Source organism: Phyllobates terribilis, unplaced genomic scaffold (genome assembly GCF_046119375.1).
Source record: "Phyllobates terribilis strain yellow unplaced genomic scaffold, ASM4611937v1 Scaffold_5__5_contigs__length_657084704, whole genome shotgun sequence".
Taxonomy (NCBI): domain Eukaryota; kingdom Metazoa; phylum Chordata; class Amphibia; order Anura; family Dendrobatidae; genus Phyllobates; species Phyllobates terribilis.
In genome coordinates this window covers 93,471,979-93,544,067 of record NW_027362765.1, presented here as the reverse complement: position 1 = coordinate 93,544,067, position 72,089 = coordinate 93,471,979, and the positions used below count along the sequence as shown (strand labels likewise).

The following is a 72,089-nucleotide window of genomic DNA, read 5'->3' as shown; positions in this document are numbered from 1 at the left end:
TTCTTGTAGGGATCCCTCCCTCACATCTATAGGTCTTCGTACAGACTAGCCGAGGACTTTAGCGGGTCTGATCGCAGGATCAGGTTCCCCGTTACATCGTAGGGATCTAGTTTAGTTCTATTGTAGGGACAGATCTCCTGTCTTTCCTTAGTCCCTGTAGCAGATCATAACAGTAAGTCCAGCCCTAAAACAAAAAAAAAAAAAAAATTTTCTCTAAGGAAAGACCTCCAGTTTTCCATCATGGTCTCGGTTCAAGATTTGGCTCAACGCTTGCAGGGACTCTCTCTGGAGATGGCCAAGCTCCAACAACACGTGAGTAGCTGTTCTGGAGCACATTTTGTGGAACCAAAGGTACGTCTGCCTGATTTATTTTTTGGCGAACAACAAGATTTTTTTTCTTTTAAAAATGCTTGTTTATTGTATTTTCGTTTGAGACCCGGATCCTCTGGTGATGAATCACAGCGCATAGGGTTCATAATGTCACTTTTGCGCAAAGATCCTCAGGGATGGGCCTTCTCTCTCCAACCTAGTGATCCGTGCTTTAGATCAGTGGATAGTTTTTTTTCTGCTTTGGGTTATTGTACGATGATCCTGATCGTGTCTCATCTGCTGAGTCTGAATTGAGACGTTTGAGGCAGGGATCAGGTAATGTGGAAAAATATTGTTCTCACTTCCGTCGGTGGTCTGCCCAGGTGGGGTGGAACGATTCAGCTTTGAAAAGCTTGTTTCTTGCAGGGCTAGGTGAAAGGGTTAAGGATTTACTGATTGCTTATCCCACACCTGGAAACTTGCAGGAGGCAATGCAATTAGCTATACGGGTGGACGGGAGACTGCGTGCAAGGGTTAATGAGAGCAAATCCTCTGCTATGTCAGCTCCGAGTCCTGAGAGGGTCTGTGCTGACAATGGAGAGCCGATGGAGATTGGGGCGATGGCACCCCGCTCTCAGGAAAAAGACCGCAGGCTTTCTGAAGGCTTGTGCTTCTATTGCGGAAATTCTGGTCATTTTATTAAGAACTGTGTGCTTCGTATGAAGAAAGAAAAAAAAATGGTCAGTCATGCACGTATTGCCTGTTTAAATTCTAAGGGAGTATTCCTATCTGCTACTACCGCTGCTCAGGATGAATTAATTGAATTTCGGGTATTTGTGGATTGTGGTTCTACTCTGAATGTGATTGATGGGGGATTCTTGGAAAAACTTAGATTAGAACCTAAAACTTTGTCATCCCCTATTGCTGTGGTTTCTGTTGATGGCTCTCCCTTGAAGAGTGTTACTCATAAGGTCTGTGAATTTCCCCTCACTATTAATGGTATTCATCAAGAGAATTTGGATTTGGTGGTATTGGATAATTTGCCTTCTCCAGTAACATTGGGGTTACCCTGGTTAAAATTGCACAATCCTGTACTGGATTGGTCTACCAATGAAATTAAGTCCTGGAGCCCTAAGTGTTATGACAAGTGTTGTAACGGACGTATTGCTGCGGTGGAAAAAGGGGAATTACCTGTACCTATTCAGGATTTTTGGAGAGTTTTTTCTGAGGAGGAGTCACAAATTTTGCCTCCCCATAGAGACTATGATTGTACCATTGAATTTGTCCCTGGAGCGACTCTTCCTAAAAGTCGTTTATTTAATCTTACTATTCCTGAGAGAAAGGCTTTGGAGGAATACATACAGACAAGCTTGGCCGCCAGTCACATTAGGCCTTCCAAGTCTCCTGTGGCTGTTGGATTTTTTTTTTGTAAAAAAAAAGATGGAGGTTTACGTCCTTGTCTGGACTTTCGTGAGATTAATAAAAATTACTGTACGCAATCCTTACCCACTGCCATTGATTCCTGATTTATTTAACCAGTTAGTGGGGGCCAAGTGGTTCTCTAAAATTGATCTCCGGGGGGCATACAATTTGTTGCGCATGAAGGAGGGTGATGAATGGAAGACTGCTTTTAACACTCCTGTGGGTCATTTTGAGAATCTGGTGATGCCTTTTGGTCTTCCCAATGCTCCAGCATTTTTTCAGAATCTTATTAATGACATCCTTAGACCTTTAATCGGCAAAAATGTGGTTGTGTATTTGGATGACATTCTGATTTATTCGCCTGATCTGGAGTCTCATTGGCGGAGCGTACGTGAGGTATTACAGTTATTAATGGACAATTCGCTTTTTGCTAAGCTGGAGAAATGTGAGTTCGCTGTACAGAGAATTCGTTTTTTGGGCTACATTATCTCCAGTGAAGGTTTTGAGATGGACCCGGTTAAAGTTCAAGCTGTGCAGGAATGGCCTAGGCCTATTGGTTTGAAATCGATACAGAGGTTTTTGGGTTTCGCCAATTATTACAGAAAATTCATAAAAAAATGTTTCTATTATTGTCAAACCGCTGACCGATCTCACCAGGAAAGGTGCTAATGCGGTTCAGTGGACTTCTGAGGCCATTGAAGCTTTTGTGTTTCTAAAGGAGAGGTTCACCTCTGCTCCCATCCTTATGCAGCCTGATGTGACTAAGCCGTTTTTGGTTGAGGTTGATGCTTCTTCGGTGGAGGTCGGTGCGGTGTTGTCTCAGGAAAACAAGGATGGAGTACATCCCTGTGCCTTTTTTTCAAAAAAATTTTCTGAGACTGAACTTAATTACGATATTGGTAATCGGGAATTGCTGGCGATTAAACTCGCATTTGAACACTGGCGTCACCTCTTGGAAGGTGCTGAATTTCCCATTCAGGTTTTCACTGATCATAAAAATCTGATCTATGTTGATGCTGCCAAGCGCTTGAATGCCCGTCAGGCTAGGTGGGCACTTTTTTTCTCGCGGTTTAATTTTTCCGTTACTTACATCCCGGGTACCAAGAATGTTAAAGCGGATGCTTTGTCTCGCAGCTTTTCTCCCATGGTCGGTGTTGAGGAGGAAGAGGAGAGCATTTTACAAGAAGGTGTTGTGATTGCTGCTTTGGACTCTGTTTTGGAGGATGAGATTCTTAAAGCTCAGGAGAATGCCCCATCTAACACTCCCCATGGGAGGTTGTTTGTGCCTAGGACCTTTAGGAGAGATTTGTTTGTTGAGTGTCATGAGTCTCGGTTGGCAGGTCATCCAGGAATTTCTGAGACCAAGAGACTTGTGGGTCGCAGTTTTTGGTGGCCTGGATGGCAGAAGGAAGTCATTAAGTGGGTGCGCCAATGTACTGTGTGTGCTAGATCCAAGTCTTCGCATGCTCCTGCTGCGGGGTTGCTTTGCCCTCTGGAGGTTCCTAGTGCACCTTGGACACATCTGGCTATGGACTTTATTACTGACCTTCCCCCCTCTGAAGGTTTCACGGTCATCTGGGTGGTCGTGGACCGTTTTAGCAAGATGTGTCACTTGGTTCCCTTCATCAAACTGCCTTGCGCTAAGACACTCGCTAAGGCCTTTGTCAAGGAAATTGTCCGACTACATGGTGTTCCTACTGATATTGTTTCTGATAGGGGACCTCAGTTCGTGGCTCCCTTTTGGCGTGCCTTTTGTGACAGGTTGGGAGTTCATTTGTCGTTTTCATCCGGATATCATCCTGAGTCTAATGGCCAGACAGAAAGGAAGAACCAGGCTATTGAGCAGTTCTTGCGTTGTTTTGTGGCAGACAATCAAGAGGGGCGGTCTGAGTTTCTGCCACTTGCTGAATTTGCTCTTAACAACCATACATCCTCTTCTGCTGGGTGTTCGCTTTTTTTTTGTTGTTCTGGGAGACATCCGTCTTTTGGGTCATTCTCCAAATTGGTTTCGGCTGTGCCTGAGGAGGAGAGTTTTTCCGGTGATTTGGAGAGAGTTTGGACGGATGTGCGTGGTAATCTTCAGGAGGCTAACAAAAAATCTAAGAGGTTCTTTGATAGGAAACGGCAAGAGGTTTTATTTGCTGTTGGTGACATGGTTTGGTTGTCCTCTAAGAATCTGCGATTGAGGATTCCTTCTAAAAAATTGGGTCCCAAGTTCGTAGGGCCCTTTAAGGTGCTTCAGATAGTTAACCAATCTGCTGTTAGGTTGGAGGTTCCTACGTCCTGGAAGATTAACCCGGTGTTTCATGTTTCTCTGTTGAAAAAAGCTGATGTGTCGGATGGTGACGCCTCTGCCACTGTTCCTCCGGTGGTGGAGGACGGGGAATATGAAATTTCCCGCATCCTAAATTCTAGACGGTATAGAGGGAGTTTGCAGTATCTCGTCGCTTGGAAGGGTTTCGGACCTGAGGATAACTCATGGGTGAGGGCGGATGATGTTTCTGCTTCCAGACTTGTCAGAGCTTTTCACAGGAGGTTTCCTGGTAAGCCTGGGCCTAGGGGATCCGGAGGATCCTCTTAGAAGAGGGGGTACTGTTAGAACTCTCCTGTTAGGTTTTTTTTAGTTTGCTGGTCACATGACCATTTTTGCCTATTTAATCCGGCTCCGCCCTCCTGGCCTTGCTGGACTTCATTGTATTTACTACTCTTGAGCTAGCTTGGTGCTCTGTTGCCGTTCTCTGTTAGTTTTGCTAGGTCTTCTGACCTCTATGCTTTTTGTTGTGTGTTTATCTTTGACTGCTACTATTTCTGCTAGGAGGTGTCCAACATATCCCAGTCCCTAGTTCTTGTAGGGATCCCTCCCTCACATCTATAGGTCTTCGTACAGACTAGCCGAGGACTTTAGCGGGTCTGATTGCAGGATCAGGTTCCCTGTTACATCGTAGGGACAGATCTCCTGTCTTTCCTTAGTCCCTGTAGCAGATCATAACAGGAATCTTGAGCCGGCCATATTTGGACGAGAGCCAGACTTTATCTCCAGGACGGAATTGGGGCGGATCCAGACGTCTTTTGTCAGCCTGTTTCTTCATCCGCTCGGAGGACTGAAGAAGTGTGGATCTTGTACTCTCCCAAATGGAGGAGAATTCGCTAACAAGAGATTCCGCGGCCGGATTATCCACCGAGGCGGAGACGGGAAACGGGATCCGAGGATGTTGACCGTAGACAATAAAAAACGGGGATTTGGAGGAAGACTCGCTCTCGTGATTATTATAGGAAAATTCGGCCCACGGTAAAAGATCCACCCAGTCGGAATGGTGGGCATTAACAAAGTGCCGGAGATAACTGGTTAAAGTTTGGTTGATCCGCTCTACTTGACCATTGGACTGTGGGTGATAAGCAGAGGAGAAGTCCAAGGTGACCCCAGCAGTTTACACATGGCTCTCCAGAAGCGAGAGGTGAACTGAACTCCTCGGTCGGATACGATGTGGAGAGGGAGACCATGAAGACGGAAAATATGATGGATAAAGTCTTTAGCCAATTCAGATGCAGAAGGAAGGCCCAGCAGGGGGATGAAGTGAGCCATCTTAGAGAAGCGGTCAGCGACCACCCAAATGACCGTGCAACCAGCAGAGACAGGGAGATCCGTTATAAAGTCCATGGCTATATGCTGCCACGGGGCAGCAGGTATGGGAAGAGGCAGAAGGCGGCCGGCTGGCAGATGTCTAGGAACCTTGTTGCGGGCGCAGGACGCACAGGCTGAGACAAAGTCTATTACGTCCTTGTGCAGGGTAGGCCACCAGTAATGCCGGGTAATAAGCAGGAGGGTCTTTTTCTGGCCAGCATGGCCAGCTAGCTTAGACGAATGTCCCTAGTGTAGGACTTTCTCACGATCAGGTACTGTTACAAACGTCTTACCGGGTGGAAGACGATTTAGATCCACGGGAGCCACCAGCATTACCTTGGCGGGGTCGATGATGTGCTTTGGCTCCTCCTCTAGATTGGAGAACAAAAAGGATCGGGACAAGGCATCAGCTTTGATATTTTTGTCTGCCGGGCGAAAATGAAGAATGAAATCAAAGCGGGCGAAGAACAAGGACCACCGGGCTTGGTGCGGGTTAAGTCTTTGGGCAATCTGGAGATAAGCCAAGTTTTTGTGATCCGTGTAGATTATTACCGGGTGAAGAGCCCCCTCGAGCAGGTAACGCCACTCCTCCAGTGCCAACTTAATGGCTAACAATTCTCGGTCTCCTATAGAATAATTGTGCTCAGATGAGAAGAAGAGTTTGGAGAAGAAGCCGCAGGTTACCATTCTTCCGGATGACGACTTTCGGGTGAGTACCGCTCCGGCTCCGGAGGAGGAAGCGTCTACTTCTAAGAAGAATTGTTTGTTGCTGTCCGGACGGTGCAGCACAGGAGCGGAGGAGAAAGCTTGTTTCAAAGACAGGAAGTCCTCCTCTGCCTCGGGCGGCCATTCTTTGGGATTAGCGCCCTTACGGGTGAGCGCGGAGATAGGGGCAGTCCGGGAAGAGAAGTGCGGAATTAAGAGGGGTAGTAGTTGGCGAAACCCAGCAACCGTTGGATAGCCTTCAACCCCTCCGGTCGGGGCCTCTTCTGGATGGCAGAAAGTTTCTCAGGATCCATTCGTAGACCGGTCTAAGAGATTATGTAGCCCAGAAATGGAAGCGAGGTCTGCTCAAAGAGGCACTTCTCAAATTTTGCGTAGAGGTGGTTTTGCCTGAGCCTGAGCAGGACCTGACGAACGTCCCTCCGGTGTGTGGGGAGATCCGGATAGAAGACCAAGATGTCGTCCAGGTATACCACCACGCAGGAGTAGAGAAGGTCACGGAAGATATCATTGACCAACTCTTGAAAGACGGCGGGAGCATTACAGAGACCGAAGGGCATTACGAGGTATTCATAGTGGCCGTCCCGGGTGTTGAATTCCGTCTTCCATTCATCCCCCTGACGGATACGAACCAGGTTATAGGCACCACGGAGAACCAGCTTGGTGAAGATTCTAGCACCCCTCAGACGGTCAAATAATATAGGAATGAGCGGAAGGGGGTATTTATTCTTCACCGTGATCTGGTTAAGGCCTCTATAGTCTATGCAGGGACGGAGTGAGCCGTCCTTCTTTTTAACGAAGAAGAAGCCTGCTCCCGCCGGGGAGGTAGATTTCCAGATAAATCCCCGGGCCAGGTTCTCCTCTATATATTCAGACATGGACCGGGTCTCAGCAGCGGACAAAGGGTAGATACGCCCTCGGGGCGGAGTAGCGCCAGGTACCAAGTCGATAGGGCAATCGTATGGTCTATGAGGAGGTAATGTCTCTGCTTCCTTTTTATTAAAGACATCAGCATAAGACCAATAGGGTACCGGCAGGCCGGGTAGATTGGCTGGGGGAGGAGAAGGACGGGCAGGACGAACGGGAACTAAACAAGTCTTATGGCAGTCCTGTCCCCAGCGAAGGACTTCTCCGGTCTGCCAATCAAGCACGGGTGCATGTCTCTGGAGCCAAGCTAGGCCAAGCAAAAGGGCATGAGAGAGTCCAGGTAGAACATGAAAGAAGATGCTCTCAGAGTGCAGCATTCCCACCTGCAGAGTTATGGGTTCGGTGATAAGTTGGATGGAATGCGGTAAGAGACCCCCGTCCACGGAGGCGACAGATAAGGGTTCGACCAGAGGTTTGGTGGGAATGCGGTATTTCTCTACCAGGGACTGAGAAATGAGATTTCCGGCAGCTCCAGAATCAAGTTGAGCTAGTTAAAAGTAACGGTTCTCCCCACAGATGATAGAGACCGACAGCATCAGAGATGGAGAGTGTTTATTCTTGTCTAGGACGACCTCTCTGAGCGATCCTAGACACAGGCGTTTCCCGACCTCTCCAGGCAGGAACGGATCCGGTGCTCCTTACTGCCACAGTAGAAGCAGCTCCCCTCGGCACGGCGTGACTCTTGACGGGTTTTGACCATCTTGGTCTGGTCGACCTGCATAGGCTCGGGTGAGTGCGCCTGGGGAGTAACAGAGGAAGTGACGGGATTCTGGAAGGTAGGAGCAAGGCGAGGAAACCTCCTCTCACGGGTGACCTCTTTGGTACGCTCCTGGAACCGGATGTCAATCCGGGTGGAAGTGTTATTAAGTCATCGAGAGTGGTAGGAATGTCCCGACCGGCAAGTTCATCTTTAATCCAGCCGGATAGACCTTCCCAGAAGACGGACACCAGGGCGTCGTTATCCCAGGCAAGCTCAGAAGCAAGGGTACGGAACCGTATGGCATATTGGCCCACGGTGAGACTCCCTTGACGGAGGCGTAGCAGAGATGAGGCGGATGAGGTCTTTCGTCCTGGTTCGTCAAAGACTTTCCGGAAGGCCGTGAGAAAGGCTGGCAGGTTGGACACCAGGGGGTCTCCTCTCTCCCATAGAGGATTTAGCCAAGCCAGCGCCTCCCCAGTGAGATGGGACATGATGAAGGCCACTTTGGCTCGGTCGGTGGAAAACTGGTGTGCCAAAAGTTCGAAGTTCAGGGTGCAGTGGTTAATGAAGCCCCGTGCCTGACCGGGATCTCCACCAAAACGAGGCGGGGCGGAAAGGCGGGGTAGTAGTTGTGCGAGTGGAAGCAGCTCCCGACAAGGCAGTCAGTGTCTCCAGGCGGGAGTGAACACTACGCAGGTGGCCCAAGATGGAGTCCTGTTGGGACCTCTGACGGGAAAGTTCAAGACATAGGTCCGAGAGCGAGGGAGCTTGGGTGCCACCGGGTTCCATGGCCCGAGCAAACTAACGGGTTTGGGAGGTGGAACCTCTGAGCTACTATACAAAGGGGCAGTCCTTGTAAGGAAGCGGGTGGCTCCCAGGGAAGGCGGGCAGGTAGTCACGGCAAGTGACAGGAACAGTCTCTGGGTAGAAGGGCAGGAGGTCACGGCAAGTGACGGGAATAGTCTCTTGACAGGCGGGTGGTCACGGCAAGTGACAGCAGGGTAAGAGTCTCTAGACAGGCAGGTGGTCACGGCAAGTGACGGCAGAGCCTCCAGGTAGGCTAGCAGGCGGGTAGCAGGTGAGCGCTCCCAGGTGAGCACGTAAGAGTCTCTCGGCTGGCTGGCAGGTGGTCACGGCAAGTGACGGCAGAGCTTCCAGGTAGGCTAGCTGGCGGGTAGCAGGTGAGCGCTCCCAGGTGAGCGGGTAAGAGTCTCTCGGCTGGCTGGCAGGTGGTCTCAGGCAGGTATCAGGCAGGTATCAGGCAGGTGCTTCCTGATCCGCAGGCGGACTGGTCCATAGACAGACTGGCGGATGCAGGTAGACAGACTGTCGGACCGCAGGAATGCAAGCAGGTAGACAGAGCTGGAAAGCAGACTGGCAACGGGACCTGAGGGCTGAAGCAGAGGTGAAAGGCTTTGCAACAACTTTGCTCGGGCACCTCCATTTTGGAGGAGGTGCCTTATATATGGGAGCTCCACCGGCAATTGGCCGGGGACTCCTTAGGATGGCGCGCGGCCCCTTTAAGAGAGAGGGAGCGCGCGCGTGCACCCTAAGCACAGTGCCCGGGAAGCGGCGAGCGCTGCCAGCAGCGCGGGAAGAAGACGCCGAGGACGGAGCAGGGAGGTGAGAGGAACGGCGTCTCTGCCTAGCAGGAGGCAGGGACGCCGACGCTACAGCGCTTTTGCCCACACTTGTTTTTCCATTAGTCTGTGCAGGCGCTGACAGCGCTTTGCCTTATGGGTAGGTGTCATGTGATACCGCTCATGTGACTTGTTCTTTCACTTACTTCCTCTTCCTGCTCTGGGGATAGTGCGCCCCGCACACCGGTTTGTGGAACCGGGTAATCACATTGTGTATATATATATATATATATATATATATATATATATATATATATATATATATATATATATATATATATATATATATATATATATGTGCATTGACCCTCAAGCATCAGGACCTGCCCTGAGGTTAAATATTTTCTCCAGGGGCGCCTGGTTTTGAGTTCTATATCTTTATTATACTATATACCTACATGTTTCTGCCTATATGATCCTCTATACCTGCCATCTTGTTCAACCAAACTGCAGTATTTGATGTATGGCGGTTATTTGTAACATGTTCTTATGGGAGAGTGTACCTAGCAATGGATCTATGTCATTATCTGTACCTTCAGGTTATTGATTACTTGTGGACGTGGTCTTTCAGTATGGTTTCTGTTTTTAATTGGTTTTAGCATGTTTGTGTCAGTGCACATTAATAAATTTTGGAATTTTTTTATTTAACACTATTGACTCATAGGTGTGCATTTCCATATTACATTGTCTCTTTCTTCTTTTTTTTTTTTTTTTTGCTACAGTACAGTACAGTAACGGCAGAACGATGGACATTATAACAAGAGGGGAACAGGATGGAGAATGGTATACCAGGAAGCGGCCTAGGATGGGGAACAATATACCAGGAAAGAGCCAGGAATGGGGGACTTTATACCAAGAAGGTGCCTAGAATGAGGGACAATATACCAGAAAGGGGCCCAGGATGGGGGACATTGTACCAGGAATGGGCACAGGATGGGTGATAATATGCCAGGAAACGGCCAAGCATGGGGGACATTATACCAGAAAGGGGGACATTATACCAGAAAGGGGCCCAGGATGGGGAACAATATTGCAGGAAGACTGTGCAAAAGCAGAGTTCCTGTATGAGTGTTATGCCGGCATTTCGCACGCCTTCTAAGCGCCTCCCCACTTACCGTGTGTTTCGCTCAACTACACCCAGTACTTGTCCATCGCTTTGAGCTGCCTTGCGCTTCTTTTCCAGCTCTGCTGTTTGTGAGTCATGGTGGGGGCGGCCGAACACTGCAGGAATTTGTATCCATTCTGTCCAGCAAAGATCTGCTTCCCCTGCCTATCACCTGCCAGCAGGTGATATATCAGGCGACTTCACCTTCCATTCCTTAACTGAACTTATGTTCCTGGTAGCTCAGCCTCTAGCTTTCTGTATTGACGTATTCCTGTTTTTTTCTCACCTGTTATCGACTTGGCTAGCCTCTCGTTTATCCTGATTTCTCCACTCTCAACCTTGGCTACAAATTCTGAACCTGTGCTGCCGGCCCCAACCTTGGACCATCTAGCAACACTTTTGTCTCTTGGATCCTCTGGTGAGCTGCTGCAATCCCGGGGACTGCCCTGGAGTGGTACCTGGTGTCTACCAGTGGCCCAGCCTATCCTCACCATCAGAGGTTCTAGTGAATACCTGGTAGACACTTAGTCACGCCTCTCCAGGGTAAGCCTGGCCCGTGGGGTAGTGGGTCTACACCCACCAGCATTACTATGAGAGCTCATATAGTGATGCATTGGCTTAATAAAAAGTCTATGGGTCTGTACACTGTGCAAGCACTCATACAGGAGCTCAGCACTTCCTTTGACTGATGGGTTGGGAATTCAGAACTGGGATTAACACTGATCTACAGAACATTTAAGGTGCTACAATTTTTTCTAAAAAAAGTTTAGTTTTCTACCATCATGTGAGATTCAGCAGATTTAGAGCCTTCGAACAAGCAAATTAAGCAGAATACTTTCTTCTCTGAAAAAGTTACGCAAATTTTAATTATGTGATATTTTAAAAATATCTCTGTGTGCCATCAGCGAGTGATTCTTGCTTGCCCACAGCCTGCGTAAATCCATGAATTAATTTCCCTGTCACAAATGCACAAGGATTACCTATCCTTATTCCTAATAATTTGCTTTCCAGGCAGTCTCTGCACTTGATACTTATTTTTGCAGCAGAATTTTTTCCATGCCTCCTACCTAATTTAATGCAGAAGATTTTCAATGCAGTTGAAAAAGGTTGTGAAACAAAATCTCAGTCAAAATTTGTCAAATCCAATCCGATCTGTGGAACATATTCTTACAGACATAATAATTCTCACAGCTGAGAGTCTTTTACAAAAGGTGTCCAGTCTAGACAATCTTCTGTGATCTTAAAAAGAGCCTCTCCCAAAATTTTTAATGTTGAACTAGACACAAGATGTAATAGTGGCTGCAGAGGGGCATAAATCTTTTTTTATTTCATCTCGTCATTGCGGAGATATTAGCAATTAAAGTATTTGGCACCTAACGAGTTAACTTTTGTGTGGGTGTTATCAGAGAGCTTTCACTGGGGGCTGTACTTCTCCCTGTATGATGTGAACCAATCATAAGTAGGCAGCAACACAGCAGAAAAGAACACGCCCCCACAATAGCTTAGATGTCAGATATCATGATACAGCCCTAATCGCCTGGTCTAACCTCCTGCAGAAAGAAAGAAAGTGCTGGGAGATTAGGGCACAGAAGGCTTACATCTTTCAGATAAAGTCCCGGTGGGGAAAGGAGCTGTTTAGTTATGAGTTTAGTTATTTCATATTACAAACCTTTCCATCAGCTTCTCTCCTCTCATTGCACTGTAAGCTCCGCTGCAAGTCCCCTTCACCCACACTAACTTTCGAAAGCTATGTCAGTAATCACATTTATGTCTGTTGTGTTCAAAAGTGGCTTTGAGTATAACAGACATACGTGTGACTCATCTCCTGGCCATTCTATGACGTGCTCCTGCTATCTAGATACACCACAAATTGGCTTCGGCATTCACTGCCTCTGCTTTTATACAGGCTAAGATATAGCACAGCCAATCAGGATGCACTATCATGGGATATGATATTTGCAAGGCATTATGGGGAAACTCGCCCGATGTGTTATGATCATTCTCTGACTGATACAATCTTATGCAATGTGTAAGAGAGCAATGGTGATTGGTGCTAAGCGAATCACAAATTGTTCAATTTAGCAAATTCCTAAAAATATTACTAAAATATTTGTAAAATTTTCCTAAAAATTCACACAAATTTGATATGCATCAAAACTATTCTCTCATCTACAATATTTATGAAAGGATTCTCTACATTGCAAACAATTGTAGCTAAATCTTAGTTATCAGTCACTGGAGGGAAACTCCATTCACTGGCAGATATCTAAAAATTGTTTAGGAATTGCAAAAATGTCTCATTAAATTTGCTACTGTATTGCAGTTTTGTGCTGGATCATGAGACTTCCTAGATTACCAGATGCAGGATCTATAATCTGTCCTTTTATAATCAGCATCTCTGTGCATTGTACCACAGCTTCCTGTTTAGTTAAGTTTTATATGAACATCTCCAAGACCTCGCTCCTGCAGCCTTGATTGTACCAGTCATACACTTGAGTGCTCACCACTAATGGAGCACCCCAGGAATAATCCTGTCACTAGCGCCCATAGTGATGGAAGAGAGCCTAGTAAATCAGTCTGACATTGCTGTCTCATGTAGGCCAATCTCTGTTAAGAACTGCTAGACCCGAGCAAAATCGCTTCAGAAGGAGACGTGACATTCCCAGCTCAGCAAAACAAGAGGCGGAAAAGAAGAAGCCATAAATTAATACAAGAAATTTCATTATGATTTCCTTTGGTCAGATTTATGTTTATTAAATGGAATTAAAGGAGTGCTCCAGTATCACATCATGTACTATTATATTATTTATGATCGCCTGAAGATCTTTTTATCTGTTTATTATCTCTCATTACAGTCGTGTATTCGTCACATGAAAAGATTGAATTCTCCTTCCCTAGGGCAATAAAACCACTCTGGTAGCAATTCCATTCACTATTGATGCTAAAATTAACTATGCTGCTGCTATAATACTACACTATGTACAAGAATATAACTACTATAATACTGACCCCTATGTACAAGACTATAACTACTATAAAACCGCCCCTATGTACAAGAATATAGCTACTATAATACTGTCCCTATGTACAAGAATAGAACTACTATAATATATTCTTCTACATAGGAGCAGTAACTACTATAATACTGCTCCTATGTAGAAGAATATAACTACTATAATACTGCTCCTATGTACAAGAATATAATTACTATAATACTGCTCCTATGTACAATAATATAAGTACTATAATACTGCTCCTATGTACAAGAATATAACTACTATAATACTGCTCCCTATGTACAAGAATATAACTACTGTAATACTGCTCCTATGTACAAGAATATAACTACTATAATACTGCTCCTATGTACAAGAATATAATTACTATAGTACTGCTCCTATGTACAAGAATATATCTACTATAATACTGCCCCCTATGTACAAGAATATAACTACTATAATACTGCTCCTATGTACAAGAACATAATTACTATAATACTGCTCCTATGTACCATAATATAACTACTATAATACTGCTCCTATGTACAAGAATATAACTACTATAATACTGCCCCTATGTACAAGAATATAACTACTATAATACTCCCCTATGTACAAGAATATAACTACTAGAATACTGCTCCTATGTAAAAGAATATAACTATTATAATACTGCCCCTATGTACAATAATATAACTACTACAATACTGCTCCTATGTACAAGAATATAACTACTATAATACTGCCTCTATGTACAAGAATATAACTACTATACTACTGCCCTTATGTACAAGAATATAACTACAATAATACTGTCCCCTATGTACAAGAATATAACTACAATAATACTGTCCCCTATGGGCAAGAATATAACTACTATAGTACTGTCCCCTATGGGCAAGAATATAACTACTATAATACTGCCAGGAAGGATGGGATTTGCCAGCTTCAACCGAAGACCTGTGCACAGTGCACTGATCAGACAATCCCCTTATGTATTTGTGTAATGGTTATCAAGACACATCTTGTCTATTTGCTCTGTAAAATACTCATTAGGGCGATTATAAAACTTGTATTATCATATGTTATGTTGTCCAAGCATAAGCTTATGGTGTGGGTTTATTATGTATGTGAGGGATGTGCATACATAGCAATTCCATAAGTTACGTCTCTCACACATGGTCCTTTATAAAGTGTAATCAGACAGGGATAAACTGCAGAAATACTGCTCTGGACTGATACAAACCCAGGACCCCAGTTCTCTGCCACCTGTAGAATGGCAGCTGCAAGACGATATCAGTACGGTAATGAAGAAGGTGTTATCGTGCAGGTGTAGCTGGCGTAAATTCATTGTGCTGGATGCCACACCTAGGAATAATCAGTGATGGCTGCAAAATGTGGTCAATTAACCAACCAAAGCTTCAAAGAATTGCACTAGGACAGGCACCAGACCTTGGATCACTTTACACTATACCTGCACATCCTTTAGGTATACCCCCAGTCGTCTTGGCACTGAAAGGGAAGGTGGAGGCCACAGTACAATATTTACAGTGGGTACGGAAAGTATTCAGACCCCTTTAAATTTTTCACTTTTTGCTTCATTGCAGCCATTTGGTAAATTCTAAAAGTTCATTTTTTTCTCATTAAAGTACACTCTGCACCCCATCTTGACTGGAAAAAAAACAGAAATGTAGAAATGTTTGCAAATTTATTAAAAAAGAAAAACTGAAATTTAACATAGTCATAAGTATTCAGACCCTTTGCTCAGTATTGAGTAGAAGCACCCTTTTGAGCTAGTACAGCCATAAGTCTTCTTGGGAATGATGCAACAAGTTTTTCACATCTGGATTTGGGGATCCTCTGCCATTCTTCCTTGCAGATCCTCTCCAGTTCCGTCAGGTTGGATGGTGAACGTTGATGAACAGCCATTTTCAGGTCTCTCCAGAGATGCTCAATTGGGTTTAGGTCAGGGCTCTGGCGGGGCCAGTCAAGAATGGTCACAGAGTTGTTCTGAAGCCACTCCTTTGTTATTTTAGCTGTGTGCTTAGGGTCATTGTCTTGTTTGAAGGTGAGCCAAGTCTGAGGTCCAGAGCACTCTGGAAGAGGTTTTCATCCAGGATATCTCTGTACTTGGCCGCATTCATGTTTCCTTCAATTGCAACCAGTCATCCTGTCCATGCAGCTGAAAAACACCCTCATAGCATGATGCTGCCACCACCATGTTTCACTGTTGGGATTGTATTGGGCAGGTGATGAGCAGTGCCTGGTTTTCTCCACACATACCGCTTAGAATTATCGCCAAAAAATTCTATCTTTGTCTCATCAGACCAGAGAATCTTATTTCTTATAGTTTGGGGGTCCTTCTTGTATTTTTGAGCAAACTCTATGCGGGCTTTCATATGTCTTGCACTGAGGAGAGGCTTCCGTCGGGCCACTCTGCCATAAAGGTCCGACTGGTGGAGGGCTGCAGTGATAGTTGACTTTGTGGACCTTTCTCCCATCTCCCTACTACATCTCTGGAGCTCAGCCACAGTGATCTAGGGGTTATTCTTTACCTCTCTCACAAAGGCTCTTCTTCCATGATTGCTCAGTTTGGCTGGACGGCCAGGTCTAGGAAGACTTTTGGTGGTCCCAAACTTCTTCCATTTAAGGATTATGGAGGCCACTGTGCTCTTAGGAACCTTGATTAATGCAGAAATTCTTTTGTAACCTTGGCCAGATCTGTGCCTTGCCACAATTCTGTCTCTGAGCTCCTTGGGCAGTTCCTTTGAGCTCATGATTCTCATTTGGTCTGACATGCACTGTGAGCTGTGAGGTCTTATATAGACAGGTGTGTGCCTTTCCAAATCAAGTACTATCAGTTTAATTAAACACAGCTGGACTCCAATGAAGGAGTAAAACCATCTCAAGGAGGATCACAAGGAAATGGACAGCATGTGACTTAAATATGAGTGGATATGAATACTTATGACCATGTGATATTTCAGTTTTTCTTTTTTAATAAATTTGCAAAAATGTCTACATTTCTGTTTTTTTTTCAGTCAAGATGGGGTGCAGAGTGTACTTTAATGAGAAAAAAAAATGAACTTTTTAGAATTTACCAAATGGCTGCAGTGAAACAGAGAGTGAAAAATTTAAAGGGGTCTGAATACTTTCCATGAGCTTTGCAGGAGCCCAGGAGTTTTCCTAATACATAAAGGGGCTAGAGAAATCCTACAAGTCTGCTTAAAGGCGGACATGGTAATCTGCCAGGTGGTGTCCTTGCCACGAAGACAAAACATGAAGGAGAGCTTTCGATATAGAGACATAACACGCTATATCCCCTCCAGATTATATAAGAATTAGCAGATCAGTCCAGGTGCTTGGAATACTTAGAGTAAGAAGGAATCCCATCCAAAACTGAAACGGTGTCTGCCGGAACTTCCCTCTCACATCCTCCACGTGTAGTACAAGATTGTGACATCATGTCTATTACAATGAATCATCGCCTCTAAATTCCCCCAGCGTTAAGACTTCTTTGTTTTAATTTCTTGCAGTCATACGACCTTTTTTCGCCATAGAATAGTAACTTCCATAAATCAGCCATGCACTGAGGAGCATGTTTAGTTTGTAAGGTGTGCAATATAATGCTGATCAGTTAAAGGGGACCTGTCACCAGATCAAAAGTGGGTGGTTATCCCTTTTATTTTATTCTCATTGATCCCATGAGTATTCCATTTTTTTGTTATTTTAAAATCTGCCATATGGTTCCAGAGATATGAAGCTTTTTATTTAGTGATAGTATTTAAGTTCTCTACCAATGGGGCGTGGTCCTTAGGATCCTCTGGGGCGTGTCTTTAGGATGCTCTGCATAATTATCCTGTGAGCAATGTAAATACCATAAAAAGCAGTACTAAATAAAAAGGCTCATATCTGTGGAACCATATGGTGGAGTTAAATCAAGAAATACAGGGAGCAGCTGGAATAAAATGAAATACTTTACACTTTTGACCTGGTGAGAGTTCCCCTTTGTCAGTAGGGTTTTCTTGTTAGGTCTATAACGTGCCTGGCTATTCCTGACTCAGGAGTCCAGTGGGTGGTCCTACGTCTGTATTAGTGCAGGACTGCCCACTGGACTCATACAGAGAATGAAGGAAGCAGGAATTAAAAGGAAAAATGTACAAGGTCTACTGAATCCTATCCAACGACACTAGCTATTTCAGCTCTATCACATGCTTCTTGGAGATAGGACATCATGTTCAATCTAACGGGTTTCCTTTAATGCAGTGCATGTGCTCCGACCATCCTTACTCGATATTAGGTTAGGGTCACACAACCGTGTTTTCTCTCATACGAGAGAGTCGGGCCATTTATGCTACTCACACTCTGGTCAGAGTGTAATCTGATTTTCTTGGATGTTGAGTAGATGGGAAACAAAATTTCTCCATCTTCTCCATTTTGTCTGTTTGTGAAAATCGCACAACACTCGGATGCCATCAGAGTGCAGTCTGATGGCTTCCACATTGACTTGCATGGCTGAGTGCGATCCAAATATCGGATGTAAATCATGCATGCTGGGATCTTTTTCCTCGGATAGACTGTGTCCGAGGAAAAAAAAAAAATCGGACATGTGCAGACCGAAAATAAATTCATCTGCACGAGCCCTTTGACGAATATATCCACCACTTATCAGTGAGTGCACCAATCACCCGATGAGCTACAACTTTCATTCATCAGGTGCTATCTGTGGTCATGCTTGATAGAATAGCTTCTCAGTTCAGTTGGTCTCTGCTATGAACTTCACCATTACTCCTGCAACTTATCTCCTACCTTCTAACTTTACTATAATGCACCATAGTCCTGCCAAATTAAAATTTTTGCCAAGTTGTCAGTTAAAAACTCTCAGTGTCTCTAGAGAGTCGCCGGTGATAGTTATATGTTCTTCTGTCCATGCCTGGAGTACTAGTAGTCGGCTAGTTTCTTCTTGGACTTCCCTTGGAGGACAGTTGGCGTTATTTCCCTGGTTTCTTCTCAAGCTAAGTGTATCCCCCTTGTTTGTTTACCTTGTGGTCTTTAGTTACAGTGGGGCCTGACTAGTGTTCACACCGTCCCCTCCCTACCTAGGGCCAAACTCAGGGACATTCAGGGATTAGGTTTCCTGCTCGGTGATAGGTGTGGAACCTATATAGGGACGATAGGGTAGTCAGGGTGATATTAGATCTGCTTAGGGGTCTCCACTCCCCCTTTCTCTAGTTGTTGGTCTCCCTTCCCCCTCTTACCGTTGTTGTATACTTGTTCCTTCTCTCACCTTGCGTGACAGTGGCTGTCACTTGGTAGCTACTCTGAGAAGATCCTAAAATGAAGAAAACCTTTATGGACTAATATCTAACCTAAGTTCTATTAGGGTCCATGTTGGGATGAGATGTTACAATCGACATCTCACCCCAAGAGAATTTTTGTCAAGAGAGCTCAAATCTGTCCCAATCAGTTACTACAGAGAATGGAGTGGCTGTCACTTGGTAGCTACTCTGAGAAAATCCTAAATTGAAAAAAACCTTTGTGGACTAATCTCTAACCTAAATTCTATTTGGGTCCATGTTGGGGTGAGATCTTATGGACAGACCACTTCTACAATCCCAGTGTTTTCCACCTTTGCTGACGATTATTCCTCGTCTTGCAGAAGAACTCTTTAGAGAATGATCTCCGGTGATTTGTGTCATCTCTCGCTGGTTTCTTGTTATTGTATGTTGTAATATTTGGTGTAAGCTCTGGATTAACTTCCCTCCACTCCCTGAGAAACAGTGCTAAATACATGAGTCCACGGCTCAGCATTGTGACAAGTGTCAAGTCATTTCTAATGAAGAAATAATGATATCGTGCGTGTGCCTCAATCCCTTCCCGCCCATACGACTTTGTGTATGGAGAATAGGTGTTTACTAATGTCAATGATTGCATGTTGTGGATCTCAATAACACGGCCGACAGAGTGTTCAGGTGCGTATACACCTTTGATAACTGTCCCATCCCCCAATGCTCAGTTTAGCAGAACATGCACATATTCTACTCTAATCCAGGCAAAACAAGTTGCTGTCAGACACCTCTGGTGGCGGCTTATCTGGCCTGAAAACATAAGAATTGGGCATCAAAATCCAACATGCTCGATCCTTCTTTCCCCCAACACCTTCTGTCAGGAGAGATTAGAGGGTCCTGCTGAAATTTTTCTCAATTTTTTTCTTGCCTAATTCTATAGTTGCCCCAATTATAAGGGGAGCTGTCAACTGTTTCTAACCTCCATGGAACGGGGGAAAACTAAAATTCGGCTCTACTCACTTCTTTCTCAGGAGATGGCGACGTCACTTTTGCAGACTCGAGTGTGTGAGCGATAGATGTCGTGCTCCTTAGGGCTTATTCATATATCAGTATTTGGTCAGTATTTTGCATCAGTGTTTGTATGTCAAAATCAGGAGTTGAACTCCTGGTTTTGGCTTAGAAATACTAATGCAAAAATACTGATGTGTGAATTAAGCCTTACTCATTAGAATCAGACAAGAGCGCAATACTTACTGCTCGCGAATGCAAGATGTGAGATTTCTGTAGACATGACATCTCCGGCCCCGATCACCTGCCGATATGAAAGAGAATAGAGCTGAATTACCTCTTTAATCTCTATTTAGACAGACAAAGTCCATCCTGGATCACGGGTCCATAATTCTGTCCTAATTAATTCCTGAAAATATCTTTATAGCTCATTTTTTAAATTTAATTTTGTATTAGAATGGTCCCTGGAAACTGGTTGACCCTTCGTGATCTACAGTAATCTAGCAGCACTGCAGCGCCCCCACAGGAGAATTGCGGCATCACATTGTATGAGTCACAGGTGTGCTGCTAATCGGTCACAGAATGAAGGGCTCCGTTTTCTTTACTAAAAATCCTCTAATTTTTCTAAACAATATAATCTGTAAACTGGTCATGCGTGAGCCATCATCCCTCCTCTGCACATCTGGGGTGCTGTCACAGTGTAACAGGGAGCTGATCCCTCCTGAGAGATGACAAACACCTCATCAAATTGAGCAGAAATATTGGGACTGGTATGACTGGTGTGCACCCCTGAAAAAAAACGGTCTGCCGGAGTTCTTATTTTATAGGCTGTCCTTGATTTTAATAAGTAGGACCCATGAACTACTTTATAAAGTAGTAAAAATCAGTGATTAATCTGCAGCCTACGTGTTTTATCTGTTAACTGTACATATTTGCTTTTATATGTGTAAATCATAAAGTTACTCCAATGCGGTGGGTCAAATTCACCATTGCATAAACAGCTACTCCCCTAAATAACTTTTCCTGAACCTACTAGATATTCTGACTCCATAATTAGGCTGCGAGTCTGGGTCTCTGGAGACAGCATTACTATGGATGTTTGTATTGAACCAGTACTCACACAATGAGATTTAGTCAGATAGCTTGACTCGACTGCAGAGGCATGTATGAAGATTCCAGAAGAAGTTTACTTTCAGGCTGAATTCTTGTATTATGCACAATAACAATAGCAGTAGGTAAAAAGACAATTCTGAGCCAGAGATGTACAGAGATGAACCTAGAAAGATGGCTGACAAACACTAACTGGGGAAAAAGGGAGGGCCAACTTCCATCAAAGCTGGACTACAGGGAGAGAGACAGGACAAACCTCTAAAAAGCAAGCGGATTTCATAGCAACTTCTAAAAAGCAAACTGATCTCATAGCAGTGTAACGGCAACAATACAATTATAATACAATACTTTATGATTCCCAAGCCGTGGGACATGACACTAGAAAATAGGCATCTATGCTACTTCCTGCAAGAAAAAACACCTATTAAAGGGGTTTTTCATGACTTTTGATATCGAATGTCTATCTTTAGGATTGGTAGATTGCAGGCCCTTACCCTTCACCACAAAGAACTAGCAATTACCTCCTCCCTTTCATGGTTTATCAGACACAGCGCCACACACGTTGCAGTGATTGTGGCTGGTATTACAGTTCACTGCTGGTCAGTCTGAATCATATAAATGGGACTCATCTGCAATACAAATAAATGGGACTCATCTGCAATATAAATGTGAGACTCATCTGCAATACTAGATACAACCACTACAACATGTACGGAGCGGTGAATGGAGGGGACCTAAAAAGATCCTAAAAAGAGACCATCTGTACTAAAGTCCCGGAAAACCCTTTAATAAGCATACCAGGATATCAGTATATGATTATTTGTAACTGCGGGGGTGCCCTCCTCTGTAAAGTGGATGATAGGAGTAGTACAAGCTCTCTTGGCATCTGAGGCAGGGTTTTTTGAATGTGCCTGCTTGTCCATTTAGTCGCGCCTAGTATACTAATGGGATTTGCTAATTAGCACCCAGCATTGTTAGCAGTTTGGTCATAACGAGCATCAATTAAATCCCACCCCTGTATTAGCCCTTTAGGCAGCGGTCTACACTTGGCTCTGGCCCCCCTGGGACAGTTGTGATAGCTGCCTGCAGGCAATTGCCAAGCCTTCAGAGCTGAAATCAGCCTGCATTCCTTTCACTCTTTTTCTGGGAAGCATGGTCATTACACCAGGCCGTGTACAGTCATCTGATGTAGTCAGTTCCTCTCTCAGTATTAATCTCTGCCCATCGGGTCGATCATCCTACTGTAAGAACAGAACAGACCCACATTATTACATTTCCATGATACATTATCAGCACGTCGGGCGTCCTCTTTTACGGCACAAATTACACTGCTATGTCCTATGAAAAGGATTATTGTGCCTCCCTGACATTAATAACAGTTATTTCTGCTAAATAATTACAGACTGCTGCTTCAGAAATTTCTAAAGCATGACTATCGGAAAAATCCGGAGCTGGCGGAATGATTATTAATTCATTTGGTCTAAATACATGACACTCCTGCTTCATCCACGGAGACGTTTGGGCGCTCAGCGAGGTTTCAGTAACGCGCTTTAGGAAAGAAGATTTGGCGGCACATGTCATCTCACTAGGTGATTGCAGCAGATCGTCATGGGATATTGTGGGTCCTCTCCGCTAAAAGGTACATTTACACTGGACGGTTATCGTGAACTAGGAACGCTCGTTTCACGATTATCTTGCAGTGTAAACAACGTGCAAAATGCTCGTTCTTCGACTTGAATTATCTTTTGTGCTGCACAAAAGATTATCTTTCTCTGTAGCACAAGTCCTATGGAAACAGGACTTGTGCTGCCGAATACAATGGCAATCTATGCACACTGAACGATCTGGAATTGATTTGAAGCATGGTTTTCCTATCTCACATACTCATAGCGTAGTACTATATGCCATCACTTTATAATCAGCAGGGGTCCCACCCCTGGAACCATTTTGAAGAGGGGAGGGGGGAAATCGGCTGTAGTTCCGTGTATTCTGAGGATCGTGGGAATTATAAAGTGATGGTATATCCAAGTGATATAAGACTGGAAAACCCCTTTAAATTTCCTGCCTACATTCTGCATGGTAACCCTTCCCTTCCCCGAGGCATTATCTTCTACTAAATTGTTAAAAAATCTATTTCAGCCATTTCTTCACGCTATCAGTAAGAAAAAACCCATGACAAATGTGCATGTGACGCGCCCCCTGGGCCATGTTTGGGGAATACCCGGAGCCGGATCCGTTGGGGGTGGTAGTCCTCGTGGCGGTGACCCGGTCCGTGCCCAGGGTGTCAAACTAAGTGGCGGAATTAGTAGGAGATGTTATAGTGTTCGACTACGCCACCCGTTGAATGCGGTTATGAAACCGCCGCTGCAGGGCAGACCGCTGAGGCCGGTGGTACGGTTGTGCAGCGTGGATAGTATAACCCCCAACGGGAGGGGTATGGCCTCAGGGCAGCGGACGTGGATGATGGGGATGGTAGAATTGCACGCAGGCACCAGGAACCACTCAGAGACGGTGCGGTGTAGTTCAGGGTCTTTACTGGTGACAAAGATAGACCCTCCCGGGAGTACTGGCTAGCGGTCGGGGTCTGGTCAGTCCGTGAGCAGACAGGATCTCCCCTGGCCAGGCGGAGTTGTAGGCCTCCCCAACTAACTGTACTCTTCTTGGCTACCTTGCTAGAAGCGGGTAAAAGTAGCCCACGTCCCTGAGTGTACCGTGTGGTGCTCACCCGTATGGCCGGTGACTCGGGGCCTTCTGGTAGCCTCCGCTCCACGACGGCGGTGCTGGTCCCTTGCGTGTGACCGTGCCTTCGGGTTTCTTGGCCAGAGGACCTGAAATCCCCTGCCGGTCGATTTCTGCTGCTGGGTATGGAACAGTCCCCACAGCCTCGGACTCCGTGTCCGGTGAGATCTCTTCAGCCAAGGCGAGCTATCTAGCTTCCAGCCTCTGGCACTCACTCCTGCTCCTACAGAGCTCCTGTTGTCACTTTCCCTGCAACTGCTCCACACGAGACCAGACTGTGTCTCTGTCTCTGTCTGTGTTCTTGTTCTTTTTCTAACCCCACCTCAGCCCCAGTTTATATAGGGGAAGTTCTTCCCCTCCCAGGACTGGGCAGGAGGTGTGGCATGCTTAGGATTCCTGACCAGGAGACCTCCCACCTGCTCACAGATGTAATATTGCTATTACTGTGGTAACCAGACCCCTGGGGTTCCACATTCCCCCCTAGTAAAATTTAGTACTCCGGGACTAAACATATTTTTGAAAACATAACAGGGTATAAACAGGAGCAATACAATAAGGAAAAACACATTAGGGTGGTCACGGCGTGTCCGCAACCGGGTGCAATTTTTGAAACAAAAAGGGTGTCCATTTCACCAAAGAACAGGGAGCCGTAACCAGGTAGGGGTCTGTCCTGCCCCGAGTCTTTAACAGTCTTTAGTCCGTTCCTGGGTTACGCTCCAAACATATATACAATAGAGTTCTAGTAAATCCACAAAAGATACCTATAAAATAACTGGAAAAACATAATTATTTACAAGCAACAGTAAACAGGTAAATATTAATAAAACAGTCTAAACACTTTAGATCCTCCAACGTACAGGCAACTGGCCTCTATTGGCTCTAGTGGACCTACGGAGCTGACTAACTGGTCCTGCACTACAGGGTGTAGGAGCTGTTAAAGGTAAGCTGGGCAGCTGTCTACGGACTCTTTGGCTCACTAGGGGCACGGCAGGCTCACTATAAGCAGAGGGTCGATTCTCCTGGTCTGCTTGTGTGGGGTCTTCTGCCTCCTGGACCGGCTGCTCTTCCAGCTCTACCTGTTTTTCCGTAAGCACTTGGGTTGCTGGCTGGAGGAAGGTGAGGACGGGTACCACAACAGCGCCATTTACCTGTGTCCAAGACCGAGGGAAGTCTCCGAGTACAGTACTGACCATCTCTTCCCTTTCCTCTGCGGGTCGAGGGTTTTCTTGATCTTCTTCAGGGTTTCGCAGCTGCTCGGGACACTTCTTCAGGTGATCTCGGGAGACAATGGCTGTGGTTTCTCCTCCATCCTTACTGATTGTGCAGACTTTCGGGTTTTCATGGCTTGAGGGCAGTACGGTGTACGGGTCCTTCTCCCACTGGTCGTCCAACTTATGGAGCCGTCTTTTCCTCTTCAAGACCTGCTCTCCAGGTACCAGGGGAACAGCGGGAGCACACTGGTTGTAAGTCTTCTCCTGTCTTTCTCTTGCTTGATGGAGACTTCGCTCAACGCTCTCCTGTACTTTCCGGTACTGCTGCTGCCTCTCTGTGTACCAGTCTGCTTCTGGTGAAGTGTCCTCGGGTGTCAGGACTCCCATATCCAGATCAACAGGCAGCTTACCAGGTCTTGCTCTCATTAGGTAAGCCGGGGTACAGTTGGTAGAACCTACAGGGATGTGGTTGTATAGGTCCACCAGATCAGGCAGTTTCTCAGGCCACAGACTGCGTTCTTCCAGGGGCAATGTTTTCAGAAGGTCTATCACCACCTGGTTCATCTTCTCGCAGAGTCCATTGGTTTGCGGATGATAGGGTGTTGTTCTTATCTTCCGGCAGCCATACAGAGTGCAGAACTCCTGGAAGACTTCCGCTTCAAAGTCAGGTCCTTGGTCCATCAGCACCTGCTCTGGGTATCCGTGTGGACGGCAGAAGTGCTGCTGGAAGGCTCTAGCTGCTGTTTGAGCCGTTAAGTCCTTGACGGGGACTACAACCAAGAACCGGGAGTAGTGATCCACGATGGTTAACGCATAGACGTAGCCACTTCTGCTGGGGGTCAGTTTTACATGGTCCAAGGCTACCAGTTCCAACGGCTGACTGGTGACGATGGACTGCAGGGGAGTCTTCTGGCTGGCACGGTCCTTCCTTCTTAGGTTGCATGGGCCACAGTCTCTGCACCACCTCTCGATGGTTCCTCTCATGCCTACCCAGTGGAACCGCCCGTGCAGCAGGAACTCCAGCTTCTTCCATCCGAAGTGCCCAGCTCCGTCGTGGTATGCCTCCAGTACCATAGCCGCGTCTCTTCTTGGCACCACTACTTGCCAGACCAGTTCATGCGTCCGGGAGTTAACCATTCTGCGGCACAACTTCCCCTTGTAAAGGAACAGTCGACTCTTCTCAGCCCACAGTTGCTTGGTCTCCTCCGGAGCGTCTGGGTCAAGGCGGGCATCTGGCTGAGTCAGCATCTCCTTCACCAGTCGGACGGCGGGGTCACTGTCTTGCGTTTCTGCCCAGTTGTAATGAGGTAATGGGTTGAACGTAGCGGATTGCTTACCCCTTACACGGTGGGAATACTGGGTAGTCCCATGACGGTGAAACGCGGGGAGTTCAACTTCTTCCAGTTCCCCTGGATCTTCCCCTACGTCCGGTAGGTTTGGCATTCTGGACAAGGCATCCGCGTTGGTATTGGAGCATCCTGCCCGGTATTTGATCGTGAACTCATAGTTGGACAGGCGGGCCATCCATCTCTGCTCCAGGGCACCGAGTCTTGCAGTGTCCAGGTGTGTCAACGGGTTGTTATCCGTGTACACGGTGAAACGGGAAGAGGCGAGGTAGTGCTTAAAGCGTTCGGTGACTGCCCACACCACTGCCAGGAACTCTAGCTTGAATGAGCTGTAATTCTCAGGGTTTCTTTCAGTGGGTCGCAGTTTTCGGCTGGCGTAAGCAATTACCCGTTCTCTCCCCTGCTGGATCTGGGACAGTACGGCTCCCAGCCCGATGTTACTTGCGTCGGTGTAGAGGATAAAGGGCTGGCTGTAATCCGGGTACGCCAGGATTTCATCCCCCGTGAGGGCCATCTTCAGCTGGCGGAAGGACTCTTCTTCCAGCTTCTCCCATCTGAAGGGCGGCTTCTGGTTCTTGGCCTTCCTGGACTGGCCTATCAGGAGGTCCTGCATAGGAGCTGCCTTTTTGGTGAAACCGGGAATGAATCTTCGGTAGTAGCCTACCAACCCGAGGAACTGCCGCACTTCCTTTACGCTGGAGGGTCTTGGCCATTCCTTAATCGCGGTGATCTTATCAGGGTCGGGGGCCACTCCGTCAGCACTCACCACGTGTCCCAGGTACTGCACTTTTGGTTTTAGCAGGTGACACTTCGACGGTTTCACCTTCAGACCGTAGTTTGCCAGGGCTTCAAACACTTCCGCCAGGTGTTTCAGGTGGTCCTCGTAGGTTTTGGAATAAACTATAACATCGTCCAGGTACAGCAGGACCGTCTCAAAGTTCCGGTGTCCCAGACAGCATTCCATCAATCGTTGGAAGGTTCCTGGTGCGTTGCAGAGTCCGAACGGCATGCAGGTAAACTCGCTAAGTCCCATCGGGGTGGTGAATGCGGTCTTCTCCCGGTCCGCCTCTGCTACAGGAACCTGCCAGTACCCGCTAGTGAGATCCAAAGTGGAGAAGAAGTTAGCAGATTTTAAAGCAGCCAAAGACTCCTCTATCCTTGGTAAGGGGTACGCATCTTTGTGTGTGATACGGTTGATTTTCCGGTAATCTACACACATTCTCATGGTGTTGTCTTTCTTTTTAACCAAGACTAGTGGAGCTGCCCAGGGGCTACAGCTATCCCTGATTACCCCAGCCTCCTTCATGTCTCTAAGCATCCCCTTGGCGGGTTGGTAGTGTGCAGGGGGTACGGGTCGGTATCTCTCCTTTATGGGAGGATGGTTTCCCGTGGGGATGTGGTGTTCTACCCCCTTTACTCGCCCGAAGTCTAGCGGGTGTTTACTAAACACTCTCTCGTACTCTCGAACCACCCGATAGACTCCCTGTTTCTGGTGTGAGGGAGTGGAGTCAGTACCCAAATGCAGTTGCTGACACCAGTCCTCCATTTGTTGCTTAGAGCCGTTACCTTCCTCTGGATGAGATGGAGACAAGGGTTCCACGGACTGTACAGAATTTTGGTTGATGGTATACAATTTGGCTAGCGTAGCATACCGGGGCAGGTACACTTCCCTCTTCCCGATATTTATTATGCGAACGGGCACCCTCCCATGGCGTACATCAACCACCCCCCGTGCTGTCAAAATGGTGGGCCTACTGTCTGAGTAGACGGGTTCTACCATTGCTTGGTAGTCTCTACCTCTGAGACCAATAGCTGCCCGGCACCAAATCATCATCTCACTTTTTGGGGGCATGGCAATAGGGAAAGGGTCACACATCCTCACGCTACCAATCTCACCACCGGAGAGTTCCACCAGTTGCCGTCGCATCAGTGCCCGGATCTCTTTTTGGAGCACTCGCTGCTGGCCGGAGCTGGCGTTCTTGGCAACCTGCTGTAAAATAAGAATCACCTCTGCAAGACAATTTTCAATCACATTAGTTCCTAGAGTTATCTTTGGGTGACTCTCGCGCTTGTCAATGTCCACAATGATCAGTCCCTGTGCTGCCAGTTCGACTTTACCGATTTTAATGGTCATCTCTTTAAATCCGATCTGTGGCACGGGCTGACCATTGCTGGCGATGATACTCAAGTCGTCGTCTGGGTAGCGGGTTATATCCGAGTCATTCCAGTACTGCTTGAAGAGCACGTACGGGATGGTGGTGACCTGTGACCCGGTGTCAAGTAGGGCACTCATAGGAATGCCATCCAGTACTACAGGCAAGACTGGACGTCCTCCCACGTATTTGTCAAGCCAGTTCGATGGGCCTGGTGATCTTATTCCTAGGGGTTGGCCCTCTACCCCAGGTTGTGCCAGTTTTAAAGGACAGTACCTTGCCATATGTCCGGGTTGATTGCAGCGGCGGCAGATGGGTTGTCCGTCCTCGTTGTATCGGTCGCTGGGTCTTCCTCTGGCCGGTGGGGTCCTCCTTGGTCGGCGCCACGGGATATCCTCCGGTCCGGATGCCAGCTGGAGTAGAAACCTGTAAAGACTGCACAGTTCGGGTTAGCGCGGCAACGCTTTTAGTTAGCTCTTGGACCTGATGGTGCAGGTCTGTAGCCGGGTCATTCTTTAAAGCCTGCGCATCAGCTCCCACAGGCCCTGCCGACAAGGGCGCCGTCTCCTGGTGGTAAGTGGTAGCAGGGCGTTTGTGGGTCACAGCGCCACCTGGTGCCGGCTCTCGGAGCACCCGGATGGCTCTGTCCTTGAACTGTGCAAAGTCCAGGTCAGGGTCCTGTAAGGCCATTGCCCGCAACTGGGTTCGGTGGGTATTGCACAGTAGACCCTCAATAAATTGTTCAGTCAACAGCTTATCTTCATTTCCCACGCTGTCAGAGTCTGCCTGCTTAATGGCTCTCAGGGCCTCTTGTAGGTTTAAAGCATAGTCTCTTATACTCTCATGTGCCCGCTGTTTGCACCCGTAAAATCGAAGCTTTATTTCGGCTGAGGTGCGGGTGTCAAATGTGTCTTTCAGCCGGGCTAGTATCTCTCTGACAGTCCTCTTCCTCCCAGGTGGCCAGGACTTTACCTCCCTTTGGGCTGCCCCTGTTAATTGAGCCACCAGGATGCTCACTTTTTGCTCTTCTGTGAGGGGGTACACCTGGAAGAGGCTATCCAGCCTTTCTCTGAAGTCATTTAGGGTATGTGACTCCCCTGAGTACTGGGGTAGCCAGGCTGCCCCCGGGATATAGGGCATGGTGAAAGGCATGACCGCAGCAGCGGTGGTGCTGGCGGTGGCTGTGGCAATGAAGCTCTCCTCCGTATCCGACATCCTCCTCCCCCCTAGTGGACCGTGGCCTACCTTGCGATGATTCTCTTCCGTAGGCCGCGGCTCCGCAGTGGATCGTCAGGGTTGAGGACCTTCCGTCGCGCTCCTGTGACGTCGGCGTCTGCTGGGCTCCTTCCAGGTCCTTACGCAACGTCCGGACGTGAGGCGGGGCTTCAGTTCTCGCGCGCTTTCGGAGTCCACGCCCCTCTTCTTCCCGCGCGGCGTCCTCAAGATGGCGTCCAACGGCGGGAAAACTCCACGGATGGCGGGAAGAAGGCAGAAGATGGCGTCGGATGGCGGGAAAACTCCACGGATGGCGGGAATCTTCACCACAGATAAGTTTATCAGTCTTTTTCAGGCGCGCAGTACCCGGTGGTTGCGGGCACGGAATCCTGCCGACTACGCCAAAAGTTGACGTGCCCCCTGGGCCATGTTTGGGGAATACCCGGAGCCGGATCCGTTGGGGGTGGTAGTCCTCGTGGCGGTGACCCGGTCCGTGCCCAGGGTGTCAAACTAAGTGGCGATGTTTTTAGTGGCAGATGTGATATTGTTCGACTACGCCACCCGTTGAATGCGGTTATGAAACCGCCGCTGCAGGGCAGACCGCTGAGGCCGGTGGTACGGTTGTGCAGCGTGGATAGTATAACCCCCAACGGGAGGGGTATGGCCTCAGGGCAGCGGACGTGGATGATGGGGATGGTAGAATTGCACGCAGGCACCAGGAACCACTCAGAGACGGTGCGGTGTAGTTCAGGGTCTTTACTGGTGACAAAGATAGACCCTCCCGGGAGTACTGGCTAGCGGTCGGGGTCTGGTCAGTCCGTGAGCAGACAGGATCTCCCCTGGCCAGGCGGAGTTGTAGGCCTCCCCAACTAACTGTACTCTTCTTGGCTACCTTGCTAGAAGCGGGTAAAAGTAGCCCACGTCCCTGAGTGTACCGTGTGGTGCTCACCCGTATGGCCGGTGACTCGTGGCCTTCTGGTAGCCTCCGCTCCACGACGGCGGTGCTGGTCCCTTGCGTGTGACCGTGCCTTCGGGTTTCTTGGCCAGAGGACCTGAAATCCCCTGCCGGTCGATTTCTGCTGCTGGGTATGGAACAGTCCCCACAGCCTCGGACTCCGTGTCCGGTGAGATCTCTTCAGCCAAGGCGAGCTATCTAGCTTCCAGCCTCTGGCACTCACTCCTGCTCCTACAGAGCTCCTGTTGTCACTTTCCCTGCAACTGCTCCACACCAGACCAGACTGTGTCTCTGTCTCTGTCTGTGTTCTTGTTCTTTTTCTAACCCCACCTCAGCCCCAGTTTATATAGGGGAAGTTCTTCCCCTCCCAGGACTGGGCAGGAGGTGTGGCATGCTTAGGATTCCTGACCAGGAGACCTCCCACCTGCTCGCAGACGTAATATTGCTATTACTGTGGTAACCAGACCCCTGGGGTTCCACACAGGCATCACCTCTCCTTCTTTGGGCTTTTCACACTGTTTTTTTTAATAATGATTTAAAAGCTGATTTTGCTACAAATACATAAAATAAAAAATGCTTCAAATACTCTTTGAGAAAGCTACTGTTAGTTTTACTGTGAAATGTTCAAAATAATGTGGAAAAACAGCACTAAAAAGGAGCTTTTCCCATTAAAGTCTGTTGGAAACTCATTCAAAAGGTATTTGATGTGGATTAAGGAGCAGCATCCAGGGGCAGACATATCGCCGGTGCAGCTGCATCAGGGCCCAGATGTGGGGGGGGCTCCGCTGGCACCAGCGACTATTTCCGAGGACGCACATTCAGTTGAAATGTATTGGGGCTCAGAGAACCTGCCGGATCACTGCCCTGCAATAGCTGCCACCGGCCTATCAGAGGCCAGCAGCTGATATCGGCGTTCCCGTGACTGGGGATGCATAGCAGCGACATCATGCTCAATGTTGTGGATGCCAAAGTCAGCTGCCGGTTCTCGTGCCGGCTATAGAAGAGGACCCGCGTGGCGTGGGAGCGTGGGGGAAGGCAAGTAACATCATTTGTTTTGAATGTATTATTACAAAACAGGGCACATAGGATGGGGCATATTATATCAGGATGGGGGACATTATACCAGGATGAGTGACAGATATACCAGGATGGGTGACATACATACCTGGATGGGGGACACACAATATATACTTGGATGGGGGACATTATACCACGGTGGAGCACATTATATCAGGATGGGCGACATTATACCAGGATGGGGGGCATATATACCTGGATTGGGCACATTATACCAGGATGGGGGACATTATACCAGGATGGGGCACATCATACCAGGATGGGGCACATACATACCTGGATGGGGCACATACATACCTGGATGGGGCACATACATACCTGGATGGGGGACATACAGTATATACTTGGATGGGGGACATTATACCAGGGATGGGGCACATTATACCATGATGGAGCACATTATACCAGGATGGGGGGGCATATATACCTGGATTGGGCATATTATACCAGGATGGGGGACATTATACCAGCATGTGGGACATTATACCAGCATGGGGGACATAATACCAGCATGGGGGACATAATACCAGCATGGGGGAGATAATACCAGGATGGGGGACATACATACCTGGATGGGGGACATACATACCTGGATGGGGGACATACATACCTGGATGGGGGACATACATACCTGGATGGGGGACATACATACCTGGATGGGGGACACACAGTATATACTTGGATGGGGGACATTATACCAGAATGAGGGACATTATACCACGATGGAGCACATTATATCAGGATGGGCGACATTATACCAGGATGGGGGGCATATATACCTGGATTGGGCACATTATACCAGGATGGGGCACATCATACCTGGATGGGGGACATACATACCTGGATGGGGGACATACATACCTGGATGGGGGACATACATACCTGGATGGGGGACATACATACCTGGATGGGGGACATACAGTATATACTTGGATGGGGGACATTATACCAGGATGTGGGACATTATACCAGCATGGGGGACAATATACCAGGATGGGGGACATATATACCAGGATGGGGGACATATATACCAGGATGGTGACATATCTACCTGGTTGAGGCACATTATACCAGGATGGGGGACATATATACCTGGATAGGGCACATTAATATCAGGATGAGGCATATTAAACTAGGATATGGGACATTATACCAGGATGGGATCCGGAGCATACATAACAGATTGGGGGACATTATAACGGGAAGGGGCACATTATACCTGGAAAGGGACCAGGATGGGGGACATTATGCCAAGAATGATGTCAGGTTGGGAGACATTATCCCAGGAAGGGGCCCAGTATGGGGGACATTATTACAGAAAGGGTCTCCCTTATTATGTACCATCCTCTCTAGTTATGTATGGGGTGGTAACTTACTATATAGCATCCTCTGTTATGTACAGTGCTGTCCCATTACTATATAGTATTATCTTGCTATATATAGCACCATCCCTTATATAGCATATTCTCATTATTTTTGTTATTCACATAGCCCTCTTTTTATTACATAGTCCTCTCTTGATAGATATAAAATGACTGCAGGTGGAGCAGCATCTGACCAGGAGACAAGTCCATCAGCCGTCTCCATCAGAAAAGAAACTTTCCCATGCTCCATCAGCAGTCATTTCATTACATATCTAACAAGAGAGGACAGTATGTAATAAAGAACAGGACAGTATACATAACAAAACTAACAAGAGGATCCAATATGTAAGTGACGGCGCTGTACATAACAAGAGAGGGCAATGTGTAATAAGGAATGGTAATATACATAACAAAAGACTATGTAGCAGGGCAGCACAGTGGCTCAAGGACAACATCTGCAAGGAGTTTGTATGTTCTCCCCTTGTTTGCGTGGGTTTACTGATAGGGAATTTAGATTCTGAGCCCCAATGGGAACAGTAATTATAATGTCTGTAAAGAGCTGTGGAATATGATGGCGCTATATAGGTGAGTAAAATAAATAAATAATAGATATATATGTATTTATAGCTTGGTTGCCAAGAAGGGAGGGAGACCAAACACATTTCTTGCACAGGGGCCCAAAGCTGTCAGTGTCCGCTCCTGGCAGAATCTATTTCTAAATCCTCATCAAAAAACTCATGAGAGGCCTGATTTTTGAAGATCAGAGTCCTGCAAGTAGAATTTGTACCGATCAGACATTTATGGTATATACTTCCAATATGCCACTACTAATGTCACAGTAGAGAATACCCCTGTATTTTTTTATGTGGCCCCCAGATTATTTCAGTATGACAATGTGGCCCTTGGATCAAAAAAGGTTGCAAAGCCTGCACGGCACAGTTAGGCCATATCGGCTAAGGTTTAGTCTATTTCAAACTGATCCGTTCACATTGCAGCCGGATCATTGGAGACAATCAGTTTCGATGCAATAGTTTAGTTTGGTAGTTTTTGTTCTTTTGCATTTGTTTTCCGGAGAGCGGAGTAGAGCAACTCCTTTAACTCTAGAAAGTGCTTGTCGGGGAGGGGGCTTGGCTTTGGAGAGGATGGGTTTGGCTTTGTGGAGGGTAGGAGTGGTCTGCATTGTGCTGCAGCTCTTTATGTGAGTGTTGGTACAGTCAGACACACACTGGGGAGATCTGCAGAACTGCGCTGTACGGGCTCCGCACCCTTCTACCACTCCTGGCTCTGCACGCCTCAACCCTTTATTTTTTGGGATTAGGATTAGGGATTTTGGAGGTGAGTGCACTGAGGGGGTCAACGTTTCATTCTTCCCTGTTGTTCCTTTCTTTAGGCTCTTGCAGCCTTCTGGAGGATTGTACGGTGCTGTGGAATATGTTGGTGCTATATAATGGTTATATATGAATTATGTATAGTGAACGGGTTGCATGGCACCGCACACGCGAGTTGTGTCAGCACTGCAGCGGATACAACGATGGGAGTAGTTGGCTGGTAGGCACCGCCTGGATCCCATCTCTGTGCTCTGGATTGTGTGTGTGTTCAAGGGGACACAAAGGCCCGCATCCAAATGACTGCCCCTCATTGTTGGGGAAAGGGGGGTGGCCTCTATGCCCATTCTGTTGGAGGGTCTTTGTGGTAGGTACCGTATTTACTTATGGGATCTCTCTGGCTGTTACCAGTAACTGGTAGGAAGGGGTTAAAGTTGTCACAATAAGTCCTTTGAGTGGCAGCAGAGTTGTGATTTATGCGGTATTAGGGGTTGTGATCTGTACGGAGACATTTAGGAATAATGATGGGGAAAAAAAGGTAAATTATCAGTTCCGTCACCCTTTTCGCAGATATATATCTGTCTGTTTATTCTTCATTCATGAAAGAAACTGCATTTCCCACCAAAATAAATGCTCTGGTTTCATCTCGTTATCAGGTTCTGGGAAAGCTGGGTGACAACCGATATGGCTGCCATAACAGCTGAAAGTTTCCCTGTACGGTTCTGCATGGCTGCTCCACAAAGCACACGTGCCATTCAGGACTCTAGGAAAGCTGAGTGGCTGAAGAGAAAGAGTCCAGGACTCTCTCATAGTTTCTAAACAGTGTGTAGAAAGTTTGTATTTTTAAGCGCATAAAAGATGTAGCAGAGTTGTGTTTGTCATTTCGCACTTCGGGATGGCATAGGGATATACTGTACGTAGGGATAGGGATATACTGTAAATAGGGATATACTGTACCTAGGGATAGGGATATACAGGTTCAGATTGTAAGTATCGCAATTAATGATTGTGAAAGTGGTCACACACACTGCGTATTACGGATCGCAACACGACCACATTCACTCTCATTTGTTGTGATGTAGTGGCGCGATACTACTTACTTATATGGCGCGACCATAAGGTGCCGTGTGTAGCCGTATCCTAAATGAAGGTGTCCAGCTTAGATAACCCCATTTGTTTGAGCAGCTAATAATGTGTGAACCCATCACTTGTGCCCAGTGGTGTAACTTGAAGTTCATGGAAAATTTCCAACAGGGTCCCTAAATATCACTGGTCTGTAAAATATTGTTTTTCTCATGTGGGCCATATGTTCCTTTTGGGCCCCTTTAGGCTCAAGGGCCCGGGTGCGACTTATTCTAGTTACGTCCCTGCGTGTGCCCCATTATAGACATTACTGTGCGAAGGCCCATACACTGTAATTGTGGCCCCTCTGCTACGTGAGGACCCATACCTGTACGTGACTGAGATTTATGCCCAAGGTTGCACTCGTGGGGACTAAAGGGTTACGTTTCTCCTAGTGAAGAGTGACAAGCCAACCCTGGCATGTCAGAGTGAGATTTATAAGCCATGCATGCTCCTCTGGGAAATTGTGGGGATGAAATGACTTTTTTTTTTATACATCAACCCATCTTTTTTTACTGTATCATATAGCTCTGCTTGGTGTCAGTGAATAGAAACATTCTTGTTTGCATCCAGTTGTACAGATTTGGAGTGTTTGCTACAATTGTATCCAGTCTGAAGCAAATATACTAAAGCAATGAAGCAATATGTATCCGGATGGGAAAAACAAGGATGGGGCAGGTGGTGTTTTACCTGTCCGATCCTACAGGGCAAGCCACAGTATAGGGATCATCCCTCCCCCACGTTCATTAACATTACATGCAGGTAATCTGGGATGATGAGGGTGATGGTTGCTGGTTGTCCTGATGTAGAACTTTCTCCATGGTGATGAACCATAACTAGTCAGTGTGGATGACGGTTACAGCAGGTCCCCTCTGGGAATCAGCCATCTGTCACTACAGATGAACAGGATCTGTAATGACACTTAACGGCACATATGGACGGAGGAGTCATGATCCGGAGTGGGGCATATACCTCCTCCATCGGCTTTTCTTTACATCTATGACAATGAGGCGATCATTTACAAACCCACCCTCCCCCACACACACAAAAAAAATGGGTGCATTGGCTGCAATAATTATATACAATTATGGGATACAAAATGATAGGAATTTATAACAGATTACCATGATGTCTTTATCATCGAATGCTGGATTAGTGGAATTTTCCTGCATTTCAATTATAGAATATTCATGGTAAATCATCCACATCAATGAGTCTGGGGGGAATCGCCTTTAGGCCACGGTCACACTATCAGTATTTGGTGAGTTTTTTACCTCAGTATTTATAAGCCAAAACCAGGAGTGGGTGATAAATACAGAAGTGCTGACGTGTTTCTATTATACTTTTCCTCTGATTGTTCCACTCCTGGTTTTGGCTACAAATACTGAGGTAAAAAACTCACCAAATACTGACCATGCGCATGTGGCCTACAAGGCTATGTTCACATGTTGCTTTTTTTGCATTTTTTTTCCTGCTGTCTTGGCAGTAAAAAAGCTGCTTACAAAAAGAGAGTTTTGCTGCAGATTACCGTATATGCATGGTTGCTTTTTTTGCAGCTTTTTTTGCATTTTCTCATTGCTTTCTATGATGCAAAAACGCTGAAAGAATTGACATCCTGCAGTTTTACAATTAAAAGAATAAAAAAAAACAAAAAACAATTGTATGCATGAGATTTCTGGAATCGCATAGGTTTTGCTGGTAGTGTAAAAAGCAGCTTTTAATTGGCATACAGAAAATGCAGCAAAAACAGAATGTGTGAACATAGCCTAAGACCTCATTCACAAGTCAGTTTTTCTCCTTATAAGTGCTATCTAATGTTTTTCCCGGATAACACTCGTATCTATGAAAGTCTATGGGGCTGTTTGCACGTCCGTGATTTTTAACGGACCGAAAAATCATGGAGACATGTTTGATATTGACCCCAGTGTCGGATTAAAATCGGCAGTGCAAGTCTAGGGGTCCGTGAAAAAAAAATGGATGACATGAGACACGGACAGCTAAATAGGAAAAGATAGAGGAACTTACTTTAACTTGGTTTGCTTCTCATCCGAGAAAAACTGATGAAACTTGGACCAAACTCGGATGGTAAAAACGAAGACCGACCAAATTCTGGAAAAAAAAAATACTAAGTTTTCTCGTATGAGAAAAATTACTGACATCTGATTGAGCCCTAATTCAGACAGAAAGCGGAGACATATAGGCATATGGTGAAAAATGTTATCCGCACAGGGTTCCGCTTTTTTGTTGTGGTGGTGGCGGCTTTCTGTATTAGGACACTGTCAGATACCGTAAATGTTGTGACTCCATTGGGAAAAGCATAAAATGGATTAATCCAAAAGGACTGTCCCTTTAATACATAGTTGAGAAAAAGAAATAGAACTGGATTTAGGTTGCTATGCACAGATTTCCCTTTCTTATACAAAGGTCCACACCCCCCCAAAAAAATATGGATGCCGCCTAGTGTGCGTTGTTATATAAAGTGACGCTAGGGGTGTAATAAAACTTCAGGTGAAATAGAACTTTGCTGCCTTTTTCGTAAAGGGTTAAAAAAAAAAAGTATGCCAACCTGACAGGTTAATGGTGCCCTGGATATTATGCTGGGGGCTTTTTCTGGCATATGGACAATTGTACACCTTCAGTACCTGTTGGCTGGTTTGTCCTCTGGACCCTATACACATGCACTCTCAGTTTGGCCGAGCATGCATGTGTTTTCTTTCACTGCAAAAGTTTTGGCCATTGACGCTGAACATGCCTAATCCTTCTTTCGATGGACATCATATATCGGGGGTGGGGGTGTGTGACGTTCCCCCTACACATAAGATAATCAGTTTGCACCTATATGCGGACATATCATTGGTGCAACCTGTGCGGCCGCACAGGGGCCCAAGAGGTAAGGGGGCCACTACTACCTCCAATGCGGGTGCAATTTTGCATTTTTAGGAGCTCTTGAGCTGCAAATGGCCCATATATTGTTTTACACAGGGGCCCTTTTTTGTCTGTGTCCGCCAGTGTGCGGCGCTCAGTGTCCTATAGATGGGAAATCTGTTCAATACACATTAGTATGCATGGACTGGACAATCGCCAGCCTGTATGCTGGTGGTGGAGATGGGCACGGGTGGCGAGTAATATCACATGGCTCTTATTAGGATGACAGAAGAATATTAGGGAATTGTTGTACATGCAGTCTTAGTCAGTGAGTCACATGAGCCACATCTGACACAACCGCTGTGTCTGTGGCATATATACCTGGCATTGCCTGTGATACCAGCCTGGAGAGGGTGCAGGGTGACCTGTGCCGCGCTGACAAGGAATGAACTCTGGAACTGAATGGCCCCGAGGCCCCAGCGTGCTCAGCTCTTTTTGTCCTGGCAGGAGTTATTAGTATGAGCTGGCTCTGTACATGAGAGGACATGACTTATATTATATAAATATCACGTGGCGCGGCCTACGGTGATGTCGGGGGCACAGGATGGCGAGTGAACCTATACGGATATGTTACTGCAATCACATATATAATTGGCGGTCTGATACCACAGCAGAAAACAGCAGGGAATTGCTCTGCATGCAGTGGTCTCATATTATACCCCTCATGGTGAAATCTTCTGTAAGCCTGTACTGTATTTTGCATCTATTAAGTTCTCTGCTTGCTCACAATCAATGGGAGAATTCTCATTGACACATCCAAAGCTAGCCAGACACATTCATTTGGCAAACAGCGCTCTTCCCTATCGGCCAGGTTTTACAGGGAACCTGACAGCGGATCATGCTGCCGATCAATGGGCAGCGTGCATCAGAACGTGGATGCATATATGTTTAACTCTAAAAAACATACTTTAAAAGCTGTCGGGGACCGAGCTGTACAGGAGACTAGTCGGACAGGCGGGTCCCCAGTGGAATCTCCTGCCCACTGCCAGTGATTGACAAGTCTCTTCCTGTGTGCGCTTGTACAGAGAGACCTCTAAGCTCAAGGGCAGCAAGTGGGGAGAAGCTGCCAGGGACCTGCCTGTCCGACTAGTCTTCCGTGCGGCTCAGTTTTTAAACCATGTTTTATGCCGCAGCATTACATAGTTAGATCGTGGCGGCATGATTTCCGCCATATATAGTTATATGAAAAAGTTTGGGCACCCCTATTAATCTTAAGCTTAATGTTTTATAAAAATTGGTGTTTTTGCAACAGCTATTTCAGTTTGATATATGTAATAACTGTTGGACACAGTAATGTTTCTGCCTTGAAATGAGGTTTATTGTACTAACAGAAAATGTGCAATCTGCATTCAAACTAAATTTGACAGGTGCATAAGTATGGGCACCCTTATCATTTTCTTGTTTTAAATACTCCTACCTACTTTTTACTGACTTACTAAAGCACTTTTTTTGGTTTTGTAACCTCATTGAGCTTTGAACTTCATAGCCAGGTGTATGCAATCATGAGAAAAGCTACTTAAAGTGGACACTTGCAAGTTGTTCTCCTGTTTGAATCTCCTCTGAAGAGTGGCATCATGGGCTCCTCAAAACAACTGTCAAATGATCTGAAAACAAAGATTATTCAACATAGTTGTTCAGGGGAAGGATACAAAAAGCTGTCTCAGAGATTTAACCTGTCAGTTTCCACTGTGAGGAACATAGTAAGGAAATGGAAGAACACAGGGACAGTTCTTGTTAAGGCCAGAAGTGGCAGGTCAAGAAAAACATCAGAAAGGCAGAGAAGAAGAATGGTGAGATCAGTTAAGGACAATCCTCAGACCACCTCCAGAGAGCTGCAGCATCAACTTGCTGCAGATGGTGTCACTGTGCATTGGTCAACTATACAACACACTTTGCACAAGGAGAAGCTGTATGGGAGAGTGATGCGAAAGAAGCCGTTTCTGCAAGCACGCCACAAACAGAGTCGGCTGAGGTATGCAAAAGCACATTTGGAGAAGCCAATTTCTTTTTGGAAGAAGGTCCTGTGGACTGATGAAACCAAGATTGAGTTGTTTGGTCATACAAAAAGGCGTTATGCATGGCGGCAAAAAAACACAGCATTCGAAGAAAAACACTTGCTACCCACAGTAAAATTTGGTGGAGGTTCCATCATGCTTTGTGGCTGTGTGGCCAATGCCGGCACCGGGAATCTTGTTAAAGTTGAGGGACGCATGGATTCCACTCAGTATCAGCAGATTCTTGACAATAATGTTCAAGAATCAGTGACAAAGTTGAAGTTACGCAGGGGATGGATCTTTCAGCAAGACAATGATCCAAAACACCGCTCCAAATCTACTCAGGCATTCATGTAGAGGAACAATTACAATGTTCTGGAATGGCCATCCCAGTTCCCAGACCTGAATATCATTGAACATCTGTGGGATCATTTGAAGAGGGCTGTCCATGCTCGGCGACCATCAAACTTAACTGAACTGGAATTGTTTTGTAAAGAGGAATGGTCAAAAATACCTTCATCCAGGATCCAGGAACTCATTAAAAGCTACAGGAAGCGACTAGAGGCTGTTATTTTTGCAAAAGGAGGATCTACTAAATATTAATGTCACTTTTCTGGTGAGGTGCCCATACTTATGCACCTGTCAAATTTTGTTTGAATGCAGATTGCACATTTTCTGTTAGTACAATAAACCTCATTTCAAGGCAGAAAGATTACTGTGTCCAACAGTTATTACATAGATCAAACTGAAATAGCTGTTGCAAAAACACCAATTTTTATAAAACATTAAGCTTAAGATTAATAGGGGTGCCCAAACTTTTTCATATAACTATGTTTAAATCTGAAACGCTGCAGCATAATACATAGTTTAAAAACCACCGGGGACCGAGGTGCGTGTTTGACTTGTCAGACAGGTGGGTCCCCGTCATCTTCTCCTCGCCTACTGCCCTTGAGTGACAGGTCAAGCACCCGCAGGAAGAGACCTGCCAATCACTGGCAGCGGGCAGTGAGATGCCACTGGGGACCCGCCTGTCCAACTAGTCTCCCATGCGGCTCGGACCCCGGCAGCTTTTAAAGTATGTTTTTCCAGAGTTAAACAGTTAAACATGCATGCAACCACGGTCTGATACACGCCGCCCTTGGATCCGGCAGTATGGATCCGCTGTCAGGTTCCCTTTAGTGTGTTTTCCATGGGGAAAGAGGAAAATGTCGCTGCCAAACATCTCTGGATTTTCTCTACTGATATCTAACAAATCCGGTGTTGATATTCAAACCACCCGATTCCTCTCTCCTCCTGACAGAGGAGTCTGAGGGACCCCTACATATCAGATGTTTGCCTGGTCCTGCCGAAATCTGGGAGTTTCGTCAACTTTCATTCTAATGTATACGGGGGCCTAAATGGGTTATACCCCCCTCTCCCCCCCAAAAACAAAACAAAAAAACCCCGTATCTTCTTATCCGTAGGATAGTCTAACCACTGGGATTCCCAGTGAGCCTGATATCAGTCTTGAATGGATCGAAGATGTGCACGCTCGACCTCCTTTTCATTCATCGTCAATGAGACTGCTGGAAATATCCAAGTACAGCTCTCCGCTTTCTCCTACAATCCCATACACAATGAAAGGAGTGGAGGTTGAGCATGCACATCTTTGCTCCATTCAAGTCCAGGCTGAAGAGCCTTATTCTTGAGGGTTCAAGGGTGCCAATCTTGGGATCGCAGACCCCTAACGTTAAACAAGTTATCCCCTATCCTTATTTTTTTGGGAATAGAGTTGTTACGAATTGATTTGCATGAGTTGGTCCAGTGGCCCCGACAGTGGTCCGTAATGGCTGGATGGGAGCTGTGAAAACCGCCTCTTGCCTGACAACATCCGGAGCCCTTCTTTTGATTAGCCGGCCTGGCGTGATGTCATCGTCGTGGTATGACGCACATGTGACGTCACGCCAAACCGAAGTTCAAAAGAAGAGCCGCGGATGAAGTCAGGTAAGAGGTGGTTGACACTGCTCAAATTCAGCAGTCACAGACCACTGTCAATGGACCAGGTCCTGCAAATCAATTCTTACCAATTCCTTTCACATTGTGGTCTAGTCCACGTTTGTTGGACCCATCGTGGCTTGCATCCGAACCCCCCTCAAAATGGATTTGGACATATGCGCCAACGGGCCAATAAATTATAATGGTGCCGACGGAGTCAACGTGCGCTCTGACGTGCTTCATTTTCGGGCCAGGCGTATATGACTTCTCGAGGCGGACACTCAGACACAATCTACTACGCCTGGGTGTCCGACTTCAGTAGGCGTATACACCCGAAAATGATGCACCACAGAGCACACATTGACTTGGCACCATTATCGTCCATGACCTCATCGGCGCATACGTCCAGATCCCGTTTTGCAGAGAGTTCGGATGCAAGCCACGACAGGGCCGATGAACGTGGACAGGAACGCAATGTTAAAGGAGCCTAACCCTTCAATATTCGCAGCTGAGGGTTTGCTGCAGTTGTATCCAGTCTATATATCTTTTGTGAGCTAAACAGCCTGTACCTGTCTGGCCTTCTGTCTGAGGTTTAGGATAGAAGAAGGTAAAATGATGCTAATGTATAGTCTTAGGTCACAGGCTGCAAAATGACACATTTTAACAAGCTGCGAGGAAAGATTTCTATCCAGTGTAGACTATTCTGAATACAATTATATCCAGCCCTGATAGGGGAAGTCTGGCTTGTACAGGATGTTCCATTCACTGACAGTAGCAGAGGAGCATTTTCTGAAGTTCCCTTGTCTTCTAGGGACTTTCTACTTAATGTACATGTTATGCAATCCTCTTGATGACTCAGTATTAATTCCCCTGTGCAAAGAAACTCCCAGGTGCTGCAATTCAAAGTATTGCTATGACGAGGGCAGAGGTGGAGGAGTTAATTTTATTGCATCCGACTGCCCTTTTGGGTATACCCCGCCATTACGATGAACGGAGAAAGCAGAAGGTTCTGTATGCTGATTAAGCCCCCAAAATGAAAATGGGACTTAATGATTCCCCATCGCTTCCTTTAACTAAGGGGCACTTCATTATCATTGCATCCACCATGGCCCTGCTGAACTACCTTGCCAATTGCAATAGAGGATGGAACTGCCATTTAAGCAATAAAGGGATTCTCAAATTCTAGGATTTATTTAAGAGTCATTAGCATTGGCGCAACTTGAAGTTCATGAGCTCCAATGCAAAATCTCGCAACTATCGTAGGTCATTAAAGGGGTTGTCCAGCCATGGGGTACATGTCTGCAGTCACTCTATGTGACTGCAGACTTGTGAATCCTCAGAGTTCGCACTGTCAGGATTCTCCAGTACCAGAAGCAGGCGCATGACCACAAGTATGTTATTTGCATTCTCCTGGCCACATTCTGACTAGACTGATCACTTGTACTGAGCGAAGCAGCGTTCATCTAGTCGGCTTGTAACTGTATATATGTAAATAACATACTTGCGGTCAAGGGGTTGTCAGGCTTTGGGGTACACGTCTGCAGTCACTCTATGTGACTGCAGACTTGTGAGTCCTCACAGCACACAGTCAGGATTCTCCAGTGCCACCGGGAGTGACATTTGCATATATACGTCACATGCCGACTAGATGGGGGCTGCTTTGGTCAGTACAGTGATAGGTCTAGTCAGAATGTGGCCAGGAGTATGCAAATAACATACTTGCGGCCATGCGCCCGCTTCCAGCACCGGAAAATCCTGACAATGCGCACTGTGAGGATTCACAAGTCTGCAGTCATATAGAGACTGAAGACTTGTACCCCAAGGCCGGACAACCCCTTTAAAGGGTAGGCTCACACGACCGTTTTCTCAACAGTCCGATTACTCTGATCACAGTTGGATCAGAGTGGCATCCGTTTTTCTCGAATGTGGAAAGAAAAAAAAAAGTTTCTCCACTTTGTCTATTCTGTCAGTCCATGAAAATCAGACCGCACTAAGGTGTCAAACAATTTTTTTTTTCACAGACCCATAGACTTGCATTGCAGATTTTGATCCGACACTTGAATCGAAATGGGACATGTCTCCGATTTTTTTTTCCGCTGACCACTCGGTCCGAGGAAAAAAACTTAAAATGTGCACAGACCCATAGAATATCACAGGTACGAGCGTTGTCAATGAAAACCACAGATAGGACTCGTCCGAGAAATTTGGTTGTGTGCTCGAACCCTAATAGTAATAGTCTTTTCATATGGACCAAAGGGAGCTTTAGGGCCCCACTAGTCTCCAGGGCCCAGATTTGATTGCAACCCCCTGTGCTTATTACAGTTATACCCCTGGTTATTAGACAATGCAGCAAGCAATGGAGTAGCAGCGGGCGTTTTTTTCGCCATTAGAAAGTTCACGGAATAATACAGATTTAACAAGGAAACTGCAAATTAGTAGAGGAAGGTTCAGTTACTAATGAAATGCGATGTCTGTTAACCCCTTCCTATGACTGAAGCGTCAAGAATTTTGCCAGAGGAAAGAGGATGCTTTGTTGAAGTGAGCAAAGAGCGGGTTAAAAGTCCCTGACTTTACTGACAAAGTAGAAAAACAATTTCAAGCAAAAAAAAAAAATATTACGTCATTGCAACACATATAGATCGAGTCCGCTGTTCACATATAGAGAATCTAAATAACAACTGTAAATATATGACATTACTTAGGTTTTAATTTGTATTGTAGTCCAGGGCTGCATTCCTAATCTTGTGGGCTTCTGAGATCAAATCTCCCAGCATTTCCTCATTCTTTATCTGCAGGGTGCCTGCTCTGGTGATTTACCAAGTGTGATCTATATGTAAAGCACTGTAAGCTTGTAGACAGTTTATTATGATGACCTATAGCACTGTGAGTACAGTACTGGAGTATAATACAGGATGTAACTCAGGATCAGTACAGGATAAGTAATGTATGTACACAGTGACTCCACCAGCAGAATAGTGAGTGCAGCTCTGGAGTATAATACAAGATGTAACTCAGGATCAGTACAGGATAAGTAATGTAATGTATGTACACAGTGACTGCACCAGCAGAATAGTGAGTGCAGCTCTGGAGTATAATACAGGATGTAACTCAGGATCAGTACAGGATAAGTAATGTAATGTATGTACACAGTGACTGCACCAGCAGAATAGTGAGTACAGCTCTGGAGTATAATACAGGAGGTAACTCAGGATCAGTACAGGATAAGTAATGTAATGTATGTACACAGTGACTGCACCAGCAGAATAGTGAGTGCAGCTCTGGAGTATAATACAAGATGTAACTCAGGATCAGTACAGGATAAGTAATGTATGTACACAGTGACTGCACCAGCAGAATAGTGAATGCAGCTCTGGAGTATAATACAAGATGTAACTCAGGATCAGTACAGGATAAGTAATGTATGTACACAGTGACTGCACCAGCAGAATAGTGAGTGCAGCTCTGGAGTATAATACAGGATGTAACTCAGGATCAGTACAGGATAAGTAATGTATGTACACAGTGACTCCACCAGCAGAATAGTGAGTGCAGCTCTGGAGTATAATACAGGATGTAACTCAGGATCAGTACAGGATAAGTAATGTAATGTATGTACACAGTGACTGCACCAGCAGAATAGTGAGTGCTGCTCTGAAGTATAATACAGGATGTAACTCAGGATCAGTACAGGATAAGTAATGTAATGTATGTACACAGTGACTGCACCAGCAGAATAGTGAGTGCAGCTCTGGAGTATAATACAGGATGTAACTCAGGATCAGTACCGGATAAGTAATGTAATGTATGTACACAGTGACTGCACCAGCAGAATAGTGAGTGCAGCTCTGGAGTATAATACAAGATGTAACTCAGGATCAGTACAGGATAAGTAATGTATGTACACAGTGACTGCACCAGCAGAATAGTGAATGCAGCTCTGGAGTATAATACAAGATGTAACTCAGGATCAGTACAGGATAAGTAATGTATGTACACAGTGACTGCACCAGCAGAATAGTGAGTGCAGCTCTGGAGTATAATACAGGATGTAACTCAGGATCAGTACAGGATAAGTAATGTATGTACACAGTGACTCCACCAGCAGAATAGTGAGTGCAGCTCTGGAGTATAATACAGGATGTAACTCAGGGTCAGTACAGGATAAGTAATGTAATGTATGTACACAGTGACTTCACCAGCAGAATAGTGAGTGCAGCTCTGGGGTGTAATACAGGATGTAACTCAGGATCAGTACAGGATAAGTAATGTAATGTATGTACACAGTGACTGCACCAGCAGAATAGTAAGTGCAGCTCTGGAGTATAATACAGGAAATAACTCAGGATCAGTACAGGATAAGTAATGTAATGTATGTACACAGTGAATCCACCAGCAGAATAGTGAGTGCAGCTCTGGAGTATAATACAGGATGTAACTCAGGATCAGTACAGGATAAGTAATGTAATGTATGTACACAGTGACTGCACCAGCAGGATAGTGAGTGCAGCTCTGGAGTATAATACAGGATGTAACTCAGGATCAGTACAGGATAAGTAATGTAATGTATGTACACAGTGACTGCACCAGCAGAATAGTGAGTGCAGCTCTGGGGTATAATACAGGATGTAACTCAGGATCAGTTCAGGATAAGTAATGTAATGTATGTACACAGTGACTGCACCTGCAGAATAGTGAATGCAGCTCTGGAGTATAATACAAGATGTAACTCAGGATCAGTACAAGATAAGTAATGTAATGTATGTACACAGTGACTGCACCAGCAGAATAGTGAGTACAGATCTGGAGTATAATACAGGATGTAACTCAGGATCAGTACAGGATAAGTAATGTAATGTATGTACACAGTGACTGCACCAGCAGAATAGTGAGTGCAGCTCTGGGGTATAATACAGGATGTAACTCAGGATCAGTGCAGGATAAGTAATGTAATGTATGTACACAGTGACTGCACCAGCAGAATAGTGAGTGCAGCTCTGGGGTATAATACAGGATGTAACTCAGGATCAGTACAGGATAAGTAATGTAATGTATGTACACAGTGACTGCACCAGCAGAATAGTGAGTGCAGCTCTGGAGTATAATACAGGATGTAACTCATGATCAGTACAGGATAAGTAATGTAATATATATACACAGTGACTCCACCAGCAGAATAGTGAGTGCAGCTCTGGAGTATAATAAAGGATGTAACTCAGGATCAGTACAGGATAAGTAATGTAATGTATGTACACAGTGACTGCACCAGCAGAATAGTGAGTGCAGCTCTGGAGTATAATACAGGATGTAACTCAGGATCAGTACAGGATAAGTAATGTAATGTATGTACACAGTGACTCCACCAGCAGAATAGTGAGTGCAGCTCTGGAGTATAATACAGGATGTAAATCAGGATCAGTACAGGATAAGTAATGTAATGTATGTACACAGTGACTCCTCCAACAGAATAGTGAGTGCAGCTCTGGAGTATTATACAGGATGTAAATCAGGATCAGTACTGGATATGTAATGTATTGTATGTACACAGTGACTCCTCCAACAGAATAGTGAGTGCAGCTCTGGAGTATTATACAGGATGTAACTCAGGATCAGTACAGGATAAGTAATGTAATGTATGTACACAGTGACTGCACCAGCAGGATAGTGAGTGCAGCTCTGGAGTATTATACAGGATGTAACTCAGGATCAGTACAGGATATGTAATGTAATGTATGTACACAGTGACTGCACCAGCAGAATAGTGAGTGCAGCTTTGGAGTATAATACAGTGTAACTCAGGATCAGTACAGGATAAGTAATGTAATGAATATACACAGTGACTCCACCAACAGAATAGTGAGTGCAGCTCTGGAGTAGAATACTGGATGTAACTCAGGATCAGTACAGGATAAGTAATATAATGTATGTACACAGTGACCCCACCAGCAGAATAGTGAGTGCAGCTCTGGCGTATAATACAGGATGTAACTCAGGATCAGTACAGGATAAGTAATGTAATGAATATACACAGTGACTCCACCAACAGAATAGTGAGTGCAGCTCTGGAGTATAATACAGGATGTAACTCAGGATCAGTACAGGATAAGTAATGTAATGTATGTACACAGTGACCCCACCAGCAGAATAGTGAGTGCAGCTCTGGAGTATAATACAGGATGTAACTCAGGATCAGTACAGGATAAGTAATGTAATGTATGTACACAGTGACTCCACCAGCAGAATAGTGAGTGCAGCTCTGGAGTATAATACAGGATGTAACTCAGGATCAGTACAGGATAAGTAATGTAATGTATGTACACAGTGACTGCACCAGTAGAATAGTGAGTGCAGCTCTGGAGTATAATACAGGATGTAACTCAGGATCAGTACAGGATAAGTAATGTAATGTATGTACACAATGCCTGCACCAGCAGCATAGTCAGTGCAGCTCTGGAGTATATTACAGGATGTAACTCAGGATCAGTACAGGATAAGTAATGTAATGTATGGACACAGTGACTGCACCAGCAGAATAGTGAGTGTAGCTCTGGAGTATAATACAGGATGTAACTCAGGATCAGTACAGGATAAGTAATGTAATGTATGTACACAGTGACTGTACCAGCAGAATAGTGAGTGTAGCTCTGGAGTATAATACAAGATGTAACTCAGGATCAGTACAGGATAAGTAATGTAATGTATGTACACAGTGACTCCACCAGCAGAATAGTGAGTGCAGCTCTGGGGTATAATACAGGATGTAACTCAGGATCGCGATGTAGGACTTGATAGCTTTGTAGGCATATATGAGTGTTGAGTCTGGTTCAGGAGATCTCCAGCAGTCTGGGCATTACGGTCCACACACAGACTATGAATTGCAGACTTGTGAAGCAGGCCCTACACGCAGACCTTGTAAGCAGCCATATTAACCATCCTGTTGGCGCTATCTTTTTGTCATGCAATCTCCAGCAAACACTGTATGGCGGTTCTTTTTTCTCTGGGACGATAGCCTTCTCCCGCTCATAGAATGTAAACAATGATGGAGATGATTAGGTAAGAGGTAGCGCAGCACATGGCCGGGATGTAGGCCCCTCCTTACATTTATGTAGCATGAGGTAACCTGCCCTCCGAGTAATTACCATTGACTTAACTCATGCACATAAAATAAACATGTAATGTGCGGAGAGATTTCTGTGCGCCGTCCATATGACATACAACAGTAAGCAGAAGACTAGCACATCATGTGGCTTTCACCATGAAATTGTACATTCATATACGATAACATAAATGTAATATTGGAGAATTGGTTCTAAAACACAATTTGTAAAATCATTTTTCTATCTCGCAGTACAATCAGTAGAAGTGTTCGCCCAAGGCTGCAGATAAAACCATGTCCTCTTCTCTGAGGTGCAGGGATGTCATAGAGGCCTTGTATCAGGACAATCATCTCCATCAATGTTTACACATTTTTGCAATTCTTCAGTCCGGAAGGAGGTAAATGTTGATATTGGTGGTGATCTAAATCTACACATGATCTCTGCAATCACAGTTTGGTCCCAAAAACAGATTTTAGAGACCATTCCTCACATTCAGTTTTAAAATAAACTGAGCCCCAAAAAAAATTGCATGCAACAAAATTGGGCAAGATGCAAAAGGGAAAGTGTGGAGGGGGTCTGATTTTGGATATCTGGATCCCACTCTACTATGCATGTCAATGAGTTAGTGAAAAACCATCAGACTGCACTTGGATGACATTGAGTGCAATCGGATTATCACGGACTGAAAGAATGAAAAAGATGGTGACATTTTTTCTCCATCTTCTCCTCATTCGATAGAATGAGTTTGATCAGAGTGTGATTTACACAATCGACCAAATTCTCTCCGATGAGAGAATCTACAGTAGTCTACACCTGCCCGAATGGTGTGAGCTTTTGGATCAGTGTGTGACCTTCATTCATTGCCAAAATTGGTAACTTTTGTGCTTTGTTCTCTCCTGGTTCCAAGCCAGGATTTCAATGGAATGGCCCATCGCAAATGCATCTTGCTGCGCCATTTCAAGTCTATTGCACTGAAGATACAAAGTTTGCAGGGGGCAGCGATTGGCTTTGTCAGCACCAAATACTTTTATAGAACTGTAGGGTGCATGCGCTAAGTGATGCTCCATTCAACTTCTCCTTGCTGCAGTTAGGGAAACCAAACCAAGAGCTTGTGCAGACGACCGTATAACTCGGATAAGTGCTATCCGTCAAAACTCCCTCATACTATTCTATGGGGCTGAACATATGTCCGATCTTTTTACTCGCCAGGCGCGGAAAAAAATTGCAACATGCACGATTTACCTCCGAGAATCGGATGCCACTCGCCCATTCAATTCTATGGGTCCGTTGAAACAAAAAGAAAACTTGGACCGGACTTTGATGACATCCGAATGCAGTCGGATTTTCATGGACTGACATTAGAGAAGTCGGAGAAACTTTTTTTTCCTCTCCATGTCTGAGAAAATCGGATCACACTCTGATCAGAGTGTGATTAGCATAATCGGACCGATTTTCTTGGAGGTGGAGAAAATGGTCATCTTGCCCTGACAGTGATCACCCATCACCTGGACAGATTTAGGACTACAGTTAGCGAAAAATCATGAGAGAATGAGTGGTACGAGTCACTGGAAAGCTCAGCAAATAAGTCAAGGTTAAAGGGCTTTGTTTTTTTATTCGGCTTCAGAAAACCCCCTTCACTATATATATATATATATACACATATATATATATATATATATATATATATATATATATATATATATATATATATATATATATATATATATATACACACACACACACACACACACACACACACACACACACACACACACACACACACACACACACACACACACACACACACACAGTACAGACCAAAAGTTTGGACACACCTTCTCATTTAAAGATTTTTCTGTATTTTCATGACTATGAAAATTGTACATTCACACTGAAGGCATCAAAACTATGAATTAACACATGTGGAATTATATACTTAACAAAAAAGTGTGAACCAACTGAAAATATGTCTTATATTCTAGGTTCTTCAAATTAGCCACCTTTTGCTTTGATGACTGCTTTGCACACTCTTGGCATTCTCTTGATGAGCTTCAAGCGGTAGTCACCGGAAATGGTCTTCCAACAATCTTGAAGGAGTTCCCAGAGATGCTTAGCACTTGTTGGCCCTTTTGCCTTCACTCTGCGGTCCAGCTCACCCCAAACCATCTCGATTGGGTTCAGGTCTGGTGACTGGTGGAGGCCAGGTCATCTGGCGTAGCACCCCATCACTCTCCTTCTTGGTCAAATAGCCCTTACTCAGTCTGGAGGTGTGTTTGGGGTCATTGTCCTGTTGAAATATAAATGATGGTCCAACTAAACGCAAACCGGATAGAATAGCATGGCGATGCAAGATGCTGTGGTAGCCATGCTGGTTCAGTATGCCTTCAATTTTGAATAAATCCCCAACAGTGTCACCAGCAAAGCACCCCCACACCATCACACCTCCTCCTCCATGCTTCACGGTGGGAACCAGGCATGTAGAGTCCATCCATTCACCTTTTCTGCGTTGCACAAAGACACGGTGGTTGGAACCAAAGATCTCAAATTTGGACTCATCAGACCAAAGCACAAATTTCCACTGGTCTGATGTCCATTCCTTGTGTTCTTTAGCCCAAACAAGTCTCTTCTGCTTGTTGCCTGTCCTTAGCAGTGGTTTCCTAGCAGCTATTTTACCATGAAGGCCTGCTGCACAAAGTCTCCTCTTAACAGTTGTTGAAGAGATGTGTCTGCTGCTAGAACTCTGTGTGGCATTGACCTGGTCTCTAATCTGAGCTGCTGTTAACCTGCGATTTCTGAGGCTGGTGACTCGGATAAACTTATCCTCAGAAGCAAAGGCGACTCTTGGTCTTCCTTTTCTGGGGCAGTCCTCATGTGAGCGAGTTTCTTTGTAGCGCTTAATGGTTTTTGCAACTGCACTTGGGGACACTTTCAAAGTTTTCCCAATTTTTCGCACTGACTGACCTTCATTTCTTACAGTAATGATTGCCACTCGTTTTTCTTTACTTAGCTGCTTTTTTCTTGCCATAATACAAATTCTAACAGTCTATTCAGTAGGACTATCAGCTGTGTATCCACCAGACTTCTGCACAACACAACTGATGGTCCCAACCCCATTTATAAGGCAAGAAATCCCACTTATTAAACCTGACAGGGCACACCTGTGAAGTGAAAACCATTTCCGGTGACTACCTCTTGAAGCTCATCAAGAGAATGCCAAGAGTGTGCAAAGCAGTCATCAAAGCAAAAGGTGGCTACTTTGAAGAACCTAGAATATAAGACATATTTTCAGTTGTTTCACACTTTTTTGTTAAGTATATAATTCCACATGTGTTAATTCATAGTTTTGATGCCTTCAGTGTGAATGTACAATTTTCATAGTCATGAAAATACTGAAAAATCTTTAAATGAGAAGGTGTGTCCAAACGTTTGGTCTGTACTGTATATATATATATACACACACACAGTACAGACCAAAAAACATTTACAGAATAGGGCTTGTAGCCGGGTAAAGTGCCGTTCACTTCCAGATTGTGTGAGCAGCGCTGACGTCGCACATAGCGGCCAGGGCGTGTGCTTGTTTGGTAGGTATCGTGCACCGGGTGTATAGATTAGAATAGGACGTGTTCATGATACACATTGCACCCGCAGACCCAACATCATCAGTACCACTCGCCTCCCAATGGAGTCAGCGGAGCCGGACAACCCTGCTAAGGTCTTAAACCTGGAACTTTACTGTTGAAGTCCAGATGACAGGGCAAAGTATTTTTCCCATTAAGGTTGGGTGACGTTTGATTTTGTTCCTTCTGCCTTTTCCTGATAGTCTGACAAAAAGCCACGCGTATGCATAAAATCATATGCAGCTTTAACCGCGCAACTAGAACCATTTTTTTTGGTTCTGAATTCCTGAAAAACACTGGTGATTTAGTCCTGGCCCGATGCGTGCCGAGTGTGCGCTCTCGCTGTGCCCCTTGCAATCATCTTTATTTATACAGTGTCAAAGCTATATATTTTTATTAAACTATGAGCAGGCGAGTTACACACTAGGCCCTTGTGTAATGGAGACTTGTGATATTGGACTGTCATTAGTTGGTGGCGTTGGCGGTTTAAGAGACTGCGGAGTATAAAGGACGCCATTGACGCTGCTTGGTCACAGGATCCTAAATATTGAGGCTCCTTCAGAGAAGGTCGGAGACTGACGTGCGATGTTATTGCTCTCTGGTAGATGACAGACAGGCCGGTAGCACATAGATCCAGTGTAATAAGAACAGAGGTCTCTTATGTAGGCCACAGGCCTTCCGAGGACAGAGGAAGGTTCCTGCTCCCCGTCCACGTGTTTACATTTATTTTCACTCAAGAGGGAAAATGAAAATGTCTGATTTTCAGGTCAATTCAGTTTATCAGTAGATTTCTGGCATCATTTTTTGCTTAAAGGGATAGTGCACTTTTATATAAATGCAGTTTAATTGAATTTAAGTGAGTGATGAAAAGTTTCGCAACTTTCTATGTTGTGTATTTTTTACATCGCTGCTAAGTTATCAGTGAATGATAACGTCCGAAGGCTGAAAACCAGTGCAAACCTAATATTTCTTGCAGCTGGGGGTTTGCTACAATTGTATCCAGTTTAGAGAATCCAATGCAAATCATTCCCCCAGCCCAGACCTGTGCAAAGTGCATTTCCGACCCTTTAGCTGTTCCTGTCCAGACTGAAGACACTGACAACCAAAGGGCTGGGAATAGTGGCCTGCTGGCCACATCACTCGCAGATACTGCTGAATACAATGGTGGAACAATGAGCCGTTACCTCTTCCACCATTCAGCTTATGTGTTCTCAGCACAGCAGGCGCAGTGATGTCACTAGATCGTATCTGCTGTCCGGAACCTCATTTCACGCAGTGTACAGACTGGAGCAGGGCATCGGGGGAACGCGGCTGGGTGAGTAGTTCTATTCTTTTTTTTGTCAGTCAGTAGTTGGGGGAAACTGTGGTTGGGGGCATCATATTGTGTGGGGGCTGTGGATGCCATCATACTGTGTGTGGAAGAGGGGCTGTGGGGTCCATCATACTTTGTGAGGGCTAACATACAGGGTGTGGGATGCAGAGGGGCCATGATACTGTGTGGAGGTGGCTGTGGCGAAATCATACTGTGTGTAGTGGCTGTGGGGCCATCATACAGTCAGGACATAATACTGTGTGCTGGACTCTGGCGACATCATACTCTGTGTGGGGGCTGTGGGGACATCATATTGTGTGTGAGGGACTGAGAGACCATCTTACGGTGGGAACATAATACTCTTTACGGAGACTGCTGCGGTATCATACTATGTGTAGGGGGCTGTGGAAGCATTATACTGAGTGGAGTGACTGTGGGAACATAATACGGTGTAGGGAGACTGTGGAGACATACTGTGGTGAAATAACATTGTGTGTAGGGGGCTGTGGGGCCTTCATACAGTTGGGACGTAATCCTCTGTGGGTAGACAGTCACAACATCATATTATATGTGGTGGGGTTGTAGCGGCATCATACAGTGTGGGGGGACTGTGGGAGCATCATACAGTGTGGGGGGGACTGTGGGAGCATCATACAGTGTGGGGGGGGACTGTGGGAGCATCATACAGTGTGGGGGGGGACTGTGGGAGCATCATACAGTGTGGGGGGGGACTGTGGGAGCATCATACAGTGTGGGGGGGGACTGTGGGAGCATCATACAGTGTGGGGGGGGACTGTGGGAGCATCATACAGTGTGGGGGGGACTGTGGGAGCATCATACAGTGTGGGGGGGACTGTGGGAGCATCATACAGTGTGGGGGGGACTGTGGGAGCATCATACAGTGTGGGGGGACTGTGGGAGCATCATACAGTGTGGGGGGACTGTGGGAGCATCATACTGTGTGGGGGGACTGTGGGAGCATCATACTGTGTGGGGGGACTGTGGGAGCATCATACTGTGTGGGGGGACTGTGGGAGCATCATACTGTGTGGGGGGACTGTGGGAGCATCATACTGTGTGGGGGGACTGTGGGAGCATCATACTGTGTGGGGGGACTGTGGGAGCATCATACTGTGTGGGGGGACTGTGGGAGCATCATACTGTGTGGGGGGACTGTGGGAGCATCATACTGTGTGGGGGGACTGTGGGAGCATCATACTGTGTGGGGGGACTGTGGGAGCATCATACTGTGTGGGGGGACTGTGGGAGCATCATACTGTGTGGGGGGACTGTGGGAGCATCATACTGTGTGGGGGGACTGTGGGAGCATCATACTGTGTGGGGGGACTGTGGGAGCATCATACTGTGCGGGGGGACTGTGGGAGCATCATACTGTGCGGGGGGACTGTGGGAGCATCATACTGTGCGGGGGGACTGTGGGAGCATCATACTGTGCGGGGGGACTGTGGGAGCATCATACTGTGCGGGGGGACTGTGGGAGCATCATACTGTGCGGGGGGACTGTGGGAGCATCATACTGTGCGGGGGGACTGTGGGAGCATCATACTGTGTGGGGGGACTGTGGGAGCATCATACTGTGTGGGGGGACTGTGGGAGCATCATACTGTGTGGGGGGACTGTGGGAGCATCATACTGTGTGAGCATCATACTGTGTGGGGGGACTGTGGGAGCACCATACTGTGGGGGGGGGGGTGGACTGTGGGAGCGCCATACTGTGGGGGGTTGGACTGTGGGAGCACCATACTGTGTGTGTGGGGGGGGGGAACTGTGGGAGCAACATACTGTGTGGGGGGACTGTGGGAGCATCATACTGTGTGGGGGGACTGTGGGAGCATCATACTGTGTGGGGGGACTGTGGGAGCATCATACTGTGTGAGCATCATACTGTGTGGGGGGGGTGGACTGTGGGAGCGCCATACTGTGGGGGGTTGGACTGTGGGAGCACCATACTGTGTGTGTGGGGGGGGGGAACTGTGGGAGCAACATACTGTGTGGGGGGACTGTGGGAGCATCATACTGTGTGGGGGGACTGTGGGAGCATCATACTGTGTGGGGGGACTGTGGGAGCATCATACTGTGCGGGGGGACTGTGGGAGCATCATACTGTGCGGGGGGACTGTGGGAGCATCATACTGTGCGGGGGGACTGTGGGAGCATCATACTGTGCGGGGGGACTGTGGGAGCATCATACTGTGCGGGGGGACTGTGGGAGCATCATACTGTGCGGGGGGACTGTGGGAGCATCATACTGTGCGGGGGGACTGTGGGAGCATCATACTGTGTGGGGGGACTGTGGGAGCATCATACTGTGTGGGGGGACTGTGGGAGCATCATACTGTGTGGGGGGACTGTGGGAGCATCATACTGTGTGAGCATCATACTGTGTGGGGGGACTGTGGGAGCATCATACTGTGTGAGCATCATACTGTGTGGGGGGACTGTGGGAGCATCATACTGTGTGAGCATCATACTGTGTGGGGGGACTGTGGGAGCACCATACTGTGGGGGGGGGGTGGACTGTGGGAGCGCCATACTGTGGGGGGTTGGACTGTGGGAGCACCATACTGTGTGTGTGGGGGGGGGGGGAACTGTGGGAGCAACATACTGTGTGGGGGGACTGCAGGAGCATCATACTGTGTGGGGGGACTGCGGGACTATCATACTTTGTGGGGGGACTGTGGAAGCATCATACTGTGTGGGGGGAATGTGGCGATATATATTGTGTGGGAGGCTGTGTGAGCATCCTACTGTGGGGACATTATACTTTGGGGGGGGGGGGACTGTTGCAATATATACTGTGTGGGGGGGCTGTTCAGGCATCAGACTGTGGGGACATAATACTGTGTGGGGGGACTGTGATGACATATTGTGTGGGGGGCTGTTCCTCAAGATACAAGGGCTAAATATCAGGAGCATCTAATTTATAACCATTATAAAAAGCAGTAATTTATATGGCTCTGCTTTGGTAAGAATACAGGGTACAATAAACCCTATGGTAACAAGTATCAGCAGTAGCGGCGAGTCACCAGACTTAATTCTGCTCAATATTAAGCAATACAATAATAAATAATAATACAAAACAGAATTAAATTTGGCCTGTAGGTTCTACCCTCCACAACAGTCATGGTTTCAGGTGGCCCCACCACTATACTGGCCTCATAGTTTGCTACAATGTATTAGTGCAGGAAAAATGTGTCAACCTGAGGTTTAGACTGTCAGATGACAGAAGGTCTAGACAGCATACACCTGTAGAAGAACCTTTAATCTCTAATCTACAGAAGCTCTAATCTGTGAGAGGTAGTGATCAGCCTGTATGTTTTTTTTCTCCCACTTCCATATGTAAATGATGATTGTTGAAATGAACTGACAGCAAACAGAGATCTTCTTCTCCATTGTGACAAATTAAAAAAAGTTATTAAAAACTTTTTGGAACGGTTCATTACACATAATAAAGGTTTCTTGGGATATTTCATGAAGACAAGCCCTGTTGATGTGCCCTTTTAGGGTTATGTGGAAGTCATAATCGACGAGGGGTATTTGCGGGAGTGTCTCCTGTTCTGGCAGACTTGAACCATCCATGTAATACATGAATGGCCGCCATATGAACATACCTTTCCTCTTGCGTAGGCCGCTGCGGGAAATTGTCTAGCTAGAAGTGGTTTCTAAATCATCTGCATTTCAGCTCACATAAGATTGCTAACCATCTTTCCAGGAGTCCGGAATGGCAAATCAGTGGAGAAATGCAGTGCCAGAGGTGTGGATAACTACTAATTGGGAGATGGGCCCCTTGTATTAGTGTACTGATTTTAACCCAACTTTCTCACAAACAAAACAGATACAGTCAAAAGTCCCAGATGTTGGAGTAGTCATACAGGGCTAGACTAGAGGGTTTATATAATGGAGATTCCTCTAGTGCGTGTCTATTTCTGTGCCTGTGACTCAGGAGAATATTATGCCTTGTTAGGCAGCCCTTGCTCCGCGGCGCTGGAATAGCATTGCTCACAGCATCCTGGAGATGGGGACATTTTTTTACCTAATTGTGGAGCTTCAAGAAAAGCCATCACGATTCACTAAAGCAATACTGAATTTGGTGACTAATGCTGTCCTTATAAACCGGAACCGAAAATGGAAAAAGATTTATAGTTATTGTGTGTGTGGTCTGTAGTCCCGAAAGGCAAGAATCCATTCTTTAAACTAGCAGCCTAAAATAAATGGCCTTGCTTAAAGGGAATGTCCAAGACCGCTACTGCATGGCAACAGTGGAGATGACAACACATGACCGCTGCAGTCGATCATTGGCTTCAGTAGTCGCATGACATCTACTTCACTTGTTATAGATGGTAAGGAAGGAGCTGTAGCTAAGCTTTTTATTAACAAAGTAATGCTCTTTTTATTTTTTTGCAATTTTCTAATATACTTTGGGGCTGATCCATCAAACAATTTGCACCAGAATACTGGCATAAAACTCTTGTTATATTTTTGCACAATTTTACCCGAGCTAGTCCAACTTTTTGAATAGTTCGCAGGGAATGAAATGTCATTGGCAAATTCTTCATAAAAGGTGACATAAATTAAGACAGAGCTAACGTGCAGTGTATGTGGCGTACGGCGGCTAAAAGATACACCACATTAAAATTAAATAAGAAGCGAACACTAAGGATGAGTGGACCCGTGCAAGTTCGGATTCTGACAGCAATCAGATATCTTGGAAAAGCAAGGGGAGGATATTTGGAGAACTTTTCATTGTATAATGATTAAACTTTTCTGGACTTTGCACTAGTACAATGTTACTGCCAATTGGCAGGTGGTGATCAGCAGTGGCATAACTTCTTGGCTGTTCTGATAAATCTCCAACAAGGCTCCAACTAGCACAAGTCTTTAAAGGGAATCTGTTAGCTATGTCACCTGAGAGCAGCATGATGTAGAGGCAGAGACCCTGATTCCAGTGATGTATCACTTACTGGGCTGTTTGGTGCAGTTTTGATAGAATCCTTGTTTTCTTTGCTGAAGATGTAACAGTGCTCAGAAGGCTGAGCTGGATATAACTCCACCCACACCCCTGATTGGCAGCTTCCTGTGTACACTGTCAGCAAGCTGCCAATCAGTGGTGGGGGCGGGGTTACACATTAGCCTGACTGCTGTGCATGTGATACCTAGTCCTGCAGTGATAATCTCCTGCTGATAAAACACTGATTATATTGAAACTACAGCACAGAGACTAATAAGTGACACATCATTGGAATTAGGCTCACTTGCCCTTTGTTATGTTGCTCTCAGATTAAATAGCAAAAACCTGCTAACACATTCCCTTTAAAAGGAATGGTCTTTTCATATGGGCAAAAGGGACCTTTTAGGCTCCCTAAGTGATTGCAACTCCTGCACCTACTATAGTTATGCCTTTGGTGATAAGTGAGGAAGAAGAGCATAAAACCTCCTCGGAGGGTCCGTAGCCGGTTCTTCTTGGGGTAGATCTGCAGCCAGCCTGCAGGAATGTTACTATATATTATTAGACTGTTGTTCTGGTTGATACTTTATTGTTTTGTTCCCTGTTTGAGAAATACCGACAATGGTTGAATCAGAAGTGGGGAATCTCTAGTATCCACGTCTGTGGTTAATAGTCATCATCTCCAATGTATGACTTCAACAGATTTCATCCACCTAAACAAAAACTAGTAAAAGACTGAAACCTTTGTCATTATGTTGTATCATGATGGGAACTGGGACATTTCAGGGCACAAAGAAGAAGTATTGAGAGTCAGGCCATCCCCCAACCCATATCATATTGATATGACATCAATTTGACAGAAGTGGAAGATCCCTTTAAAACACACTAACACTTGTAAGCTGCGTAGTGGCCCTTTAAATCTTCTGCATTTACCGCATTCTGGCTTTTGATATATAAAATGCTCAGTCAGGGTTTCCCAGCAGCTGATGCACAACCAGGTTAGTGGATTGTGCAGGGCAGGCAGATTTCCACACGTGCTGACAGCCATGGGGTTTAGATCAGGCTGTTTTGCTATTATATACACTGCGTTTTATCACCTTATTCAACCCCAAATGTAATATATACCCTGCGTATGTCTACGTATACCACTGCCACTAACCAAGAGAGCAGAAAAGGTGGCCTTGAAGGGTTAATTTTTAAATATCTGAAAAATACATACAGTGCCTACAAGTAGTATTCAACCCCCTGCAGATTTAGCTGGTTTGATAAGATGCAAATGAGTTAGAGCCTTCAAACTGCAAACGAGAGTAGGTTTTATGAACAGAAGCATAAATCTTACAAACCAAAAAGTTATGTTGCTCAGTTGAATTTTATTAAATTTTAAACATAAAAGTGTGGGTCAATTATTATTCAACCCCTATGTTTAATATTTTGTGGAATAACCCTTGTTTGCAATTACAGCTAATAATCGTCTTTTATAAGACCTGATCAGGCCGGCACAGGTCTGTGGAGTTATCTTGGCCCACTCCTCCATGCAGATCTTCTCCAAGTTATCTAGGTTCTTTGGGTGTCTCATGTGGACTTTATTCTTGAGCTCCTTCCACAAGTTTTCAATTAGGTTAAGGTCAGGAGACTGTCTAGGCCACTCCAACACCTTGACTTTTTCCCTATTGAACCAGGCCTTGGTTTTCTTGGCTGTGTGCTTTGGGTCGTTGTCTTGTTGGAAGATGAAATTACGACCCATCTTAAGATCCTTGATGGAGGAGCGGAGGTTCTTGGCCAAAATCTCCAGGTAGGCTGTGCTATCCATCTTCCCATGGATGCGGACCAGATGGCCAGGCCCCTTGGCAGAGAAACAGCCCCACAGCATGATGCTGCCACCACCATGCTTGACTGTAGGGATGGTATTCTTGGGGTCGTATGCAGTCTCCAAACGTCACGCGTGTGGTTGGCACCAAAGATCTCGATCTTGGTCTCATCAGACCATAGAACCTTGAACCAGTCTGTCTCAGAGTCCTCCAAGTGATCATGAGCAAACTGTAGACGAGCCTTGACATGACGCTTTGAAAGTAAAGGTACCTTACGGGCTCGTCTGGAACGGAGACCATTGCGGTGGAGTACGTTACTTATGGTATTGACTGAAACCAATGTCCCCACTGCCATGAGATCTTCCCGGAGCTCCTTCCTTGTTGTCCTTGGGTTAGCCTTGACTCTTCGGACAAGCCTGGCCTCGGCACGGGAGGACACTTTCAAAGGCTGTCCACTTACGGATGATGCTCCCAACAGTGGAGACAGGTAGGCCCAACTCCTTGTAAAGGGTTTTGTACCCCTTGCCAGCCTTGTGACCCTCCACGATCTTGTCTCTGATGGCCTTGGAATGCTCCTTTGTCTTTCCCATGTTGACCATGTCTGAGTGCTGTTCACAAGTTTGGGGAGGGTCTTAAATAGTCAGAAAAGGCTGGCAAAAGAGATCTTTAATCCACACATGTGAAGCTCATTATTCTTGGTGCCTGAACTACTTCTTAATACTTTAGGGGGACCAAACAGAATTCTTGTGGTTTGAGGGGTTGAATAATAAATGACACTCTGAATTAACTTTTAACGTTTAAAAAAAAAAAAAAAAAAAAAAATTTGCTGCAGTGCATTTCCCACTTCCAGGCTGATCTACAGTACAAATGTCACAATGCCAAGTTAATTCCGCATGTGTCAACCAGCTAAATCTGCAGGGGGTTGAATACTACTTGTAGGCACTGTATATATGTTCACTTTTTAATAGGTGTAAGTTATATATTAATATATTGCATTACTTCTTTTTAGTAACTGTATTTCAGGCTAGTGCTATATCCCCTGTACTGCTGGTTGGTATTGGAAACAGTCAACAAGCATGATATCAGTTTAGCTGAACTGCTGTCTAAAAGGGTTAAAATAAGCTTTTCCTGCAAAAAAAATTGCCTATTGGGTTGCCTACTTTTTGGTGACTTTTTTCTTCTTATTTAAAGGGACTGTTCAAACCAAGTGCAGGCACTCTGTGCACCTTTTGGTTTGGCCAAACATTTAAGTGCATCTTTCTCCCCCTATCACCACTCTTATTTGGCTCTATGAAGCCAGAGCTGTCAATCAAAAAAGAGAGTGGAAAGGGGTAAAAACGATTTGGCCACGCCAAGGTGCACCGAGTGCCTGAGTTTGGTTTGAACAGTCATTCTGTGCTGACAGACTTCCTTTAAGTGCATGTAACCAGGGCTAAAAAATAATTTTTGCAATTGGGTTTCCATGAAAATTTTGGACCGTTTGCCTTCTATAGGCTCTTTGTTGCACTGTGAATTACTGGCTGCTGAATGAGTTAACTGAGCGTCCATTAGTGAACTAGTTATGCTGATCTGACAGGAGAGTTTGTAACTCTGTTATCTGTTGGTTTCTGATCTCCTCTCAGCTGATTTATGACCACAGACCATATCAAAGTTGATTGTGCAGGAAGACAAAGAGCCTGAAAATGCAAAAAGGTGCAAAATTTTTAATGAAACCCAATTGCAAAAGTCATGTTTAGCCCCAAATAGACGCAATTTAAGTTAAAAAAGTCAACCTCTAATTTCCCTGCAAATTACAAGAGAAACTTTGGTCAATATTCATGGAGACGTTTAAAGATTTCTGGTTGGAAGCTTACAGAATTGTGATTGCAGCTCTAGAGTATAACAGTTTATAAAATTGATTATATATATTCATATATTATTATTTTTTATTATATTATAGTGATTTCACATTGTCATTTTCAAAACCAATGGTCATTCATAGTATGTCCGTGATGGATGGTATTGGAAAACCAAATGACATATCGCAGATGGATCGCCGCCGTGATCTGTGACGTGGTCTTGACCTCTGCTAATGATATGTGGCATGAACGACTTTGTACGAATGTTCACTAGTACTACTGTTTTATTCACACAGAGGATTTTGGGCCTCTCTGTTGTTTGGATCGCAGAGGATTTCAGAAACCCGACTCCAAACGATCATATAATTTTTTACCCATAGTGCGGATAGGCGATATATACAATGCTTATGGGACTACCCGCTTGTGTAATTTTCTAGTATATATTGCAAAATTCTGCTTGCTTGTATATGTGGGATCTGTTGTAAACCAAGCACTGGTACAGGTAATAAATCAGCACGATGGAGGATTGCACTTGAGCTGACGGCTTTGTAGGGATCAGCAAAGACAAGACTGAGGGAGTGGTACAAAGCGGTCGCTCAGTGACAGAGCATTTCTATTTCCAGCAGTCACAATGCTTTCTGTGTGAGTAGCATTTATATTACTGGCATATAGATTAGGTGAGCCCACCCAAGAGAATTCACCGCCGGTAACATTTCCATTATTGTCCACAACCACAAGCCTGGCTATCGACATCTGCGCTGGATGAAAGTCTAGAAGTCGTGCAGAAATCAATCATATTCTGGGGGGGCTGCGTGCAGTCACTGATCAGTATAGTTGCAGGTTTAAAGTGGCACAACATGTTTCCCCGTTTTGCCCTGAATTGACAGAACCATGAATATATAGTAGACAATACATTTGTACCAATAGATATCCTGGTGTATTGGTAGACTATAGTATCTAGACATATGCTCTGCTACTAGAGGAGCTGCAAAAGTAAAGCCCCCATACACAGACTAACTTCGGCTGAACCCTCTGGTGTCGACAGGTTGAGCCAACAGTCTAATATGTATGGAGATCCAGGACAGAGAATTGTTGGGAAGTTAAGGATCTGGCTTGTCAGACTGCAGACTGCTGATCCCTTTGTTTTCTCCGAAATAAGCCGCAATCAGAGATGTGCGTCAGTGGCGGGAGAACACAGGAGCGCTCGGCCAAGTGTATGGGAGCAACGGCCAAAATAGGTGCTGGCGAACGATTGGGCAAACCATCTAAGGAGTATGGAGGGTTTTAGACCCATGGGGCTCGTTGGACTTTATATTCTAAAGTCCAGGGATCACCAACCTTCTGATTTGAAACCACAACTCTCGGGACTCCTTGACACGCACATCAGCTGGAATACCAAAAGTTCCTGCTACAGGGTGATGATGCCAGGAAATGAGAGAGCAAATAATGGTCCTATTGGGAAAAAATCCTACAGCTTTGACTGTAGCAGGGAAAATGTTGATTTTTTGGGGGGTTATTCCAATATTTTATCCCATCCTACAATAAGGCTTGGGGCAATAGGGCTACATCCATCACAACATAATGTAAATAAATTGGGTGCCGTTATGACCCACAATTTGTCGTGGTCGTGTGCAGCTCATCCCAATTCAACCAATCTATGGCAAAGGATTGGAAAAGAATAGGGGCACCTCCTGCATATACTCCTCACGCAGGGACAATGTAAAGAGCACAGCAAACTGCGTCACTTATCACAGCTTTCAGGACCCTCATGGGTATGACACGTGGAAAAAGGGTAGCTGCAGAGGCACCTAAACCTTTTAGGTTTTGCTTAAGGTACCAGGTGAATTATCAGTAAAATCACAGAAGTGGACAACAAGAAATTATGATCTCCCAGGATAGCGCTATGGCATTGTCACATTCCTCACATACAACACCAATTGTCCCCGCCGTCTTTGTTTTCTGCACGGTTACCTCTGCCTCTCTCGTCTCATATTTGGGACGTATAAGCTTTGACGGCTGACACCATTAATTCTCCAAACTGTCTATTAACGAGAAGTTATAGATGGGAAGCTTTCCCTGTAGGAGAGCCTGACCTAGTAAATAGATTTAATACGGTTTTGAAAATAGGTAAATTATGGAGTGGACTAAAATGTTTAGGAGATGTGAGAGCCATTTTTCATTACCTATTGAAATAGACCTCGTAGATAAAATTTGATAAGTCAATAGGGGTTTGGGTTGTTTCCTACTTAGTTCTGGGAAGGTGGAGAGTTTTTTTCATCCTCCATTCTACAATTTCCAATGTGTTTTATCTCCTTGTAGTGTGGCTCTGATAGTTCAAGGGGAGATGTACAATTTTCACAGTATTTGGTTATCATCCATGATTGAAGATAACTATCGATTGAAATTCATTAGAACGCTTTCCAAACAAAGGATTGGACTTGTTGGAATCCAACATGCCTGATCCTTCTTTCCACCAATTGGGGGAGGAAATTAGGGCACCATTAATTCCACTAGTGGGTTTCAGAGACCTTTGCTACAACATTTATAGGCAAAATTGCATCCTGACTGTAACTTTGAGTAATGTAGTCCAAAGCATGGGAAGTCCTCAAACACCTGAATGGGGAGAGGGGAGTAATTCCCTTCCAGACATTTCTGATGGCAGCCAAAAGGATGAGGTATATTGAAACCCAATAACCCAATCCTTCTTTCCTCGACATAAACATCTGGTATTGAGTGGGAAAGTTGGGACATCCCCATGCACACTAGATGGGTGGTCCATCCTGCCAAAATTCTCAACATCTGCCATTAGGGGAGAGTTGGGTCAGAGTTGGGAGAGTTGTATCATCATACACGTTAGATGAATGGCTCGTCACTCCCATTAGATAGTAGCAGCCTTTTTTTTTTCTCCAAATTAACCCATTAACACTTCTTGCACCCCAATATATATATATTTTTTATAATTTTTTACATGCTTTTTTCCCCGGCTCATTTACTATAACTTGCTGACATACTAAAGTAAATCCTCAGCCAGGTTTAGCACATATGGAAAAGTAATATAGAAAAGGTTTAATGCAAAGATAATGATTATTCATATCCTTGAAGCTCTTGATGAATATTTCTATATTAGGAGATTACATCAGAATCTTACGTTTTATTTCCTCTTCTGTCTCCTCAGGATCTAATGGATGCCCGTGATTCACAGTAGACGTGTCACTACATCTTCAGTTTATCGTTTTTCTGGGAACTTCCCATAAAGTTCGTGGAGGACACTCCTTATATTCTCAACTGCTTGTATCACATAATTGTAGACTTCAACTGTTCGGAAAATTGTGAGAGTGGATTGTGTACAAAGCCACGATGCCAATTCTGAAGCAACTGGTTGCCAACCCAAATGCATCCAAGAGACGCTCACGGGCAGACCTCACTGCAGAAATGATAAGTGCACCCCTTGGGGACTTCCGTCATACCATGCACATAGGACGGTCCGGAGATGCTTTCGGAGACACGTCATTTCTGAGCAAAGATGAGCCACCAGAACCAGAAGAATCGACCTCCAAACCAGGCCTGCTATCCCGAACCTTCCGAAGCAGTAAACGCTCTCTTTCCGTAACTAGAGGCGATCGAAGAGACATGCTAGGATCTTTGAGGGACTCAGCCCTTTTTGTTAAGAATGCTGTCTCATTGCCACAACTGACAGAAAAAGATTCAGAGAAAGGCTCATCGAGCAAAAAGATGCCCAAGAGCCTCTCGTCCAGTCCCGTGAAAAAGACGCCCGAAGAGCCACAACACCTAAATGGGGCCTCTGCACGAAGTCCATTTCCCAGCCCAACTCCCCTGTCAGACATTAGCTTAGCAGAGAAAGAATTTGGAGAGTTAACAGACCTGCCAGACACAGCCCCAAAAAGTAGCTATGGCATGAAACATGCCGAATCCATCATGTCATTCCATATTGACCTGGGTCCTTCCATGTTAGGAGATATACTAAGTGTAATGGACAAAAGTCAGTGGGAGCAGGATCTTGACCGCAGCCTTGATGAACTGGATGGAAATAGGATACCCTATAACCAAAGTTCTGTACCAACTAGGCAAACGGCATCTTCTTTTTCCACCATTCCACCCATTCAAGCACACGATCATGGAAGCCTTTCTACGTCTAGCAGAAACCACAAGGGTCAGTCCACCAAAGAATCTCATGCAACTTCCAGAGCGTCTTCAGGCCTTCCAGAAGAGAAACAGAGGCGAGGAAGGGACTTTTCTTTCATGGATGAGGAAGATGAGGATGAAATAAGGGTGTAAGAAGGACATACAGGCTACTCAATAAGCTGAGACGTAAACCATGCACAGAGCGGACTTGCTCGCCCCGTTTTGATTTGAGCTTGGTACCACAGGGCTATTCTGGCAATAACCCTTTCACCGTTGCGCTCTATATAGCTATCCATGGGACCAGGAATGGAGTTTGTATGCTGTATAAGGCAATTTATAGCAAAAGGCACTCCATTAACAACTGTAGACTAAGGTTATCCATGATCCCAAGTAACCAAGGGTAGACCGCCAGGGATCTGACGATGGAGTAGTTGCTCTCAAACAAGGAACATTTACGACAAACGCTGCAAGTCATCTTTTGACAGACACAGAGGAAATGTACAGTATCACTACAAAGCCCTGATATTGGCTATGTTGTTCATAATTTACACATACTTGTGAGCCCAAACTTACTGGTTTTGTACCTCTGCACCTCTTCTGCTTCGTTGCCTTTAGAAGGAACACTAAAACCTGCTAGATGGGCGATTACTGGTCCCATTACTGAGGCTAGAATAAAACTTGAGGTCTTGGACATCTGTCGTGCCTGTAAAATAAATTCCTGGAAACGTTTTCCAAATGAACTGATTTATAGTCATTAAACTGATCAGAACCTATGGTTGGTGATTAATGGTGCCTGACAATCAGATGACGATGGTTTCCAGCAGTACAAATGTTATATTAAAGGAGTACAAATATTATATTACTCAAAATGAGTAAAAGGCACCAACCTAAATGCTAGAACTTTAATGATACGATCGCTGACCGTAGGATTCAGTCGAAGAATTTTTTTTTTATTTTTTTTTTTTACAATGATTAACCGTTACTTTGCCAGTGAAATGTACAGTTTGGAACATCTCCTTTATCAGCAGAGGGTACTTTTTTCCTGTGGGAATTCTTACTAATCTTTAGAGGAACTCTTATAACCCTAAAAACTTCTTGTGTATGAGAAGGTATTTTTTTGTATTGTTATTATTTATGGTGCTTGGAGTAAAATAAAACAACACTATGCATTCTCCTGCCACTTTATCACAGGTTTGATGACAAATTAATACAGTCTTCCATATATTAATTACATTATATAAGTGCTTCCTGCACTTAAAGGGAACCGGTTAGCTGTTTTTTTGTTGTCTGGATTACTTGCATTCTGTCCTCGTTTCCAGGGCATGTGCATTATGTGCAGAGCGGTGGCTCAGTGGTTAGCACTGCAGCTTTGCAAGGACAACATCCCACCAAGATCAACATCTGCAAGGAGTTTGTATGTTCTTCCTGTGTTTGCATGGGTTTCCTCCCACACTTCAAAGACATACTGATAAGTAATTTAGATTGTGAGCTCCATTGGGGACAGTGATGATGATGTTGAAATAGGATACAGGACAATTTATTATATAGCACTAAGGCCAGGCGAGTCCACCTGGTTTCATTGCACATGCCACAGAAATGGGAAATCAGAGAAGAAAGAGGTGACTGATTGACTATTAAAATGAATAACTCCACCCAGATGACTAGTTCCGGTAATTATGATACAGCACGCACCAAGGGGCGGACACAGACAGAAGAGGGTCCCTGTGCAAGAACAATATATGGGTCCTTTGCAGTCCAGTAGCTTATTATAGTGCACAATTCCACTTGCTTTGGAGGTGGAAATGGCCCCCTTACCTCTGGCATGTCCTCTCCTGGCACATAATTAAAGTTCATTTTTGGCTTTTTCATTACAAAACAGCAGAACTATTACCATGCTTCTACAGCTACTAAAGTGCTTTATAAAATGGTGGTAGTGGTTTATAGTGCAAAATCCAGTTGACAGGCTCCTTTGGAACAGGCTGCCACGAGAGGTAGTGAGTTCTCCTTCAATGGAAGTCTTCACACAGGCTGGACAGACATCTGTCTGAGATGGTTTAGTGAATCCTGCATTGAGCAGGGGGTTGGACACGATGACCCTGGAGGTCCTCTCCAACTCCAACATTCTATGATCATGTGACATGTGAAAAAGGCAATATCTGTGTGGGATTGGGAATGTGGACGCCCACCCATCATTTAAAGACTCAATCATCTACGCAGGACCCCAATGAATAAATCTCAGCTTCCTGAACCCCAGTGTGCAAGAAACCAAGGGTCAAGAATTTGGTACCATCCAATAGGTTTAGCCATGTTTGCCTATAAAAAGGAGAGGTCTACACAAATCTAATTGCAGGGTGTTCAGGTATATGCTGTTCAGAGGGTGTCTCTTAATAAAATGTGAGCTAATTCCATGTTGGTATAATTATGATGTTTGGTTCACCCCTGGTAAGTGCTAGTCTAAACAAGACCCATTTAGTCATAAATGCCCACGATAACTTCAGGTAGAGTTGGTTTTACATTGCATGGCAAATTCTGAAACACTCCTTTCACTCCCTGTCCTACTAAATCCGACATTGGGTATGGAAAAAGTGTCAAGCTGCTTGTTATAGTGGTCCACCGTTCCTATTCTATTTATTAAGACCCATGCATGATACTCTAAAAAGGTAATTTGATTGCGTTCATAACATCTCCTCATGCCGAATGTCCGATCAGGCAGCAGATCATAATTGGGGTCCATTTTTGGATAATCATGTTCAAAAATAGCAAAGAATCCTAACATACAAGTAACAATCAGTTTCTGTCAATGAAAATATTAAACCAATCTATTAGGAAGTCATTGAAAATGTACTATTAATGTAGTCTGCAAAGACATATTGGCAGAGAAAAGAAACCCCCGAGATAAGCCTGGTTTCTTTCTACATGTAAATTAATTTCCTGGTATGTTTTACCACATGATTGTAGCAGAGAAATCATGGATTTTTCCTCTCTGCTGATAAGTGGAAATGAAGATCCAAAGCCAGGAACTATATTAATGAGGTTTTTAATCAACGTGTTTCTAAATACACTCACTTCTTCGTCAGGATATAACCACATCAAGACAACTCAATAGGTTGTCGAAAGCCTCTTAACCTTGGAAGCAGTAGGATTCAAGCCCACAACTCCGAAGAAACTTAAGCCGAAATCCAGCTCCTTAGACCACTCGGCCATACTATCGTTAAAGTGCATGGTACTCTTAGGGGGTCATTTGGTTGCGTTTGTAACATCTCCTCTAGCCCAATGTCCGATCAGGCAGGAAATCTTAATTGGGGTCCATTTTTGGATAATCATGTTTGAGAATAGCAAAGAATCCTAACATACAATTACCATAATCAGTTTCTGTTAATGACAATATTAAACCAATGTATTATCAATAGGAAGTCATTGGACATTTACTATTAATGTAATCTGCAAATACATATTGGCAGAGAAAAGAAACCCCCGAGATAAGCCTTGTTCCTTTCTACATGTAAATTAATTTCCTGCCATGTTTTACCACAGGGTTGCCACATTTCCTGGAAACAACTGATAGTCCATCCACTTACTGTTTTTTTTGTGTTTGACATAACCTCTTAAAATATTTTTTCCATCTAAATTTAGTTTTACAAAACATATTTCTGAGGTGTCAGTAAGGGAACAGATAGAAAAAAAAGAAGCTGAAGCTAAATTCTGTCTTTGGCCAGTCCCTGTGTTCGGCTCAGTGCCGATTTAGTCTTGAAGTAAGAATTTTAGTAATCAGACAATATTTGCTAGGTACCTGGCGACCTGGTATAACATAATCCATAGTCTGATCGTTCTCAAACATTCCCCAAAAATAAGTCATTCAGTTGTGTGAAGGTATAGAAACATAGGGTCTTTTTTTAGATCGAAACAAAATGTAATTTTATAAACACTTTTTTTTTTGTTATATTTTCCAACTTTTTTGACTAGGACCAAATATATGAGTGAAGCTGCCTTATGAAGGTCGACTATCGTAAGCAGCCTTAAAATAAGACTTACGAAGATGCCGGAGTTCAGTGCTAGACCATCTCTGGTAGTCCTGTAGACTTTTAACAGAGTTTGTGCTACCGCCACTTCATTCAATCGGGCAGCCATTTGACCCAGTTTCTTGTGATTTTTAGAATTCCCATAGCTCGAAACCCCAGCAATCAGCAGGTTATTACCTATTCTGAGACATGTCAGAAGGTAGCATCGATGGTTTTCTTGGCACAAAGACTGCAACCAATTTCTTAAAAATATAAAAAGAAGGGTTGTGGTGCACTTCATTCCACTTTAGATGCAACTGGCCTCAAACATATAAATTTCTCTTCTTAGAGGGGATTGTCCAGTGAAACGTTATCATCTATTCACAGGCTGGACCCCCAATGAGCTGAAGAACAGGAGCGAGAGTGCACAGGCTTGACTGCCTCTCCATTCATTCACTTTGTGGCTTCAGAGCGCTGTTCGGCTTTTTCTGGCAGCCCCATAAAGAATTATTGGAGCTCTGGTGGTCAGGCATTTGCCGGTCCATTTTGTAATAAGGATAAAAATTCCCAATTCTTTCATACAGAGTGGGTCCAACGGATAGTAGATAACCTGTTTACACCAGACAACTCCTTAAAGTTCCCCATACACAGTAGATGGATGTCGACCAAATGACAGCTATGTCTTCTGAGTCCCCCATACCATAGAAATCTCCAGCTCAGCCGATTGCTCCTGTGTTATGTATGAGAGAGCCGCTGCCAGACTCTGGCAGCAACTTATCTCTTGAAGAACAAAAGGATCAGACATGCCCAGAGAGGCGGGATGTCTTACATTGGTACATGCCTACTTTAGACTTTTGGCCAATTCAGCCAATATTTTTGGGTTCATTTGACCTTAGTCTAATACTGTATGTCCGGGGGCCCCTTAGGGTTTCCATTATATGGAGCAGTCAATGAGATATTAGTTAGGAATCTAAGAAGTTGTCTAGGATTAAAAATATATGGCTGCTTTTCCAGAAACATCCCACACTTCTCATTGAATAGTGTCTGGTATTACAACCTC

The 72,089-nt window shown here is 45.2% G+C and overlaps 1 protein-coding gene across 1 annotated transcript; it reads left to right on the top strand.

Moving 5' to 3' along the window:
* The first annotated feature begins 34,090 nt into the window (after positions 1–34,090).
* CDC42EP4 (CDC42 effector protein 4) lies at positions 34,091–69,313 on the top strand. The gene is made up of 2 exons (XM_073682546.1): positions 34,091–34,248; positions 66,064–69,313. Exon 2 carries the CDS (start codon positions 66,246–66,248, stop codon positions 67,182–67,184), a length of 939 nt encoding a protein of 312 aa, XP_073538647.1. The 5' UTR covers positions 34,091–34,248; positions 66,064–66,245; the 3' UTR covers positions 67,185–69,313.
* The last annotated feature ends 2,776 nt before the right edge of the window (positions 69,314–72,089 follow it).

What these genes read in the sequence shown, in the direction of transcription:
- CDC42EP4 (XM_073682546.1), top strand. Translation starts at nt 66,246, where the DNA reads ATGCCAATTCTGAAGCAACTGGTTGCCAACCCAAATGCATCCAAGAGA.